This window comes from Populus alba, chromosome 6 (assembly GCF_005239225.2).
Source record: "Populus alba chromosome 6, ASM523922v2, whole genome shotgun sequence".
In the NCBI taxonomy this organism is placed as follows: Eukaryota; Viridiplantae; Streptophyta; class Magnoliopsida; order Malpighiales; family Salicaceae; genus Populus; species Populus alba.
This window is the reverse complement of record NC_133289.1, coordinates 16,443,844-16,503,413: the sequence shown is the minus strand read 5'-3', so window position 1 is coordinate 16,503,413 and position 59,570 is coordinate 16,443,844. Positions and strand designations below refer to the sequence as shown.

General features: G+C 31.5%; 2 protein-coding genes and 1 long non-coding RNA gene across 6 annotated transcripts; 1 reads left to right on the top strand and 2 right to left on the bottom strand.

The window, feature by feature from the left end:
• Positions 1–23,611: 23,611 nt before the first annotated feature.
• On the bottom strand, positions 23,612–24,632 carry LOC118058216 (EG45-like domain containing protein). Its single transcript, XM_035070916.2, has 3 exons — positions 24,454–24,632; positions 23,910–24,183; positions 23,612–23,796 (listed from the first exon to the last, which is right to left on the bottom strand). Exons 1-3 carry the CDS (start codon positions 24,563–24,565, stop codon positions 23,790–23,792), a joined length of 393 nt encoding a protein of 130 aa, XP_034926807.1. The 5' UTR covers positions 24,566–24,632; the 3' UTR covers positions 23,612–23,789.
• Positions 24,633–36,379: 11,747 nt separating this feature from the next.
• LOC118058217 (putative GDP-L-fucose synthase 2) lies at positions 36,380–42,017 on the top strand. Of its 4 annotated transcripts, none has more exons than XR_012170184.1 (4): positions 36,380–36,529; positions 36,655–37,612; positions 40,518–40,635; positions 41,522–42,017. XR_012170184.1 is itself a non-coding variant. In XM_035070919.2 (3 exons), exons 1-2 carry the CDS (start codon positions 36,511–36,513, stop codon positions 37,605–37,607), a joined length of 972 nt encoding a protein of 323 aa, XP_034926810.1. In that variant the 5' UTR covers positions 36,380–36,510; the 3' UTR covers positions 37,608–37,612; positions 41,522–42,011. The 4 variants fall into 4 exon arrangements, 2 of the variants coding, with proteins under 2 accessions (XP_034926810.1, XP_034926808.1); XR_004689120.2 differs by having other exon boundaries at positions 40,588–40,635; positions 41,522–42,012; XM_035070919.2 differs by lacking the exon at positions 40,518–40,635 and having other exon boundaries at positions 41,522–42,011.
• Positions 42,018–42,796: 779 nt separating this feature from the next.
• On the bottom strand, positions 42,797–44,555 carry LOC118058218 (uncharacterized). The gene is made up of 3 exons (XR_004689122.2): positions 43,845–44,555; positions 43,036–43,665; positions 42,797–42,913 (listed from the first exon to the last, which is right to left on the bottom strand). It is a non-coding gene; the product is annotated as an uncharacterized lncRNA (long non-coding RNA).
• Positions 44,556–59,570: the final 15,015 nt, after the last annotated feature.

Below are 59,570 nucleotides of genomic sequence, written 5' to 3'. Positions count from 1 at the left end.
ATCATGAACATGTTAAACAAAGAGAACCAAAAACTGTGAGTCAGGCAAATGCATGCTATGAAACGATATACTAATACTCTATTTTTGTTTCTTTTTCTAATTTCCTTTCTTTTTGGTCACCAGCTTTTAACACACACACACAATCTTTTTCGTTCTTCTCTCTCCATGAGCAGTGTTCTTTTCTTTCTTTCTTTTTGCTGCTTTTGGTCTTGCAAGAAAGAGAGCGAAGAGGTTACAGGTTGGAGGTGGGGTGATACGGATTGTCAGGTGGGAGAGTGCAGAAATTGAGAGATATGGGACTGAAACTCTTTATTATTTTCTATCGCTTTGTTTTTTTCACTTGTTTACAGCCAAGACATGGAGGAGGTTTCTTAGAGAATCAAAATCTACTTGTGGGTCTTTTGATTTGAGAGGCCACTCATGAACCCTTTAAAGAAATAAAATATTTTGAACGTCATTTGTTTTTTTTAGGGAGTACTGAAGTCATTGCTACTTTTTGATGTTCTGATAGACTGTTCGCCATAGCTGTTAGCATCGACACACGAAGAAATACTCAAAAGAGGAAGATACAGTTAAAAACAATTTAAAAATAATTTTAGCTGTCTCCCTCATTTGTTTAATCTTTCTTATTTTTTTCATTATAATTAAAATTATTGGAGCACTGAAATGACAGGGATAAAGCTGAGCATTTTAATCCTGACTGGAATATGCATGCCTAATTTGTTTACCATGTTGACTAATAACCATAAAAAAAAAAAAAAAAAAAAAGGCTGTGGTATTCAATGTGATTTACATCAATTTAATTGAAGTACATTTCGATATTCCTTTCGGATCATGGAATTGAATGCCTTTCATTTTGAGGCTTGGAGCTACAACCAAGGGCAAAATGGTCAAGCTTCTTAAGTGAAGCTCTGATGGCGTGAAGTACTGAACTGTACTAGGTTGGTCGTTCTAGGTTGGCCAGGCCCGAGCGGTGCACAAATATTTCCTGCATGGGTTGCAATTATCTGTAACAGGACATGAGACTGGCGGGTACTGAGGCACTACGTGGGAACAAAGTTGAGCACCGTGGTCTTTGTTTACTTCTTTTTTTAAAATCATAAAGAAAAAAATTAAAAATATTTTTTTTATTTATTAACATCAGTGTCCGGACAAATTTGCATGTACCTTAACTAATCTCTTCAGGCTTTGAAAATCGAACTAATGATACTATAGTGAGTAAATATAAAAACATAACTAATTAAGTTATACCTTTAAAATTAAAATATTTTTTTTTAATAGATTAAACAACCAAGATCTCATGCTATAAATAAACCTCATGCCTGCAAAATAATTTTTTTTTAGCCCTTCTCCCTGTGATTGCTCCATTTTGTAAATATATCAAATCTAGGGAAAACGTATAGAATTAAATAGGATATTGTATTTTTCATAATCACATGTATTTAGAAAATCGTATTATATTGATATTTAGATAAAAACGTCAAATCTCTTTACTAATGAACTGATAAATTAACAAACAAGCCACCTTACAATTTTTTTTTTTAAAAAAAAAAAAGAGAGACTAGAACAGTTGAAATGAGTATTTCTCTTTACTTGGTGACATACCAATCCTTTGGAATCTTTGCAAAATCTGTGCTTTTGGTCCCAAGTGCTGTTACATGGCCAGTGGTTGCATTTGCATCAAATAAAATGCTCTCTTTTGCTTTTACTTGCTAGTTCTACTTTATGTTCCATTATGGCATTTCCTAAAAATAGTTTTTTTGATTGTGACTGGGCATCGGAATTAGAGTACATAGTTTTAGCTAGTGTTTGTTATTATAATGTTTTTTAAAAGTTTTTTATTTAAAATTATATATAAAATAATATTTTTTTTATTTTTTTAAATTATTAATTATTAATATCAATATATCAAAAATGATTTTTTAAAATATTAAAAAATAAATTTTAAATAAAAAAAATAATAATTTTTTTAAAATATTTTTAAAATATAAAATTAAATAGACTTTCTAAATGTATATAAAGTTGTTGATGGGACATTTATAACATTTCCTTTAATTTTTCTTACACCTGTCAACCATCACTTAAATCCATTCAAACGCGGTTAAATTTTAATTGTTGTTTACGATTTTTTTTAAAAAGAAAAACAAAGCAAAATTTGTGAGCTTTTTTTATTAAATAATCAAATTCAGTTATTCAATATATTCTAGCTTTCATCTTTTTATTGAGCTGTTTTAAATTTGCCATTTTATAGTCAAATTCAAATTTCCATCTCTAAAACATCTACTTGGATGCACTGTATTAGTATTATCTCCAAGTTTACTTTAAATGAATGTTCCATTTTCATCCCATCAAGCAAAAAAGGTGTCAAGAATTAATTTACAAATTCTCAAAGAATGTGCTTATATCATGAGGAACTTCCTAGGAATACAGAAAGGAAATATAAATACATTTTTGCATGTGCTTAGTTTTATCATAACTATAAATGTAATGTCCATCAATTTTTGAACTAAACTTCATTTTTTTCATGTGCAATTAGACATGTTAAATTGAAAATACATTACTTAATCAATCATAAAATAAAATATGTCAACTTATAAGATAAATTACTCGAACTCAAGCTTTTTGAAAGTTTTAATACCATCCATCAAGATTTTTAATATCGACTAAGATTAGTTCATAATACAATCAATTTTAATAATAATAAGTGCTTGAATTGTTGCTTGAAATAAAAAAAACTTCAAAATTGATTGAATATGCAACCTATAATCCAGTAATAACTAGCACATGTTATGAGATATTTGAAAGAATTTTATATTTTAAATCATTATACTTCCACCAACCTAAAATATATATAACTTATTTATTATTAATAACTCTTACATTGCATCAATCAAATACCTTCTCAATCTACTATATACTCTCAACACTATCTTCCTCCTCTTAATAATTTTTTTCTCGAGTATAGGCTAAGGTATATTTTGCATATTATGATTACTAAAATTAACATCATGTTGATGTCTAGTAGATGTTCCATCATTTTTTAATCATCTTTCATTTCCATTAATTTTCAAATAAAAATTATATGAACTCATCAAAGTATTTTTCACCTTATTTGTTAGAAATTATGTTTTGTCAACATTATACAAGTTACTAAAATATAAATTTCACATATTTCAACTTGAAAATAAAATCTAAAAGTAATAGCCATATACAATAAAAAAAATTATTTTTTTTTCATTTCCTCATAATGTTTTTATGTACTTTTAAATGACTCCACATATAAATATGCTATTAAGAACAATATAACAAATATAATCCTTTTTCATCATAATTACATATAGCTCCAAGGCTTCAGGAACACCATCATGTTTTGTTATCCTTTATAATTGGTTTAATTAAGCATTTAATAATATGATGCATGTGTTTTTTAAAAAAAAAGGTGTTTGAAATAAAATTTTTGAATTTTAAACCCAAAAATATTTAAAATTTCTTTCAAATACAATTCAAACACTACCGTAAATATTAATAACTTCAATTCTCTGCCTTCTGATTTCATGGAGTACAACAAATAATAAATTCTAATGAAGTGGAAAGATGCATAGATTTTTTTTTTTTGCACAAATAACTCTGGCTGTAAAAAATATATTTATAATTAATAAGTCATTGCTATAGCCCAATGCACTTCCTTTGTCAGGAGAAAATTCAGACCAGAGGAGATATAAAGCAATGATTAAGAAAGGTTCTAATAATAAACAAATACAACATATGAAAAGACGTTTGCTTTCTTACAGAGCTTTTCTCGGAAACATGGGAATGGCTGTGATGTCTTCTGTGCTGTCATAAGCTTTCACAGCTAGAAATGTAGCCCTTAATACAATATCACCAAATAGGCAAGAATCCATCAGAAAAACTTAAATTATTTGTTTTGATTGACTGTCACCGTTGCCCTTGCTCATTTTAAAATTTATTTAAAAATATTAAAGCGATTAATTTATAAAATATTCTTTATTTAAAATATATTAAAGATAATATATATTTTTAAAAATTATTTTTAATATAACACATCAAAATAATTTTAAAAATATCAAAATATATTAATTTAAAATTAAAAAAAAGTAATTTTCTTTTTTAAAATTTTTTTTCAAAATTCTGAATTTCTGAACCACAATCAATGGGAGGTATAGCAGCAGGCATAATCAAGCTTTTGACCCACCCATGGTAGGAATATCATGCTACTTTTCGTCTTCTGCTCTTCCAAATGGTTCTCACGAAACAAAAAAAAGTTAGGATTTGTTACAGGTTAAAATTTTAAGAATAAAATCTTTATAGTTATAAAAATAAAAAATATTTTAAATATTTAATTTTATATTCTCCATAAAGTTTCTCTTGTCAAAAAAAATCATCACAATTCTTTATATAAAAATATACAATAAAAAATATTATCTTAAATAAAAAACTAAAAAAAACTAGTAATATTGAATTATAAAAATAAAAATAGAAAAAAATATTCTTTTTAAATAGAAGAAAAACTAGAAAACCTAACAATACTAAATAAAATAAATTGTCTTAAATTGAATAAGAAGAATTAAAAATAATAAAGAAAAATTTATTATATTCTTGCAACTACACCTGTATCTTTTCTTGCCTTTTTTTTTGTTTTTAATTTCAAATCCATGGCAACTAGATATACTTGGAAGTGAATATAATCAATAAAGAAAAGGAGGAGTAATCAAGTGTAAATATTCTTAAGCAGAGAAATTGATTCTTAATATTGGGATATGACATGGAGTGTCGTTGAATTCGTAAAAAAAAATCTCATATAGAAATTAAGATTTTCAGTGGACTAAGATCTAGACCAAGATGTTTGGTGGTTAGAAAGTAGTCAGAAACTTAAATAATATCAGGCATAGTTACGAGATTTTAGAAGATGTCATGTTGATCACAAATGTATCTATCAGTGCTTTTTTGGATGCCTTTATAGTGCGGAGAGAATAATGGCATAGAGAGAGACTCTTCTTTATTTGAATTTAAACGAGGATATTTCTTGTCTAATTACGTTAGTTTCATCTCCACCTCTAATATCTTTTTCATTGTTGTTTAATGTCGAGGAGATTTATGTTAAAGAGAGTGTACATCCTGCACAAGAAAATATTTTGTACTAAAGTGAAAAGGTGAACTTGGAGTTGATGATCATGAAAATAGAGGATAAATCAAGGCTACAAGGTTATGACATCATTTTTTTATTGTCTTATTATCATTTAAAGGCCTCTAATATACCCAGTAAACAGATAAAACCCAGCCTAACTTGACTAGGGTTTTTTTTATCAATCCTCTCGCTTTTTTAACACATTAATCCAGCTATGCATTGATCCTAAACTTTTTTTTTCAAGTTCTGATAGTCAAAACACAGCCCCCGCACACCATCCCATGCCATAAAAACCTTTTCTATGCTGTTACTAACAAATTCTTTCAATTGACATACTTTTAGAAGGGTTAACGCCTCCTTTCTTGACCAATAATTATTTTACTAAATGTCAGTCTAAATATTTACCAAATTATTACCACCCATGAAGGGCTAGAACGGTAAGCATTGACATTCTAATAATTAATTGTCCAACACAACTATTTGTCTGTCCAAGATTGAGTTTCTCGGAATAATAATCAAAGGTTAAATAATTTTTATTATCTCCTAATTAATAAAAATGAAGAGATCCAAGAATTAAACAACTTAAAACAGCCCAACAGGAGATTATTTCAATCATCCAATGAAACATTTTTCTATAAATTTATTTATTCTAATATTCTTAATGTCTCTTGTTTAATAATTATATAAACTTTACACGATTGAATGTAAAATATATATCAAAATTACGAATGAATAACATCCTTTTTATTTAAATTTCTTTTCTGAATACAATGACAAAGTCTATAAAATACTATATCATGTAAGTTAAACATACATAGAAATGAATTCTCCAAAATCAATATTTTACTCTTCAACAATTCATTTATATAATTTTTTCTCTTTTATCTCGTATTAACTATTTTAACTCTAACCATTGAGGTCTCTCATTTCCATTAAAAACAACTTATGTTTTTAACTAGAATAATCACGCCTCATCTACAAATTTCAAGTCAAGATAAGATATCTTGGACCTATAATAGCATTCAATAAAGAAACCAATTTATCTGAAGTTTATTTTTACAATTCATCATAGTACAATAATTAACTTAAGAATAATAAACAATAAAGAATCTACAATTCTGTGTGATATTTTTCTTAAAAAAATCCAAGTATGATTGTTGTCTATATTTTCTAGTTTTAAGAATTTTGTGGTATTTTTTTTATTGAAAAAGAATTTAAAATCAATAGTATTTTTTTGATGTTTTTCAAATTTAAAAACGAACAACTTAATAAAATCTGAATTGTATTTTTTTTTTAGAAGTATGTTGAATAACAAGAATATTATAGATATGAACATAAATACAGATTTGTTTTTTTTTTTGTAAACAGTATGCCGACATGCCGATGATTTTAATGACCCCACAAATTAATTAGGACCAGTATTTCCAAACAGGAACAATTTGGAGCAATTGATCTTGATGCATGGATGCCTAATAATGTTACACTTAACGAAATGATCGTGCATTTCTAATTGCTTCAGTTTTTATAAGCATTGAGTGTTGCCACGTGTTGCCAAACTCAATGCTGATCATGCCTAACTTGGTGATCAACTGGCTATTATTGAGGAGCTTTTTATTTATTTTTATTTTTTGTAGCTTCCTCCCCTCTTCTAGAGAAATTATTCAGTTATTCCTTAAGATGCCACAAAAAAAATTCGAAATGAAATTTTAGAAAAATCTTTGATATTAATACGAAAACAAAAATAAAACTATTCTAGAAATAATTAGAAAAAAGTTCTAAAATTTCGTAATAAAAAAAATGAAAAGTTTATTTTTTAATTAAATAGATTAAATTGCTTGAGCTATGCCATGAAACTTAGGCCAAAATTTTCCAATATTAATAAAAAGAATAACTCAAAGATGTTTAATGTTTATTTTTAAATACGAGGACTCGTTAATTTTGCTCGAATTTGATAAACTAAGTTTGGTTAGTTAATAATAAGATTAAAAAAAATAAGTAGTAATAAACCGAACTGAAAAACAATTTGACCATATGATCAACTCAAAAAATAAAGCTTGCTAAGTGTATTATAAAGTATACTCTATATTGATTAAAAGGTCCCCATGATTTTTATTTATAAACAGAAAATTAAAATGAAGAATATAATCCATATAAAAGAAAAATTAAATAAAGGCAAAATCTCAATTCCTATTAAATCAGAATGTTAAAAGGAAAAATTTAATAAAATAAATATAATTAAATGATCCATGTAATCCATCTGATTTAAGCCTGCCCAAAATCGTGACTAGTCGTGATAGACCTCAATAAACCCATATAAAATAAATTTAATAAAACTATGGAAGCTCAAATCTTAAACAACCTAATGTTGAAAATGAGAAATTGAAAAAAAAACAATTTTGAAAAAAAAACACGATGAAAAAAAAAACATGAATGAAACCCGGGTTAATCTATAAAGCCCCGCGACTGTGAAACATGAGATCATTACCCATAGAAAGTAAAGTTTGAGAAAAATTATGAAATCCAAGTCCTCAACTAATTCTGTATTGAAGGATAAAAGTTGAAAAAATAATTTAAAATGGACCTAAAAAAATTAAGAGTCAACTAGACAAGCAATCTTTAAAGCAATTACTTGAGTCATGAGGCCGGTACTAACTTTACAAGGCAAACCGTAAAAAAATCACGAAGCCGAATATTCTAAAATTAACTAAACGCCGAGAATTTAAAGATGAAATTGGTAAAAACAAATTCAAATTAAAATAGGCATTCAAAACAAAACAAAACAAATAACAAATGAAAAGAACTGATAACCAAATTTGACATGAAAATAAAATGAAACCAAATCCTAAGAGATGAATTGAAAAAAAAAAAAAACTGATTATAAAAATTGATAAAAAAACAGCAATAAAAAGAGTAATGACAAAAAATTTGATAAAAAATTAAATGAACCAAATAATAAAAAAAAAATTGGAAAACATCAATAAAAAAAGATTCAAAAACAAAAGGAAAAATAGCAATAAAAAAATTAAAAATAAAATGATATTTTCACCTTTTAATTTTTCCATGTCAATATGTATTTTGAGAAAGAAAAGAAAAAAAAAAAAAAGGGGATGGGGGGGGGGAGAAAACATTACGACAAGCCGCGCTGTTTCTCTACGTGTTCACCCCTAAAGTAATGCAGACTGTAATCTTCAAAAAACGTTTTCAGATTTGGTGGCATTTAAAATACCGTACATATATAAACACGCGCCGGTTAATTGAGACATACCTCTCGGGCCGCTCCGCCAGAGCTTCGTTTCATTTAATAAACGCAAGTATCTATCTTATAATGCAAAAGTCAATAAAAGCAAAATTTTCGTTGGGGAGAGTTGCAAGTGCTAGTGAAAGCATTGGCTTCCCTCACCTACCGGTTTTTATGTTGCATGCACCAACTTATTGATCCTACCTGTTTATTCCAGTCCCTGTATTTGTTCTAGTTTAAATTTTGATTTTTAACATTTAATTATTCTCAATGAGCCAATTTTTATTTTATTTTGCAAAATTGAGCATTAGAAATTTTTTCTCAATATTGTAAGATTCTCGTATTAATGCAACCAAAATACACTATCAAATCAAATCTCAAATAAAGAAAATGTAAAGGGATTAAATTGAGAAAAAAAAAAAAACGAGAGACTGGAATTAAGAAAAGGACATGAACTTCCCTTTGACTGAGCAAATCAGTCCCTAAAGTTTGAAAAAAGATTAAGACTACACATTTTTTAAACTTCACATTATTTTTAAATTAATAAAACTATATTTTTTTTTGCCAAACTGAGAATCAATAGAGTAAAGAAACATTTCATCTACACCTTGAAATCTCCATACACATGCATAAAAAAAAATCACCAAGATCAATTGCAAACCAAAGCAATTTTAAATGAGCAAATAAGAAGAAAAATAAATTAAAAGAGCAAAATGTAAAAAATCCTAGGAACGAAAAAAAAAAAAAATGTTTCAAATGAACAATACTTCCATCACAGTTTAAGATTGAGGGCTTTTTTTTTTTTTTTTTTTTTGTTTCAAAACATAGAAACTTATCAAACTTTTTTTTTTTTTTAGTCTTTTAATCATAGTTATTAAATCGGACTGGCCCAGCAGGTTGAACCAGGACCCGGATCGACGAAGAGCTGGACCGGTTTGGTTTTGTCCAAAAGAACCGACCAGATCTGCAACGACTCGGCGTGAGACCCAGTATTTTTTTTTTCAAATTGTGGATTTGAAACCCATCAATATAATTTACTCGTATGTTTTCAAGAAAAAAAGTTATGTTTTTTCAATATAGGATATAAAAATCTTTTGGGTTTAAATACTTCAATTGAAAATAATAACATAATTTCTTTTTTTAATGTGGGCATTTGAAACCCCATCAGCAGTTAATATATATTCTATGTTTTCAAGTAAAAAAGCTTATCTTTTTTAAATGTAAGATTTAAAACCATTAGTATATATATAACTCTTGGCCACAAGAAAAAAAAAATATGTTTTTTTTTAATATGGAGAATTTGAAACTCATTAGTAAAATCTCCTTAAAATCTCAATACGCATGTATTAAAAAAAATCACCAAGATCAAATCACAAACCAGAGCAATTTTAAATGAGCAAATAAGAAGAAAAAGAAATTCAGAGTGCAAATTGTAAAAATATCCAAGTGGAAAAAAAAAAAACTTTGTTCAAATGAACGAATTAAACTTCCCATTTTCACAATTTAAGATTTGATGGTGTTTTTTTTCTTAAAAATATAGAAACTTATCAAACTTTTTTTTTTCCTCCACTCCTTTAAATTTTTCAAAATATTGTTTCCCACGCCATTTTTCACTCTCTCTTATTTATTCACACTATTATTGTGGACTCCCGCCATGATTTTTTTTTTAATTTATTCATCAAACTTTTTTTTTTCTGTCTCTTTAATTGTATTTTTATATGGTCAAAGGTGAATTGCTTCTTTCATTTGTTAAGAAAAAGAAAAAATTAAAAAACAAAGGGCCAATATCAAAAAACACTTATGAACTAGATAGCCTAAATTTCAAAATACAAACAAAATCGCATTAATCTATAGACTAAAATTTTATAGAAATGTTATAGAAGAGAACTTTGGATATATATGAATATATCAAGGTAATCATACTATAATACTATATATATAGTATTATAGTATATAAGAAGAATGAAATAATAATATGGGGAAATGGAGAACTCATCAAAATCAAATCTTCTTGGAGTGCGTTTATTCTTCCATGCGAACTGAGGATGCATTGATTCTTCCACGATGGTCTGTGTTGTTTCTCTGTGCAGCTCTCTAAAAAGTATAAAAGCTTGAGAATGGGAAAAAGCAAAAAGGTTACGCCCGTGCCTTGGCCTTATTCCTCTTCGGGTCCACAATTTCATAAAATTGCTCGCTTGAGTGTAAGCACGCATATCTCCCGATTACTATGCGCACCAAAATTATGTACCTTAAAGTTGGATGTTTGATTGGGTCTTGTACCATAACCGGTTAAAATAAACGCTTATGATTGGTTGCACCAAGGTTAGACAATCAAATATTGTTTGAGAAAAAAAAAAAAAGCTCTGTATTGTTAAAGGAGAATAAAAAAAGAAAATTATCGACGATGAAACATGTTGAGGGCTAGAAAAGAATTTTAAAATAAAAAAAAATAGCACAACATGATGTAGGTTGTGTTTATTAATGTTAGAGCAACCAAACTTTGTGCCACGGGAAGTATTGTTTTTTTTTTTTTTTTTTTTTTAACATTTGTAAAACTCAAGTATCTCTATTAATCAACATTTTTTTTCTTTGATTAGGGTTAGAAAAACTTGTATCATTTGAATTTTTATTTATATATAGCCCATAATAGATCATCTTTTTACTATTATCTTGATCCTTATTCTGATTATCAACATGCACATAGTTCAATGCTCTAAAAAACTTTCAAATAAGAAACACTTGACTTTCTTCTACTCCATTCTTCTTGTGGGGTCATACCATTCAATGAAGGACTTTATAGTAGGAAACCTATTTGGCAAATAGATAGACAATCTACAGTTTCAACCCAAAACTTTTTAGGCATCTTCTTAGTTTTGAGTATGCTTCTTATCATGTTGAGGATGCTTATTTTCTTTCTCTTCACCATACCATTTTGTTGTGGGAATCTAGGCACCATTATGAGTCTTTTTATACCATGATCTTCACAAAACTCATTAAATCATTAGAACAAATTCACTTTTCTTATCTGTCGCTAAATGATTTTTTTATAGAAAACTATCACACTCGGATATCGTGGCGACCGATTGAAAAATAATCTTGATTGGAAAAAAGAACAGATATCTAGCATCTTATTCTTTTAGGGGAAAATGTTTAGTTAAAGGAGTTTTCACCTAGTATTATGGTTACTAAGAACCCTAACTGGTCAATAGAGATTTCTATTGGTATCGAGATTGGTTAGCCAAATCGGAAGATATTATTACCCTTTAAAGTGTCCAACTTGAGACAAAGCCTGCATTGCTGGGATTTTCTAAAATTGTAAGAATTTGTTCTCTTTTTTCCTTTTTATTCTTCCTTCATGTTCTTGATCTGGCATCAATGGACAATTCCTACGAATATTTTTGACTCTGGCATTGGTAAATAACGTGCAAATCTAAAAGTCCTTCAGAAATACAAAGGATAAGAGGAACGTTCATAAGTAATCTGAAATAGGATAGGATTTGCGCCTTCGACGTGGTGGCGCAAAACCAAAAATAGAAGGTGCAACGGGCGTCAGTGAATAATTTCGTATAAAAATAAATTTAAAGAAGAAATTTTCTATGTCCATTTTTTTCTTATTTTATCCTTTAATTATTATATTTGCCTGCCTTTTTTTAGATGGATTAAAAAAATATTGCACGACATATTTTGCATTTAACAGTAATAGTCCACAGATTGAGCACATCTACAAAAATACAAACATAAAGAAAAATAATAAAACAAAGTGCGAAGGGCCCACAAATAAAACAATGAAGGCCCCTGAATATTTTTGAAATTTTCTGATATCGAAAAAGGGGTTGTTTGGCCAAATATCAACTAGAGTGAGCATAAAAATTATGGTCAAAGGCATGTTTTGTGCTAAACACACCTTTAATAAACACAAGGAATTTAGGTCGGTGGGCCTAAAGCCCAGAACCTAACCCACTCTTTTTTAAGGGGGTTGGGTTGGGACCCTGTTGGACCATCTCGGTCACTAGCCCAAACTAGTGACTTGGCTGGTCCAAAGAGCAAGTGTGCGTGAGTTGTTCATGCATGTTTGCTACAACCTTTATGTAATTAAAATGTGAAAACGAGGAGAATGAAAGCTTACCTGGTTTGTAGAACCTTTGAATAAGAACCAAACGGTGCAGGGCAACGTTTTCTTCTTTTGTATTCTTTACTGGTCTCTTTAAATGAGAACGAAGCTTGCTTGGTTTTCTTTTTTTCCATAGTACCTATGTAATTAAATTTTCTTTGGCTTTTGTTTGGCTTGCCCGAGCTCTTCTCCTCTCATTTCTCTCAATCCTCTTTTTTGCATATACTGAGATCTGTATTTATAGTGCAAGAGGGCCATCGCTTGTGAGAAATAAAGTCTCAATTAAATTTATTCTTTTTTTTCAAGTTTGAATTTGATTAAGAATCAAATTCGAAAGCAGACAACTATCCATTATCTGAAGATAAGGATAAAATGACAAAAGCACACTTGTAGTTCCCTAGTTTCTATGCAAGTGGACAAATTACACTTTTCATAGAAATAAATCTTTGATATTTTAATTTTACATTTTACCCCCATAAATTAAAACAAAAAACTAATAGGCCAAAACTGGGTTATAACAGTTTGTATGCCCTCTCTTTACAATGCTTTATGGTGTAAAGGCAAATTAGAAAATTCATTTTCTTCTAACTTTGTATAGTAAGTTTTGTAAAGAAAATTAAGCGTAAAAACCCTTCCCTCTTTTTTTTTTTTTTTTTGATTTTCTCTTCCTTTTTTTTCATTTTTTTTAAAAATGGTCTAATAGTTTTTATGGCGACTTGTCTAATAGGAAAAACACGAAAAAGATTTCATGAGTGGTCAATTGTCCTAGGTGACCCTACCCGATAGAAAGAAGAAACCGCGAAACATTTCGCGCAGTGTCTCATTTTTCCAAGCGACCTGCCTGATGAAGAATAAAACATGAAAAGGATTTCACGAGTGGTCTAATTAGGAAGAAGAAACATGAAGGATTTCGTGAGTGGTCTCATTTTTCCAGGCGACCTGCCCGATGAAGAATAAAATGTGAAAAGGATTTCACAAGTGATCTAATTGTTTCAGGCAACCAGCTCAATTTGAAGAAGAATCGATAAGGATTTTGCGAGTGGTCTCATTTTTCCAGGCAACCTACCCGATGAAGAATAAAATGCAAAAAAGGATTTTGTGAAGTGGTCTTATTTTTCCAGACGACTTGCCCCGATGAAGAATAAAACACGAAGAACATTTTACGAGTGGTCTAATTATTCCAGGCTACCTACACGATAAGAAGAAGAACGTGAATTTTTGCGAGTGTCTCATTTTTCTAGGCAACCGTCTGATGATAAAATACAAGGAAACTCGCAAGTGGTCTCATTATTCTAGGCGACCTACCCAATGGTGAAAAATACAGAGATAGATTTCTTTCTCTTTATTATTTTTTTTAAAATATAAAGAAAGGGTCTTATTGTAATAGGTGACTTGCCCAAGTGAAAAAAATACAAAGAAAGGGTCTCATTGGTGTCTTATACCCCGATATGGGGAGCTCAAGAAAGCACTAAGAAAGGAAGATAGGGATCAAAAAGCATTCAAAAGAAAGTGAGGGCTTCGAACGCAACTTTAAAAGGAGATGAGGACTCGAAGCGTACTTAAAAGGAGATGAGGACTCGAAGCGCAATTCGAAAAGCATGTAAGGTTAGGAAATGCATTACCTTGGATGGTCGAGGTGTCGAGGGCTTGAAGGCACACTTGAAAAAGAGGTTAGGGCTTAAAGACGCTCTTGAAAGGAGGTAGGGTAAAAAAATGCACTACCTTAAGGATGGAAAATAAAAGGTGGTGGAAAATTACAAAGATTTTTTTTTTGCAGTCTGATTCTCATAAGCGACCTGCCCAGGTTAAAATTTCTCATAGGTGAAAAAGTCTTAAAAATAATTCCAATCTTGGCCATTTCAAGGTGGCCTTCTATTTGATGGATCTCTTTAGAGATTTCTTTTATGAATTTTGTAAAACTCATTGTCCAATGTCTTAAAATTTAGAGGATATGCATGCATCTCTTACCTTATTTGAAAATAGGCCCCAATCTTCTTAATCTTCTTATTTGTTGATTGATGAGGACTTGCTATCTCTGATTTAGTCATCTTCATCATTTAGCTTCTAACCTACTCGACGTTGGCCCATATAAGTCTCTTACCCATATTTGTTTACACAACAAACCTTCGTGGTGCTTATCGTGACCCATTGCTTGCTAGAGATTTTTTGGCCTCATCAAATAATTTGAGAAGATATTTCATTACTCCTCATCTCATTGCTAAAAACATTCGGTGTCACTTGTTGAAAGGATCAAGCTGCTTTTTATAAACCAAAATGCCCTCTTGTCTCATTGTAGGAAATGTTCCTCTCTTTTTCTAGAAGAGATCAAATTTTCTTCTAAACATAATGTTGCCCCCTTGTACATATTGCCCCTAGGTGTGCTTTGTCAGCAACTCAAACAAATAATGGTTTTAAATGACCATTCTCTCATTTCTCTCATTTTCAGTTTGAATCTTGAAATCTTAATTTTGCATCTTGAAAACAAAATTTGTTTCAATGTGAGTTTAAAATAATTTGCTTTTGAATTCTTGCAACTTCTTGGTTTTTTTTTTTTAAGAAAGGAAATTATTCACTCTTGTGTTGGTGATATTGTTATTGGTGAAGGTACGTCATGAGGTGACTTTTTTTTATGGTTTTCAAAGTGAAAGGCTCAAGACGAAGCTCGAGGTTTTGTTTGGGAAAAAAATATCTTTTAACACTCATTTTATCAACATGAATAATAATGAGTAGCTTGTTCTTGATGTCATGACTCCTATGAAAAAGTAGTCTTTGCATTTTAAGAGCATTGCTTATTGTTCTAAGGGTTTGCTTGCTTGATTTGAAAGGACTTTTAGATGCATGTAATGTAGGCTGTGGTTTTTTGGGTATGAAAGAAAAGGATTCATTCAAAGTTCGAGGATCACTATCAGTAGTTCGACTCTTTGTGTCATTCATCTTTTCTTTTGTTGCTCTTCTTTGATTTGCTTTTCATTGCTTTGCTAAGGCATACTCATTTTGTCTTGGTTATCATTTTTTCTTGTGATTTAGGCATGCCCCCCTAACATTTGAGTTTCTTGGGCTCCTTTGCCATTTCGGCTTTCTTACGATTTTTTCATCTTTTCTCATTGAAATTTTCACTTGCCTCCAGTGTGGGGTGTGATCCTAGTTGGGATTTTTCATGAAAGAAACATTATTCAGGCTAAAAAAAGGGATCACAAGGGATGTATTTATTTCAGAACATGAAAGGAATAACAAAGATGCCATTTCCTCATTTCAAGCGTAAGCAGTTAATATCAATAAACTTTGATCTCGTCCAGTGTGATGGTTTGGTCTTTGCGAAAAGAAGCATTTTATGAGTCTATGAGCAACGAGGTCACTACATACCATTATTCATACATTTAAAACACATGGTTCAAGAGTCACAAGGTAAGGGTGATGTTTCATTTTCTATTTATGCATTTTGGTTTAGAGCTTAGTCACCTCGATAAAGGAGTTGCTTGATTCATATGTTATTTTACAAGTAGAATGTTAAAAATATCATTTTAAATAACCATCAAATCATTTTTGAATCAAAATGCAAGTTCAATTTTTCAAAACTCCAATGGGGAAACTAATTTTGGTAAAAGAGATGAATTGAGTCTATAAAATCACGGGATGCTTCAAAAGTGTATTTGTGAGTTCTTAGAGGGAATCCCTTTCAGGATATTTTGGTTGTAAATTAAAGGAAGATACATAATTGAAGTACAAACTCACTATTTCATTGAAATCCTAAAAAAGCAACAAAGACGTTATACTAGCAAGGCAACACATAAAAGGGCTAAACACTTAGCAATCATCGATTGGAATTTCTAGAATCTTTCAATTGTCTCTCTCTTATGAATTCCTTGACAGGAGCACTTTTCTAATAGTCAATTGAGGTCACACATAGACCAGTCTTGGCCTAATGACACTGTAGCTTCGTCTTCAGGACGAGTGATCTCTAGATGTCTTTGTTTTGGTAGCTCTTTCTCTCGTTTTTATAATCACCCTTGACATTGTGAACCTCGGTTTCTTTCTTTTCTCTAGTGAAATGTTTCTCCTTAGTTAAGTCAGCAATCCTTCCTAAATGGATAGCTTGTTCAATACTCTCAGCTATAGTAACCAGGTCAGAAAAATGTTATACAGAGCTTCCAACTAGGTATTCAAAGTACGAGGCTTTGGAAGTGTTGACAAACAAATTGATCATCTCCTTTTCCAACAAAAAAGGATTAACCCATGCTGCAGTCTCACCCCACCTATGAGTGTATTCTCTTTTGGATTCCTTGTTATCATTTTCCATAACTTGTAATCTTGACCTATCAGAGGCCACATCTATATTGAATTTATATTGCCTAATAAAGGCATCAACTAAGTCCTTCCATTTTTTTTTTTTTTTTTATCTTGGTATTGTCTGATTGTATATACCAAGTAAGGCAACGTCACTTCAAACTGTCTTGAAAAAAAATGATTTAGCAGTTTCTTATTATAGATTACTTTAGCCATTTTGTTGTAGTATGCCTTGAGATGAGTTACAGGGCATTGAGTTCTTGTATATTTGATGAATTCTAACACCTTAAACTTTTTATGAATGACTACGTTAGGTACCCAACACATCTCGTCAGCTTTTATATGGTCATATAGGCTAATCTTCTTGAATGCCCTAAGTCTTTGTTCTAGGGTAGCCCATTTATACATGCCATCTTCTTTTACCATGTTGTTCTTTTGAGATTCCTTTATTGTAAGGTCAATGGTAGATGACATTTTTATGGGATATGTTGGTTGAGCAAATTCAGAATATATAACCTGTTGAGACACCTCATTTACCCCTAAATTATGTGGATTTAATAGTAAAGTTCAGGCTGAGCTGTAAATTTTGCTTCTTCAAGTTTATATCTCAAGGCTTGTTCGAGTAGGCTAGTAAGCCTTGCGACTTCTTCTCTAAGACTTTCCATCTCTTTTCGGTGTTGGGCTTTCAATTGAGCTTTTTCTTCATTTTCCATTTGTCTTTTTCACAGTCAAGTGTTATAGGTGTATTTTATTGGGGGGCATATATTTCACCTGAAGTGCAGTATTATGACAGTTTATAAGTGTATGTTTAAACATGCATGAAGATGAATGCAACATATTGGGTATGGTTCACCTTTTTTGGGGGGTGACATAACAATTGTTATTCTTTAGATGTGTGGTCAGATCTGAATATGATATTCATTGCAATGCTAAGAAGAGATATGTTTAGCCTTTTGTCATCTGAGCTTTCAACCACATTCTTGGTGTCTTTCATTATGCATCTAATATCTTTGAGTAGCGGTATCTCATTGATATCTTGTCTAGGGTAGTTTCTGTTGTGATGTCGTAGTCGCATAAATTAATTATCCTAGATTTAAACACAACACACAAGATAGTATAGAGCAAGTAAGGGGTCAATCCCACGAGGAAGGTTCAAGTCAGATTTTTATGATAGATGATATGCAGTTTAGGGGGGGTTTGGATGTTATCTAAGCTAAAGCAAAAGAAAATAAAAAACTATCAAATGAAATTTAATAAAATCAGAAAATTATTAGGAGAACAAAACTTGGTAATAAGTACACATCCACCTATAAAAATCATAACTGATCATGGAAACGAAACATCAATTTATATTCTAAATATTTATCTCATCTTAACATTGGTTAGTTAAGGAATCCGTTGTATAATTAACCCTAACCATCAAACAACCACAATGTATGTACTAATAATTTAATTCAATGGCAGCCTTAAGAACTAGATAAGTTGATCAATCAAGAAAACATAATTGTCTACAATATATATTTGATTTGATTGCATGTTCTCCCTAAGATTAACAACATAGATCTGCAACAATTATTAAACTCGGTTGCTTCACAAGTTCATATACCACAACTCATGTTTTGATACCAAACTTAGCAATAGATTGTCTACAATAACAACTTAAAGTCCGCTGTAGCAATTAAAATAAACAATAATAGGAAAAATAAACATATGAGAACAAACATATTCATCATACAAAATGAAAAGAAAAGGTAAAATAAATCTCACAGTTCTTGAAATCCGAAGGTTCCCGTGTCCTTGCAACCAAGAAAAAGAGTTTAGCCTTGCATGTTTGTTGAACAACTAATCAAAAAAAAGGAGGATTGATGATTTCGAGTTTCTTAGAGGGGGCATTTTTCTCCTCTTGGCTGGCTGCTCCCCTTATATTCTCTCATTCTTTTTATATCCTAGGAAACCCTAATCTTTATTTTACAAAATAGTCCCCCTTTAAGTAGATTGTTTACATTTAAGTACTTCAACAACTATTTTCCTAAAAAAAAAAAGAAATAGCTTTGCATGAAATCTTCAAGCTTTGACTTAGAGGAGCTAAATTGCTTAAAAAAAAACTTAGATATCGGTTTACATGCTTCAAAATGTAATTTGGGCTCATTTCTTCACGAAACCTGTTTGCTGGTAGAATTCAGTTGTCATCCTTGAAAAATCATATCTCCTTTATATGACATTTTTTTTTGCTGAAATTTAAAGCGTTGATAGGCCTTTGAGTCAGGAATCTAAAAAAATTGAGTTTGAATCAATTGAACTTCTTTAGCTCCAGATATTCAAGTACAAATGGCCAAAGGTTAACATTAGTAGATTACGAGATTTGACTTTGAAGGTTGCAATTTCCATACTCTTCCTTATTTTATTTTCTTGCCTTAGATGTCCAAAAAGATATGGATGTTAGCCTTTTAATTTCACTAGAATCACTTCATTTCGACCTTTAGAGCTCACGCTCTGCACAAAACATTGACTAAAGGTGAAATCTGCTTCTTACCTCCAATTTACTCCTTTTAACATCTTTCATCCAAAAGTGCCTTTAAAACATAAAACAAAGAACATCAAGGCATTTTATATATAAAACATAGGCAAAACACTAGTTAAATGTGGGTGAAACTATCGAATAATATGGTTACATCAATCTCCTTCGATCATTTGCAAGGATTCAGACTTGAGTCCATACTTAACAATTGTTATCTTAGGAATAACAACCATTACGTCACCCAAAAGCATGTTTAAGCTTATCTCAATGAATTTACGTAGGGATTAACCTAAATGATAGTTTCTAGTCATTAAATGCATCGGGGCAGTTTTGATATCTAGTCTCAAAGGTCTTTTGCATACTCAATGATCGTCCTTAAAAGGTTGATATGAGGTTTACAAGCAATATGAAGATAGAGGCCTTGAGTAATATCAGTTCAGCATATCGACCACTGTCAAGCAAACAATCATACGAGAGTTGGATGGTTTCGCAAGTCTTACCCAGGCTAAAGCCATTAGGGTGCCATTACTCCTCCACTTATCTTAAAGTTGGTACCACACATATTTTTAAAAATGAGATGAGTGATATGTGCAAGCCTTATATCCATATCCAATATATATGCATGATAAACATGAATAACTATGCATGCTAAAACAGTAAAAAAAGCAAAAAATAAAACTTGATAAATACAGACAACACAACAACTAAAACACAGTACGACAAACATTTTTAGCAATAAAAAGACAAAAAGTAAAGCTTAGTCCAAAGAAATCCTAGTGGAGTCGCCATTCTGTTTCATCTAGATATCGCGGTGACCGTTTAAAAATTATCACTCGATTGGAAAAAGAGTAGATATCTGGCATCTTGTTCTTTTAGGGAAAAATGTTTTTTCAAGGAGTCGCTACCTAATTTTATGGTCACTAGGAACCCTAACTAGTCAACAGAGATTATATGATACGAGACTGGTTACGTAAAAAGGGAAGATGCTATTACTCTTTAAGCGTCGTACTTGAGGCAAGCTACATTGCTATTTTTGTCTAAAATTACTAAAAATTGTTCTCTTTTTCCTTTTTTATTCTTCCTTTCATGTTCCCGACTCTAGTGTCAGTGAAAAATACCTACAAATATTTCCATCTCTAGCATTGGTAAATATCTCGTAAATCCAAAAAAAAATATGATACTCCTGACTCTAGCGTCAGTGAATAATTTCGCAAAAAAATGAATTTGAAGAAGTTTTCTATGCCATTTTTTTCTTATTTATCCTTTATTATTATTTGCCCTTTTTTAGATGGAAGTAAAAAAAACATTGCATGATATATTTGCATTTAACAGTAATAGTCCACAAATTGAGCACATGTAGAAAAAATACAAACACAAAGAAAAAAAAATAAAACAAAGTGCAAAGGGCCCACAAATAAAACAATGAAGGCCCTTAAATATTTTTGAAATTTTCTAATATTGAAAAGGGGGTTGTTTGGCCAAATATCAACTAGAGTGGGCATAAAAATTATGGTCAAGGCATAAGGGTGTGTTTTGCCAAACACACCCTTAAAAAACACAATTTGGGCAGGCTGGGTCTAAAGCCTATGAACTTGTCTTTGTCTACACACATGTGGTTGCTAGCTCTATTATGTATCTATCACATGTTCTCTTTGTCTTGCAGTCTCTTATCATGCACTAGTAATAGGGTGACTTCTTTCTCCTTTTCTATCACTAGATTTGCATTCTCATCAACCTTTTTTGTTGGAATCCTGCAATCTTTAACTTAGTAACCTACCTTTTGAAAACTATAGCATTTAACTTTTGATTTGTCAAACCCATGTCTCAAATTGCTTATGTTAGCTGAATCGGTCGGCCAATTGACCTATTAAGGTTGCCACAACCTCTTCTTCTTCTTTTTTCTTTGCTTTGTCCACATCTTCTACCCTCTTGGAATAGTAAAAGCCATCTTGCTTTGAAAAAAGTGTTTGTGCACCCATATTTTCTTTGATCTCATTAACTTTTTCTTCATATGCTTATAGTTTCCTATGAGACCTTGTATTGAAAGAATATCCATATTTTACGACTCCTCTATCACGACCAATACATAATAGAACTTCTTTTGCAATGAGTGTGAAATTTTCTCTACCACACATGTCTCTTCCATCTTCTCCCTATTTGTTTTTTCATTTGATTATATATGGCCAATACTCTAGCAAAATAATTTGAAATATTCTTCGATTCCACCACATGTAACTTTTTAAAGTCACATATTAACTTTTGTTGATGAACTTTTCTTATACTATTAGCTCCTTGATTTGATTCTTGCAAAACTTCTCATGCTTACTTGGCAGTGGTTGTGTTGACCACTATCTCAAAAATGACATCATTCAAACATTGGTGGATGATTGTTAATGCTTCTTGATCCTTCTTTCATACCTTTTGCACGGCCTCCCTTGGGTTGAAGTCAATGTTACTCTATTTATAGGCCTTTTTCAATCATCTTTCATACATCTTAGGAACCTTGCCAAACGTTTACTCGAATACATCAAGTTTCATAGTTGTCATTTGTTAACCTAGAATATTGAAGCAGGAAGTTTGGATTGGCCATGTCAAATAATCAAATCAAGCTTTGATACCACTTGTTGGAAGAAGGATGAATATGGTAGAAGACCAAAACACAATAATGGAAAGTAAAATACTTAAGAACAAAAAGAAGATTGAGGGAAGGTATGCTTTTATTAATTATTTTTCTCTAAGCTCTCTTAGCTACTCTCTCTCTCTCTTTTGTACTATTTAATAATGCTAAATTACAAGCCTTTTTATAAGCATTAAATCCTAGACAATCAAGGAATTAAACTACTACAAGGAGATCCTAATATGAACAAAAATTGTATTTTACCGACTAAAACGGTCAATTGTTTCAACTTATTCCACCAAGTTGCTCTATCTCAACCAGTTGATTGGTAATTTTCAATAATCAGTTTACTTTCAATAGCAAGGTGAGTTTAAGGGAACTTGTGGTCAATATCCTAGGGAGGACGCAAAGTATATCCATAAATAGTCTTGTTGGACCATGTAGATACCCATGGACATATCCACCATGTAAGCAATGTGGGCACTTGCCTAAAAAAATCAAATGAAGTATATATCATGTTGAAATCAGTAATGAGTTTCAACAAATATAAGAATTAGGAAACATTTTAAAAAGATGTATTTTGAATATAAAATTATAATTATGAGGAATTATTATGGACATGATAAATAGATGAAAAATGAAATTATATGGAATGTATTTGAGATAGAATAAGATGTAAATGACTCTAAATAAAGCATAATTAAAAAAGAAACATTGGGTGTTTACGGTGAAAGTAGAGTTGATCATATAATAGGTGTATGAGAACTTATGGAACCAAAGAAAATTTAATTATGTGTATTTAGTATGTGTAACATGTGTTGATGATGATTAAAATGAATTTAATTAAATTGTTTAGTTGTAATTGTAGTTGAATTTGCAATGTAACATGGAAAAAGATCGAGAAATTGATAAAATAAATAATATATTGTTATGTGTTGGTTTATTGAAATAAATAATTTATTATTAGTTATGTGGATGATTTATTGAATGATAGGTTATTTATATTGAAAAAGAGATATTTGTAAGTGTTGGTAATGAGAAGATCCTATAATGTTTTCAATATATGAAGTCTTGAGGGAGCAATTGTTAATTATAAAAAAATAGAATTTCATGAAGCATATTTTTATAATACATGTAAATTTTTTAAATTTATATTAGAATTTTATGATTTTTTTGAATCTTAATTAATTTAGTTATATACTTATTATATTATTTTTACCCTACTAAAATTGGATCCTAAACCCGTCCCGGTAGATACCCATATCGAATATAATGGGTTCTAAAGGAAATCCCAAATTTCATCCTTTATATATATATATATATATATATATATATATATATATATATATATATTTGTTGGTCAATCAACTCTTGAATACTAGAATACGTCACGAGTCAAGAAATGTCATCTAGCAAAATATGTAAATGGAGATCCAACAGTTTTGTTTTCATGGGATTAATATTTGATGAAAGATCAACACAGAGCTATGCAACTGTTTCAACAGGTGCATAGCCTTTGTTGTTTTCAGTCCCAGGGACAACTAATTAAGGAAATTAAATGGTAAATATATTTATTAGAGTGTGCATTCATGCATCTTCGTATGCGTAATTCCCAGTTTGTAGCGCAAACGGCCTGCAGTTAAGTTCATATATTTCACATACTCGCAAATTTTTGGGCAGAGTTTGAAGAACTACAGTGCAATCTCAAAGTCTCAAACTTGAGATGATTCTTATTTGATTGATTGATTGATTTTGTTCTACATAAGTTGTACATCATCCATGAAATAGACTAGTTCCATAATCAGCCATTTTATTTTAACTCGATCTATCGCGATCAGCTTGGCTTTGAAACAGCTTTTTCCCACAATTAAGTCTTCAAACCCTGAAAAAAAAAAAAAAAAAAAAAAAAACCCATCAAATAATACCTTTTAGCTGTTGTTATCATCACAGATTTATATGGTATAGATAGCAAGGAACAAGTAAAGTTACACTTACTGGTCGTATTGAATTACGACTTTGCCAGCATTAGGATCAGCGATTCGGGAGAAAGCATCCTTCGAAAGATTGATGACTCCATTACATCCTTTACTACAATAATCGACAACTGTTACGACGACACTACCTTGTTTGCATGGTTTTGGAGCTTGATTTGCACCTCGTATGCACGACACTCTGTATTTTCTCCCGCATGCTTTTCCACCATTCCACAGAGTATCACTCACCCCAGCAACCATAACTCCATCGTTCCTGTTTCCAAAACACTTAGAGGCTGCAAAATTAATACAAAGAGTATTTACAAAAATTGATTAGTAACCATGGTCGGAGAAGGCTTCAATTTTTGCCACAAGAACTAGCTCATCATCAAAGACTCGCGGAAGGATATTATACCTACTGTGAAGAAAATATGTACTAGTGCTCAAGAATTTCTAAATAACAAGATAAAGGAAAACAAAACCCTGTAGCAATTGGCAACCCAGATATGAATTTACTGTCAATAGATGCAAACGTAGTTCATGGAATCATGAGATTTATAACTTACGAGTATAAGGAGGCTCATAGAAAACGGCATTTCCTTGTGCAGCATGCGCAACGGAGATAAGGCATGATACAATGCCTACCATTATAAAAACTGATTCAATCTTATAACCCATTTCTTCTTTTTTAAGGTCTAAGGAAAAAAAGACCAAGTAATTTCGTGGCGCAAACCTGACTCTTTCTAGCTGCTAATTTATAGAAGAAGTTGCCTATGAAGAACAGGTTTCCTCCATTTGGAGAGTAAACAAGGGTGCATTTCCTTGCTCAGTCTTCATGGGCCCGGCCCTCCCCCTTCACTAATGAGAGAGTAGACCGCGTATGACTTTGCCTTCGCTCAAAAGTACCCTTCTAGACTAAAATGTCTGTCTAGTCTTTGCTGTCACCTTCGTGGAAAGAGGGGGAGAAAAAAAAGGAGTGCAGATACTTTTATGTTCGGTTAATTAAAATTTCCATGTTCTTCAGTGTAGAAGAATGAAAAGAATTCTACGAAACTTGGAAAGACCATTACCGCATCTTGCTTAGGTCTATGTTCCCATTGGCTTTTTCATGTTCTCTTTCAAACTAACGCACTTCATTCTGTCTTAACGCTAATAAACAGTACTTGATTACACTTTATCACCTCTTTCTAATATTTAAGGGATGTTTGAGACTATAATGACGACGACTGCTTTTTAAAATAATGGTTATTAACTATTATATATATAATAAAAAAATACAAGAAAATATGCATTAAAAAAGTCTAAAAGATTGCTCAAGATTAGTGGTGGAGGACCAAGATGACAAGTGAAAAAATTGAAGGACTAAAATGTATAAGATTAGTAAAATTGGCAACCTAATTCTGACCAACAAAAGGTCTCATTGGTGAAAATATTTTTATTTGGGGTAAAGAAATATAAATTTGGATTGTTAAGGAATCAATGACAATTTTGGGAGGCTTAATTAATTTTATTGAGAATTTGTTTGCAAGGAAAATAGTTTTTGAAATCAATTTAGGTGTTAATTAGAAGAAATTGAAGTTTGGGGATTGAAATTACACTTTAAAAGGTTTAATTGGTTAAATCAAGGGCTTAATTATGGAAAACAAATTGAAGTTTGGAGGCCATTTAAGGACTTTATTGCAGATTCTTATAACAAAGGATCAACCTGTAAGAGGCGCGCAATTTCAAGGGTAGAAATTGGTCAAATTAAAGGCCAAATTGAAAGTAATTGAAATTTTGGTGTTCAATTAAGGATGGGATTGAACAAATTGAAAACTATGAACTCGTTTGTAAAAGGTGCTGAAATTTTAGGCTAATATTTGAGTTTGGATGGGGTGCAATTAAAAGTTGAGAGACAATTAGGCGTGTAATAAAAAAGAATTGGAAGAGCAGGGATTAAATTGAAATTGGTCAAATCTCAAATAAAAAAACCTTAATTTCTAGGGTTTAACCTAGACAACATTTTGTTCACCCATTTTTTCATCTCATTCCTTGACAATTTTAGATGATCGAGTGAGCATGTTCAAGCGAATGAATATGGCATTTCTGATCACCTTAAAAGATGTAACCACCATCATTCAACTTAGAAACACTCACACTACAACCCTATGCCCATGAAATTGGACACTTAAACCCCCAATTCTTTCACGTAAGTCTCCAACATCTTGTCCCTGATCAACTTCTCTACATTTTCAGATTCTGGACTAATCGAGTTAGCATATTTGAATGAATGATTGTTAAGCTACGGATCTTCAAATTGAGTAAGGTTGGATCTAAACAAAAGGCGTGCATCTCCTTTACCAACTTCAAGTGATTTCTGATGATTTTTATATCAGAGTTGCTCTGGCGAGTTCTTAAAAGTGATCAACTTAATCAACCTTAACCAGACACCCATTTTAAATAAAACCACCAATTTTTTCATATGTTCACACTGAAAGCTTCTTAAAGGGTTCTTATCAATGGTTCTAAAGCCTCATTCTAAGATCAAAAGTCCTAAAATAACTCACCTTCCAAGTTTAGAAAAACCACCAAGTACCCTTAAAACAAAAACCACTATTGCAAAACCAGAATAGTGCAAGAGCTTTTAGTTGTTAGCTTTTGTCTAGAATCGTCTCACTTTGATCAAATGGCTAAACTTTGATCAATATTTGAGGAAATCCACCAAAAAACCTAGAAGAACCCTATAAATACCCCTGGAAATTAGAGGAGAAAGAGAAAGGAAAAATATACGAAAATACTCTATTAATAGACTTTATTATGAAGGTTCAAAAGCCTAACATATAAGGTCTAACAAGCTTTGGAAATACAGAGGGTGAAAGGGAAAGAATGAAGGAAAAGAGAAGAAAAACAGTAGCTTACAATCAACAAGTTTGAAGAAGGTATAACCATGTAAAAACTCAAGGGTGGAATTCATATGGTCTGCCCATTCATGCTTTATTAATGTTTAAACCTCTTATGATGTTTTTTTCTTAACTTGTTTTAATGTTATGATATTTTCTAGTTTTATTCTGATTAATATGTAGAAATGTTGTTTTTATTGTTTAATTCTTGTTTAGAGTTGCTATTAATGTTACTGAGTGTCAGGACAATATGTTTGTTACTGATTTTGATAAAATAAGAGAGTTTTTTTGGATTCTACCAAAAGGTGGTAGTGGGTGTGTGATGCCTTTTCTATTTTTTTCAATGTATGTTCTTGGTTCTTGAGCATGGTTTAGGTTCCAAGTGTTCAAAAAGTCATTTTTGAAATGAAATTTAATGTTTTTGTTTGCTATCATTGCGGTTGTAGTTATGAAGTTGGAGTTTAATGCATGTTTATGATGGTTTGATGTCTTTTGTTAGGTCTTTGAATTCAACTATGCTTGGCATTGAAAATGTGGTTTGTAAGGATCGAAAGAAGTGTATTTAAAGGCCTAGAAGGCCAAATCTGGGTTTTGAAATTAGTTTTTCAATTTATGGAAATGTTCTAAATTTTGGGTTTATGTTCTTCGCATGAACTTTGCCTTAGCCTCTTGTTTTTTAGTTGTTTTGGGTTAATTAATGGCACAAACATGTCAGTTTGTCATCTTTAGCAAATAATCTAGGTTTAAAATTCATGCATAACATGTATTCATGCATTTAGATTCTAGAGTTCTTTCGACTGTTGAAACATATTTTGATCAAATCGTTGCTTTTGAGTGTTAATCGAAGAAAATAAATGCTTGATCTACGCATGATTACAAACAAAATCATGCCCTTGATTGCATGAAAACTTATCTGGTTTGTGATTTGTGTTTGTTGGGTTTCAGTTTGAATATTCATCGTATCTTGGTGTTTTATATATTTTTGTTAGAAAATTTTATGTTTTTTGTGTTTTTTTAGTTTTGATTTGTTTTTTATTTAATTATTTTTTTTGCTTTAGTTTCGGATCAAAACATGGTTTTCAGTTCGGTTCATGGTTGAACTAGTGTGTGTTTTCGAGTCAACCCGATTTGTTTTGTTTTGTTTTGAGTCAGGTGCTAAGGCTTTGTTTGGTTGGTTAGTAATTTGTTGAGGAATTTTTGGCCTATTGGGTTTTTAAGCAAATAAGCCTTTAGACCTATTTTGACAGTTTTGTTTTGAATAAAAAATGTTTTTTTGCTGAGCAAACCCCAAATGAATCCCAAAAATTCCTAAACAAATTCAAGGACCAATTTAAAATTATTTGTTGATCTTTCACATGTTTTTTTAGCAATTTTATTTAATATTGAGACTATAGACTTATAGTGTAAGATAGTGACCTAGTATTAAAATAACCACTTTTCATTAAAATCTCAAAATTTTCTAAAACATTTTATCATTTTGTAAAAATATGAAAGCAAAATGTTTTTTATTTGGTTTGCATATTACTAAGTCTTAAAAAAAAAACAGAAACCATATTTTGGCTTTAAAATATATATAAAAAATACATGGTATGATATAGCCTTTTTTTATGCACAAAAATGAAAAAAATATCGTTGCATGTATTTTTTGATTTAATAACTAGTTTATTAAATCCATGAGAATTTGACCAATATTTTAAAAACTCTAAATTGTTTTTCTGAGAATTAATAGTTAATATTTTGATATAAATACTAGATTTACATGTAGACTAGTAATTAAATACAAGGAGTTGATTATAAAATTCTCAAAAAAATTTCAAATATTCACTAATTTTTATTGGGAGTATTTTTCACCATGATATATTAATTATAAAAACTGTTTTGCCTTCCAAGATAGGTGAATATACAATTTTTTTTTCCCACAATAATTTGTTTAGGTATTCAAGCTTATAATAATTCAAAATACTTGATTTATTCATGAGCATAAATCTTTGTTCTAAGTCATAGATGTATCATCGGTTAAGAATATATCAATATCTTTAAACTATATATAGACTATATAATTCATTTTACCTTAGATAAGGTGCATTAAAAGTATTAATATTGTCCTTAGCCACAACAAATATCTTATATTAGAATTTCATATAAGATTTCTCGATCCCGACATCCCGCCATATTGTACACACACTTGTGACAATGCTTTTCACTAAAAAATAAACTAAAATAATATTTTTTTATTCTAAAAATTATTTTAACATTAATAAGTTAAAAAAATTTAAAAATATAAAAACTTTAATATTTTGTGAAATTATTTTGAGCGCGTCCCCTAAAAACTCCAATAAAGTTTTTTACCCTGATCCAAACCAAACTTTGGACACAAATATGAAATGTATGACCATTTGTTCCTAATGCCTTCTTCGTTTGACCTCACATTTTTCCACGCTTTAGTCTTTAAGCACTTTAGATACATTGAACAATAACACGGAAAGGAATCAAAACATCTTTTCCACGAAATTCAATATTAATGTGGTGATTTAACTAATCCATGAAAATTTTACCAATATTTTATAAGAATTTATTTGGATATATTATTTTATAATAAATTTAAAATATTATATTTATTTATGAGTGTAAATCTTTATTTTAAATCATAAACGGACCATCAGTTATGAACTCATCAATACCTTTAATCCATATATAGATTATACAATGCAATTTATCTTAGGTTGTTAATATATTCCTTTGGCATAACAAATATTTTACCTTAGAATTTCATATAAGATTAGTCCATCTAAATCTTTTAGTGACAATAAATCAAATTATTAGATGACAACTCCTCAATTCTGACATCCCGTCGTATTGTGTATGTAAGTGTTATAATGTTTTTTATTTTAAAATGTATTAAAATAATTTTTTTTATTTTAAAAATTTTAATATCAATAAATTAAAATAATTTAAAAATATATATAAAAAAATAATTTTAAATAAAAAATTTATTTTTTTGTAAAACCTATTTGGGCCGCGTTCCCAAATATCACTTATAATGTTTTTTACCCGATCGAAACCAAACTTTCGATACAAATATGAAATGTCTGACCATTTGTTCCTAATGCATTCTTCGTTTGACCTAACATTTTTCCACGCTTGGTCTTTAAGCACTACAGATACGTTGAACAATAACACTGAAAGTAATCAAAACATCTTTTCCACGAAATTCAATATTGATGTGGTGATGTAACTTGTTTCCTTGGAAAATTGTCACCACTTCCCACCATGATAATACTTCACGCTATCTTGGTTTTTGGATTTTGGACATGAATTACAACAGTTTCTTTTTATTTAATAACTTGCTTATTTATTGGTCCGTGTAATATACGATAGGCTTAGGTAATGTTAGCAACAAAATGCTATTTCAAATCATTCCTTCAAGAACCGCAATGTGATCTCAAATTTCATTTGCTAAACTTTGAGAGTGTAGTTATAATTGTTTTTTAAAATATTTTTTATATTAAAATACATCAAAATAATATTTTTTTATTTTTTAAAATTATTTTTTATACCAATACATTAAAATGATTTAAAATATATAAAAAACTTAATTTTTAATCAAAAGAATTGAATTTTTAGAAACACTATTAAAGAGTGATCACCACCAGATTTGTGGTGTAGATAATCGTTGTTATATTGCTTAGATGCTTCAAGAACATCAAGGATTTTGTTATCATTAATAGCCATGGATGTGCGGTATGAATTATTAAAAACAAATCCTGGTTTTCTCATCATTATCATGCTGCTGCCTCATTACTACATGCATCAAACCAGACACCCATGCCCAGGCCGCGGAGGTTGCTTGCATGGAGAGTACTTCCAATTCCAAGTGTTGAGCGTGGTAACCATCTGATTGAATCTAGCTATACGGAGGTCACTGCTGCTTTTCTGAGATTTAGAGAGCTTATCAATGCGGAAAGCTTAACGACCTAGGATCAAGGCATCTCTGGTCTTCTCCCCTCCCAGTTGGGTATCTCTTTCTCCCAACAGCATAGAGATTGGGAGGCTTGGACCTTCGATTGGAACACCGACTCGATCGCACAACAATCAACTTGACTGTTCAACTTCTGCTTCCTTTGAATGGTGAGTTTTGGAGAGTGTTGGCTTTTGTGATCAGAGTGGTAAAAAAAAGTAGGTTTTTATAAAATCATTTTTTGTTATGGTTTGATATAATAAAATATGTGTTTAGTTAAAATTATAATTGTTTAAAATATAATTTACATGTGTTTGATTAAGCTTTTTTTTTTTTTAAGTGCTTCGAGTAATGAAATTACCATGAAGGACATGTATAAATTTTCAAGTTGTGAGTAGTATTTATGTTTTTTTTTTTTTTGTAATACATAAAAAAAAATAAGAATGTTTATTACTCGATGTTGTTCTCCAAAGCTAAGACATTCAAAAGACCTTCTCAAATGGAATATATCCATAATTTACACGTTCCAAAGGGCATGTCCCCTCTTTTTTTCCACCTTGTGGCAGGCCCCGGGTCAAAGTTTTAGGCAAGTGGGGGTCTTGGTCGACGTCTTTTTGAGTTTTACGAAAAAAGGGGGAAGAGAAAAACAAGGGAAGGAAGCCTTCTTATTACCCTACCTCGTGCGTCTAGGGGAAGAAGAAGACCCATATTATCGTTCAAAACAACATCGTTTGGGTCTTTTTTTTTTTTTAAATAGTGGATGAAATGGCACCGTTTTACCCAAAACGCGTCGTTTCATTTAAAAGAAAATGGTGGCAAAATCGTGCCAAAGTCCAAATCAGTCCTCAATTTGTGATTTTAAAAATCAATTCAATTGCATCCCTGTCAAATTCAATCGTTGGCCTTGAAGTTGGTTGCCTTTTTCACTTTAGTTCTTGGTCTCTAATTTATGCAATTTGACTCTCAATTGATCACTAAACTTCTAATTTCTTCAATTTGGCGCCTGATTCAATTTAATTACAGCCCCTTTATTTACACGTCTTTTCCAGTTTGATCCTTGGTTTCATATTTCTTCAATTAAGTCCCTAATTGGCTATCAAACTTCAATATTTATGCAATTAAGCCCTTGATTTGACCAAATCAACTCTTAAAAATTATAATTTGACCTCAGAACTTTAATTTCTTCCAATTAAAGCCCAAATTAACTTCAAAATCAATTTTTCTTATAATCAAACCCTCCATAAATTCAATTAACCTTCAATAAAATTTAATTGAGTCTATAAAAATCTAGTTTTGGACTTTTCTTTCTTAAATTGAATTTTCCTTATCAATATGACTCTCATTAGTTAACAAAATATTGTCAAATTTTAATCTTTGTATTTTTAAACCTCCTCAATCAATTTTTAGTCATTTTCTAGGATTTTTGGCATCCTTTTCTTATTGTTATTATTATTTTTTGTTTTTCTAGTCCAAATATATATTTTTTATTTTTTGGAAGAAAAAATTGAATTTGAGGAATAACCCAAAAATGGGTTATGATAGCGATCATATTCTGTAAATGCAATATCTTCTTGCGACTTCCTCTTAATATAGTTATGAGTGCCATTAATGCCACTATAATCTGCACTTGTGATTTATACGGATATGCGAGCATGTTCAGTAAAATTCTTCATCTTTCGTTCCACACTCCAAAGGCACGTTTAATGACAATATGAGTGATGAGTGTGCATAATTGAATCACTTTTCCCGACTTGTTGGTTGTTGTCGACGCTGAAAATCTTAGAAGTGATATCTCTCACCTTTATATGGACCTAGAAGTCCATACTCATTTGGGTACCCAGTATCAACCAAATAATATTTCCTTGTGATGACAAGTAAGAAAATTGTAACTAATTTTAGCAAAAATATAGAATAAACATATTTTAAATTTAAATAACATTTAATTATTTTCATAATTTTACATTCAAAAGGTTTCGAAAATGTTATAGTTGAATTGCCAATAGCCTCTAGAAAATATATAAGTATCATGAGTGCTACCTTCTCATCATTCCCAAACAAATATGAATTGCATATCAAAATTACATGCGACCATTACGTTCCGTGTCGGCACACTTTTTATACCAGTAAATTGTATTTAATTTTTTTAAAATACAGAAGCACTAAGATGTGTGTTGTCAATCGTACCAACGCATTCTACAAAACTAAAGAAAACAATAGCCAACATTTCATAAATAAAAAACCAAAATTAGAAATTATTTTTTCTTTGTCATTAATTGCTAGAAACACCATTTGCCTAACCTTAAAATAAGGCATGAATCTTGGATTCATCGCAATTTCTTTTAGAGTGTTTAAAAATTTAGAGTCCTTTAGTTTAATTATATCTATCGCAAGCAAACAAATTGTCTTCAACACTTCATTAAAATATTGACTCACAGTTTCACCAGAATGTAGAAATCTTTATTGAACTTGCCTATTTCTTACACCTTTTTGCAATGGTGTAAAAAAAACATTGCCACCTTCTCAAAAACACTTGTTTTTTTTTACAGTTACAACCCATACTATTTTTCCAAGTCATAACAAAGGTTTTGTAATGTCGTTGCATCCATCCTAAACATATTAACACATCATTTCTAGTGTCCTCGTACGACTTCATTTAACCATCTCATTCTTGTGTTATATGAAACCATACAAGGTTTCTTATGCATATAAGTAGCATAATCCATGTGTAAAACATCGGCGATGCATAGCAATAGTTTTTTACAATAAAAATGATTTAGCCTTATTATAATTATAATTTTCATCTTCAATTCCATCACTATCATCATCATTGTCATCATCATCATCATCATCAGCTTCATTGGAATCATCTTCATCACCACCACCAACATCATCTCCTATAATTAATATGATCAATTACACGATTCAATATAGTGTCGTAATTGTAGCATGAACCCATTCATCTACTATATTTACCTACATGGATTCATTGACAAACATTTTGGTTCATTACAATTAATAACATAAAATTCATCCATCACTTTTTAATACCATTTGACAACATTATTTCTTAGTTTGAAAGATACGGAAAAAATAATATCATGTTTTAGATTAATAACATCAATTTTATTAATACATAAATAAAAAATGAATATTTTTTTTTAAAAAGCATAAACTATTTAAAAAACTATCCAACACTTGGATGAAAACATAAAATTAATATTTTCATCCACAATCCATACAAAAAAGAGAAGTTTATTTTTTAAGACTTGAAATAAATCGCTTTGAACTCGGCATCCCCCCCATTCTTTCCTTTTTGAATATAACAAATTTATGAAATAAATTGCATAAAAAAAAGAGTTTACAGTTAAGTTCTATTGCATATGAATGAAAAATCCTGCTTAAATGAGGTCATATTTGTTTTTACAGTCTAATCATGCTTTTGAAAAATCTTAAATTTTTTGACCTAAGTGTTTGGGTCTAGCATGTGACACGACCAAAGAGTTGATGTCTTCTTCCAAGTGTAGGAGTGTCAAAGTAATAAATAACCCAACAAGACTGGGGTCGAACCACATGGAGGTTAACTATATAAATTATAAATAATAATAATGATAATAATAATAATAGTAACAACAACAACAATAACAAGTTGAAGAGAGTTTCGAGATGTGATATTGATATAAGCATTAAACAATGATACAAACAATTATCAAGGTTAGAGGATCCACTAATGATATTTCAAACAAGTATAGTATAAACTCTTATTACTCAACTGGAAACCACACACAAAGGAGATTCCAATCGGATTATAAATTGTTAACATGATTACATTAATTATCTTATTCGAATAATGCTAATACTTGTAAATGTTGTCAGGTATTCATGATTATAACTTATGTTAACAACAAATCAAGTTCCTTTCATAGCATAGGTGTCGATTATACCATACGGTTGGGCTATGAAAGTGCCAAGCATTTATTATACTAAGGGTTGTTCAACACAAATCTAGATTAATCATTTAACAAGTAAGGTATTAAGAGTGAACAAGATAATAAATATAAAAACATGTTAGTATCAAGCATTAAAGTCCATGTTGAGTTTATACTATACTTATTCTTACACCATTGGTGTAACATTTTCACCTTGACATAATAGATTTAGCTAAACATAATGAAAGAAAGAAACATAAATAATTAAGATAAGAACATAATTATATAAATAAAGGAAAAGAAATGAAAAGCATAAACAAGAGATTAATATAACATAAAATAAAACTTAAACATTACAAAATATAAAGAAAGAGAGCAAGATCATGATGTTGATATGAACACCAAGATGCCTAGATGCATGAAAAATACCTCCTTTTATAGGCCAAAATTTGAAACTATTAATTTGATGACTAATAGTTAAGTGGGCGGCCACATCTTGATTTAATGACAATCCTTATCTTCTTGTCTAAACAAAACATTATTGCTAACATCAGAATTCGAACAGACTTGAATAATAAAAGTTCTAGGAAATTGTCTCAGCTTTCAAACAAAAAAAGAATCAGTGCATTTGAACTTCTAGAACTAGAAATATGGGCTGAACACTAAACAATATCTGAGCTGCAGGACAGATTCAGACTTCTCTGTTGTTGCTCCAATTTGGACTTGAAAACAAACTTTTTGAATCTTGGGCTCCCATAAAAGTTTTAGGCCTATGCCTTAGCTTTCCATTAGTATAGAGCAGACCTAAATCCAAGTTCTACAGCTCTAGTTATGATCTAATGACTGAACAGTGTTCCAGTTTGGACTGAACCAACATCTCTTTTCTAAGCTTAGCCCTATTTTTATCTTCTCGATTTCAGTAGTTAAACTCATCAATCAATCCTTTGATTTATGTGATAGACCTGCATTTAAGATGGACATTTATCATAAATTAAAGGTATCTTATAGTATCAAACTTGTTATTATAAAACATGCTTTAATTAAGGAGTTATTAATACTTCAAGTGCAAAATAATGATATAAAACCTTGATAAAAATACACTTTTAAGTACTAATCAACATGGTTGCCAGACCCAGGCGCACGAGTCTGGCAGATCCAGGTGAGCAGGTTTGGCATGGTTGCTAGACCCTAGCGCCCTGGGTAAGACAACCATGCTTGATTTGACAAACAACAAACAAGAAGGATAATTGTGCATTTTAGTTGTCATGAGAGAGAAAAGAAAGAAAAAACACAAACAATCTATTACTGACGACAATCCAACCATTATCTGTCTACACGCGTCACACCATGTGGAAGAGGGCACCACTGTGCATCCAGTACGACAACAAATGACTAGATTTGGCCACCAGGAAGCGCTATACGCACCTCCTTAATGGCGCGAGCGCCACCGATTTGCTAGGGAAGAAAAATAAAGCCAAAAAACATCTTGTGAAAATATGAAAAATCAAAGGTGAAACTATTATTATAATTTACAATAAAAAATTTCTTGATTTACATGATTTCTCGTAACATTAACTTTTGTTATAATAATTGTTCAATACAATGTTATTTTTGTAAGCATTCATTAATAAAATCACAATTCTCATATTGGTGGTTGTAAAAAAATTTACTATTTCCCAGTGCTTTTCTATCTTATCCTGTATTCTAAAAACAATTACTAGGTAAAATACCCGTATTTAAACCTGTTAATAAGCCTAATTGCGACAAGCGGTTGAACCTGTAAGACTTTCTTCGTAACTGCTTTCCTGTCTTCTAATAAAGCTCCATCCCCTCCGCGCCAATCCCCAGATCCTCCTCCAAATGGGCGACCCCGCCCATGGTAAACTCTCTCAATTTCCCCACATTTTCTCATCAACCAGACACCCTTCTCTCACATCGCATTTCTTAAATTCTATTCTCTCTTATTTTTCTTTTCTTATTCTAATCTCTAACATTTCTCTACAGACTCATCCGATTTCCTCACCGACAAATCGGCTAAAATCTTTGTGGCTGGACACCGCGGTCTAGTTGGCTCGGCAATCGTCCGTAAACTTCAATCCCTTGGCTTCTCCAATCTTGTCCTTCGGTCCCACTCCGAGCTCGATCTCACTCGCCAATTTGATGTGGACTCCTTCTTTGCCGCCGAGAAGCCTCGATTTGTTATCCTAGCCGCTGCTAAAGTCGGCGGGATCCACGCTAACAATACGTACCCTGCCGATTTCATTGCTATAAATCTCCAGATCCAAACTAATGTGATTGACTCCTCATTTCGCCACGGAGTTAAGAAATTTTTGTTTTTGGGATCTTCATGTATTTACCCTAAGTTAGCACCGCAGCCCATTCCTGAAAATGCACTGCTTACTGGGCCTTTAGAGCCTACGAATGAGTGGTACGCAATTGCGAAGATAGCTGGGATAAAGATGTGCCAGGCTTACAGGATTCAGTATAGTTGGGATGCTATTTCTGGAATGCCGACCAACTTATATGGTCGGAATGATAATTTTCACCCGGAGAATTCTCATGTTTTGCCGGCATTGATGAGGAGGTTTCACGAGGCGAAGGTGAATAATGCGAAACAAGTGGTGGTCTGGGGAACTGGGAGTCCGTTGAGGGAGTTTTTGCATGTTGATGATTTGGCGGATGCTGTGGTGTTTTCGATGGACAAGTATAGTGGGTTGGAGCATTTAAATGTGGGCAGTGGGAAGGAGGTTACTATAAAGGATTTGGCAGAGTTGGTGAAGGAGGTTGTAGGGTTTGAAGGGGATCTTGTTTGGGATACATCAAAGCCAGATGGGACTCCGAGGAAGTTAATGGATAATTCTAAGTTGTTGGGGTTGGGTTGGACACCGAAGATTTCACTTAAGGATGGGCTTGTTGATACTTATAAGTGGTATGTGGAGAATGTGGTGGGGCAATGATGCAGGTGATTACTACAACGTTTAATGTGTTTTCTATTGAAGAGTATTGGCTGTCGGTCTAATGATTGCTACTATATATGCTATGCTTAAATTGAAATAATTTCAACACTCATTGTGTATCAGTTACCTTACATATGCATTTGCCTCTAGTTCACTAGTTATTTTTGTCTAGGAACTCCGAATGCTGTTGTTGTTTCAGTGTACTATTATTTTATGTTGAGTAGCTCATTCTGAGGATTATTACATGAATGTGGTTGGTGCTTGTGGCTTTTTATATGCTGGATTAGGCATGAATAACATTGCTAATCAAAATTCATATGCTTGTCTTTATATCTTGTCCCACCTCTTGCACGAGCATTGCTTGATTTACACTTTCTAATGTGGATCTGCCTTTTATCTATGTCAATTTGCTAATTTTATTTTTCCAAGAAACATGCTTTGAATTCAACATCGAGTTTCCATTTGTCTGTGATGTAGGCAATTATATATAGCGTGGCAAGTGCTGTGTTGCTTCGTTAGTAACATGATATATGCTTTCTTGTTTCTAATGCATTTCCCAATTGGTAATGGTTTCCTACCAGTAATTAATCTAGCTTGTTTAGAAATATGGTACATATGTTGTGTGTATTCTGTGACTATTTCATTATAAACTCCTCTTCTGCCTGAGATATTTGATCTTCCATTCTTTCTCTAATCTTTATTTTGTTTACCCCTGCTTTTTATATATTTTATTTCCCCCCTGACTTCTTGTACACAAGCTCGAGCAAGGCATGACGATCTCAATTGATATAGAAGTTAGTGCTATCCTGTTCTAGTTTAACCTTGATTCCCAATTGTCACACAATTTTCTTCATTTCGTATACTTGTTATGAGTTGTAGTTGTTCTGCCCTGCAATTGTAATCACCCAACACTGAGCATCTGAGTCCTGATATCATTGATGAGTTCATTGTCTTTCTTATATTTGAAGGTCAATCGCAATGTCAAATAAAACTCAGTCCAACAGGAAAGCTCAGCATACTGTAGATTTTAGACCTAATAGAATTATAGGACAGGGGAGACCAAAATGATAATACGGAACGTATTTGAGCCAGAAGGTAACAAAAAGAGACCGTACTGCATTCTCTGTCTGCTTCTTTTGTGTTGAACGTTTCCTTTCACTTGTATTCTTTAGGACCAAAAAATGAAGATATGATGATGTGGAATAGAATGGATCTTTATCCTTTGGAATCAAGAACCTATTTGCTAGTGTTGATGCGATTACCTTCTCAATTCAATTGCTTGAACCCTGGATAAAATAGTGTTGTTTTTGTAACTACCAATTCTGTTTTTGATTCACTTAAACCCAATCCATGATTTGCCTGCACCAAGGTATTCGATTCTGGGATTTTTTTTTCAAGTATATCTTTTGGAAGGAGCTTTTTTTTTTTTTGGAGGGGAGGGGGGGGGGGGCTTGCTTCTTCAACAAGACCGAATTCACATCCTATGATTTGTCATCTCTGAGATAAGTTAATGAATAAACAACCACAAGATATGCATTAACTTGTGCTCCTGATAGTTGGTTGTGCCTCCTTTTCTGGCATTTGTTGAAGTATCGTTAAATATAAAAGAAGAATAAGAAATGCTTTATACCAGTTTGGGGTGCTTGATTACTAGCTCAAATATTTTCCTTCTGGAAATTTGTTTCTCTTTAGGTATACCTGGTTTATGGGGTGCCAAAATCGATACTAAGCCTGAATTATATTTGATACCGAAGTGTCTATGACTGATTTTTGGAATGTTGAAAAATAGAGCTAATTAGTAAGTAGTAACTTATGGAACACTTGTTATTCACTCAAGGTCACTGAATCCTCAGGATGCAAATGGATATAAGTCATCGTATTTGTTATTGGGGGCAACTCTTCAGCTTGCTACTTATGGGTTCTCTCTCTTTGAGGGTCTCTTTTTATTCAGGCTAACTGTTTCTAATTGATTACCATGTGTTCAGGTTTAACACAAAATCCTTGCATCGATCCAGTGATAGACCATTTAAAACTCCAGTGCAGGGATTTGGTCTATAAAAGCTTAATCCTAGTATGTTAAATTGAAAACTGCATGTTTAGATACATCCGTTCCTCTCCCAGGATGCAGAATCCCAATTTAACATTCTAAAAGAAAGTGGAAGTGGAGACTGAAAGTACATCTCTGACATTTCCTCTTGTCCTTTTCCATTATAGAGGAATTCTCTTCTAACTAATAGACTTGCTATTGAGTTATTCTCTTCGATGGATAGTCTTGGAGATTTTTCCACCTCACTTTCAATTTATTCATTGTTTTCCTTTTGAGACCTTTAGTTGTAAGATATGTGTGCATCTTGGGGGTTGGTTTGACTGTGGTTCTGTGAATTAACTATCATTTCTGTTCCCGGATCACTGACATTATGAAATTCATGCTCCTGTCCTATGTTATGTTGACTCATAAGAAGAATTGGGGCTTGTTTGAGGCAATTTTGAGTTCATGACTTTGATTCTGGTTCCCTTAAAAGTGGTTGATTGTGAATAGAAGGTTGCTTTTTCTGTGTTTCCTGTGGTACATTAGCACTGAGTTATGTTCTGAAGGTCTGGTGGTCTTATACTGCTCTTGCGTGAGTGCTTCTCTGCTTAGATCAATTTATCATAGAAATTAAGACAACAAAAGGAAAGATTGTTTCTTAACTACTAGTTACCACTTCTGAACCATGCTGTTAATTGATCGGGAACGGCTTATCAATTTGCAACGTCTGAGTGTTGTTGTTACAAGACAGCTGGTCCACTGAATTTTTGCGAACTCTATATTAACTTGTCTACAACTTAGGTGATTTACTTCTGCTATGATAACCTAGCATATGTATGCCCTTGTTCACTTGATATATGCTTGGAACATTTGATTTTTAGATAGATGATTGAAAAAGGTATGATGCTGGAAAAATAATTGCGGTTTACATATGACATGTATTCCATGAAGACATAATGAAGATCCAGGACAACTGACAGCTAAAAGTTTTAATCCAAGGTGAGGAGTTTGATTTTTGTTTTTTGGAATTTATGGATTGCTACCATATCATACCTTTAGATACATAGAAGATTGACAGTTTGAATAACAGTCAAGATTTTGTGGAATTTCAACGTGATTGGATAACAGGGAAGTATATGTATAATGAACCAAAAACACACTTCTTAGAGGACATGACAAGGAATTAAGTTATTTTTGTTGCCTTGAATGGAGCCCAATTGACCTGTAGGAGGATTGCGGGAGGGGTAGTGGTGTGTTAATGCGCTTCCATGTTATGTGGTCAGTGGTCACTTCTTTATTTTTCATAATTTTTTGTTTTTTGGGGTAATAATGGAGAGCACTGGCTCGAACCTAGGATATGCCCCTCCCAAACCTCATGCCTTCACCACCAAACCTAGCACTAGTTGGCCCTTTAATTCATGATCATGACTTTCCACTTCGGGGCAATAATTCATTAAGATAGAAATGGAAGCTAATATTGGCAAGGGTCTCTGACGTCAAACAAACAGGTGCCCAACTGAAATGTGAAGGAAAGAGTCCCAATGTTCATCCTGGTTACAGGTATCTAGTCGTGAGAATGAAGAAACCTGACTTGAGTTGTAGCAGTTTTGAATTTTGATGAACAAAAACATGGGTTTATCGTTATTCATTTACATAAAATAAATTAAATTTAATCAAAAGTTATGATTTCTTGAATAGAAGCAAAAACCAAAACGAGGGGAGGGGTGATTGGGGTACATAGAGGAGGTTCAATCAGGCAACTAATTTTGTCAAATCAATCGCATGTCTTGGAGTTGGTTTGATAACACTGTTTATCTGAGAATAAGATTCGATAACGCTGTCGCTTTACTGAAATGAAAGAGTGTATTTGTCATTTTCTTTTCAGAAACTTCACCAGAACAAGCTTTATCCCAGCTCCTTTCAAGCTTTATCTCATCTCTGGCCTCTAAAAGACCCTACGGATGCTAGCTAGCTGCCAATTCCATGCACCTGATCTGGTCCTCGTGAACGAGGGTACGAGAAAAACATAGGCACCAAGTGCTACAGCATCCATGGGCTGGGATGGGACCTAGTCTCAAGTGCACTTGTATGCTGATTCATGGTGCGTGCAAAAAAGAGAGATTCGGAGTGAGGAGCAGTCTAGGTTAGCCAAACAAAAGAACCAGACTGCCATTTAAGGTAGGTAAGGACAAGTTTTGCCTTGTGAAAGTGAACACGTTAGAGCCTTGTTTAGGCTTGCAAACAAACCAGAGAATCTAAGTTGCTGCTGCTCGCTAGCAATTTTAGGAAAATATAATTGAAGTGGACGATCCACCTACTGCTGGTTAGTGGCCCTAGCCCTGTTCTTCCCCATGAGGTGCAATACATTCTGACAAGTACATTTCAGTTATTACTATTATTATTACTGTTGTTCATGATACTTGACCCGGGATTTGGTAGGCATCGGTTGTGATCATAATCGATTACTATTGCTGCAAATCTCGTAAAGTTACCATAAAAGTTGTCGTCTTACGTTGGCAACAAACGTTCACGGGTTCATCAGAAACAGTAATAGACTAACAATACATGGGGGCAGCTGGAAGTTGAGAACTCGGGTTTTGCTCATTGCTAGTGTTATTTCCCAGGAGGCCAGTCCTGTTTATTTAATCATTACTAATCTAATATGAAGGCACGTTCCAAGCGCTTCAACCTCCCCTCCCCGCATTCCCTCCCTTCTCCCTAGCCCTCGCCGGGGATTATTGAGGTTAGTTAAGACATGCCAAAGCCTGTTTCACTTTTCCGGGAGCCCACCATCATTCCAGGTCCCACTCCCACCTTGTTCATGGCATTAATCTTGTAAAATATAATTGACCTAGCTAGGAAAACTCATTTCACATGCAACCCTATTACCAGATGTGTAGCTTTGAGGTCGTTTCCTGGTTCCGTCCCTTATCAGACCTCATACCTCCTCGTTTGCTCTGTCTTTTTTTGATTCATACAATCACAGACAACTCTACGATGGAGCATGCCCATCTCCAGGGGCCCTAGAGTTTCAGTGTTCTCTGGACCATAGAAATGATGAATTGTCCACCTCACAATCCAATCCCAAAAACAACACCATTAGAACTAAACTAAACTACACAGATGTTTTTCCTCAAATGATGTATCATGCAAGGGGAAATTTCATTAATAAATTTTACTATATAACTGATGTTTTTCCTCAACTGTATGCACACATGGTTGAAGGCGACATAACAATTCCTTGAGGATTTGAACATATACTACAAGTATCAAGCCCCTACATTTCCCGAGAAAAATTAATTAACAAAAGGGACAGAAGCAAAGACTGACAACGAAACAGTGCTGAAACATTGAAGTCTGTAGCTTTAGGGGACCCTGAGATTTTAAAGCTCTACTCACCGAATTGCTTGAGGTTAGGTGCCCACCATTTGCTGCAATTAAATTCTCTCCCCTTTCTCTACGGGGGTTTGTTCTGTGCTTGAACAAGCAGTCAATTAGACACAAAACCTGGAACACCGGACAGCTAGTATTGCTTGGAAGAAATAATAATCAAAAGATACCATGCCAATTAACCTGTTGTTGCACTTCCACAAGAACATTTGGATGCCAATTACATATCAACAATATTATCAGCCAAAGAAGAAATACAAAGAAAAGCTAGTAACAAAAGTGAAAGCAAGAGATTAGGAAGTAGTCCTTTATCATAACAATAGAGAGATTGAGCCTTCTAGCCAATATCACCACCAAACCCCGACACCATTTACCAAAAGCCAAGGAAGCAGAAGACGAAAAAGAAGAAGAAGAAGAGAGTTTTTTGCAATGATTGGACAGAAGAAATGATTTTTCTTGCGTATCCAGACCAGCTGCCACTCAAGCCTAAAACTCCCATTTGCCTAGCAAATATTCTCATGACAACGGCCACACATGCCTCAGTGCCCCAAGTAAATACAGCACCAACATCCCTAACCATGTTCCACCCGCAGCAGAAGCAGCAGCAGCAGCACCACCACCACCACCAGCAGCAAAACCCTATCATTACATAAAGCGCAAAACCAATGAGCAAAAGTTTGGTATTTAAAACTTTACCACTACAAAAGAAGAAGGTTAAAAGAAAAAGAAAACAAAGAAAGTAAATTAAAGCAAGAAAAACAATTTGTGAGTGGGTGCAAATGGCCAAAAAGAAGATGAAATCAGAGAAGAGTGACAACATGGACATGGGATTGGTTGTCTCTGTACGTTTTCTCTTCTAATTTCTCCTGTCCTCTGAGAAAAGCCCTTGACGGGTTCTCTTGTCCTATCTTAAAAAGATATAAAGAAGGAACGCGATGGTGCAAGGAAGCTGAGAACACGAGGGCTTTGCCTCGCGAGTACATCTGCTTACTGGCTACAAGAGTTAGCGAGAGTCTTGTCTAAAACATAATGTGGCCAAGAAGTAAAGAGAGTGATGTGTGTGTTTTTTTTTTTTGTACGGTTTTCAACATGGGATTCTTGGTTGTAGTAGCATGCACTTCTCTGCCTCAACACCCTCCATTCACTTCACTTCACTTGCTTGTATCAGAAGCCCAGATTAGCTAGATTTGCGCAAGCAATCTCTGTCCTCTTTCTTCCTTTTTCCATGCCTCCTCTATATCTTCTTTTCAAAATTCCACTATTACCCTTCTCCATGTCGGGATCCATGACTTAAGCAAAGTAATTATTTTTTAATGCATCCCCCCCTAGTTTATTAAAGTTGTGTACAAATTATTTAAGAATAAGAGACCTGACTCTCCTGACCAAACAGGCACCAGGGTCGAGGTTAAACTTCTCGAGACAGCCACCGAAAACCTCCACAACGGTGCTTCTAGCTAGGCCTAACATTCGTTTGTGGATTCTAGGGAGTTACCATAACCAGCTTCTCTTCTTCTATAGGGTCTAGAGAAATTATGGGGCCAAATGTAATCAGCAATGTACATGAATGGGGCTTTCAGCTTTGACCCTTTGGTCAAATATTGCTACTACTTTTGGGGGGTCCACTTTCATGGCTGAAAGGCAGCTCCATCTTCTATGGCTATTTTGCGAGAAGCAGCAGGGGTGCTTTGGTCATTTGGTCATTTGGTCGAAGAAGGGTAAAAGTACTCCGGATTTTACGTCTTCATGTTAACAGAAAGTGTCATGTGATGTGAATTGCCCTTTATGGAGGTCTTTTGCAGCCTTACTTGTAAGGGTTGCCAAAAATATGCCTTCACCTTCTTCGGGGCAACGGGGAGGATAATAAATTAATAATAATAATAATAATAATAATAATAATAATAATAATAATAAAGAAACCCCGACCAAGCCCGTTTTGGTGCTTTGCAAGAAATGGCAACAGAGCGACCTGTGTAAACTTTAGTGCACTTTTGATCATTCGATTACAAGTTCAGAGTGACAAGATTGCCCTTCAAGTATGTCCAAGTTCAATGATATTGGGAATCACAATACACTACATAACAGTGCAGGAAGCTGGGGTGTCGGGGATCAAGCAGAACGGTGGATTTGGATGCATGAATGGTGATGGGATTAGGGTGCATCAGTAGTACAATGCACCTTCATATGGTACATTGAGTCTTTTGGTGTTTAAATCCAGGCTATAATCCATCATAAACAGCAGGAGGCAGAATGCCTGAGGTAAAGCCAGACATCAGAGAAAGAGGAATGGATTTTTCAAGGGAAAATTGAGAGAGAGAGAGAGAGGTGCCTCAAGAGAAAGTAGGGCAGTTCTTAAACCAAGACAAGGAATCTATCCTCATTAAAGAAAAATACAACCATATAAAAACAACAGAAATATAAATATAACCCATTTTTTAGCATTTAGAAAAAAATTGTAATAGCACTAAAGCAAAAGCAGAACCTAAGAAGAAAAAAGATAAGGAAACAAACGAAGCACAGCAATAATATAAATTTTGAAGGGTTTTCGAAATTGAAAATATTTGAAGTATATATTTGAAGCATCTCCACGCAATCACTGAAGGAAAAAGTCTTGAAAAGGAAGACAGGATTAGAGATATTTCAGTTCTGATTTACTGATGAAGGATAATAAGAAGCAAAGATATCGATCGTTTTCAACCAAGGTATTCAAATATCATACCAGTGCTCTATTTTTCTTGGCATTACTGCCGTAACCATCTTGACGGAAGCAGAAACAGCTTATATTTACCAAATTTCTCCATTAAGCTTGCAAATGACAACCTAAAACATGCTTGCTCTTTTGAGAGAATGAGAAAGATCAGAGAGCTTACTAGCTGTTTTTGCTGTTGAATGCAAGCAAATTCTGCTTCAGGAGCCCAACTTCTTCATCTTTTATTGCTGAAACACGCAAGAGAAGTGAGAGGGGCACAAGTGTGTCGAGTAAGTGTGTGTCATTTATATCTTCTTCATGACATTAATTTTAGTTGGAAAAAGTATGCAAAAGATTCAGGATATCACGTGGAGGAAGAATTTATAGCAATAATTAACCAAAACTCTATAAAACGTATGTTGAATCCACCGTAGCAATGAATTGCTTAAATTTATCTTCATGTCCCTTAGTGGAAAAGTTGAAAGGCTAGGAGATTGAGGGTATTTGCATCTTTTTATACTGACTCATTCATCATTCAAAGATTGAACATAGATATTACTGTCCTTGCATATTATTTTTTATAATAAAAATATATTTTTTGCGTCCAGGATCAACGGAATTTAAATATGCTGATCAAGGGTGTTTTTAACTTTACACAAACTTGAAAATCAGTAAATATATATATTTACCAGTATATAAAATAAATAGCTTTTATGCATATAGGGGTGTTTTGGTACTTTTACAATGATTTATTTGTTAGAGATTCGGCTTCATACAATCTTCTCGCTTTGTATTTATTTTTTTTTAATTTTTTTTTTAACGTGTCATTTTTTTTTTAAGGTGTTATTCTAATTCATTTAGAATTGTTTTTTGTGCTTTTATACAAATGAAGTTGATTTTTAAAAATAAAAAATATTTATTTTTAAATAATATTGCTGATGTGTTTGACCTTTGACCTTGCATAATATTTTTTTTTTTTTGCAAGAGTTTATTTGTCAGTTTTTCATTTGTGTATTTATTTTTTAAATCATGAGTTTTTTAGGTTGTAAATTTATCTTTTTATTATTTTAATAAACAATTTCAGTAAATACAACAAGGTAAATATCTCATTTGTGTAGTTGAATATCTTGATTTACATTTTCTAATTTTTATCAATTTCTCTTTTAGTTATTGTTAATAATTTTTTTTCTCATTCATTTATTAATTTATTTAATGAGATAAAGCTTTTTAATTTATACTTTGTATTTTTTTATATTAAAAAAATACATTGAAGTTGCTTACATAGCTGGTATTTTTTTGAAAACAAATTATTACCCGTAGCAAAGCGTGAGTTAAATGACTTGTACTATCTATCACTCATATGATAAAACGAGGTAGTTTTTAAAAATTTATTATTATTTAGTTTTTTTTATAATTAAATAGATATTTGTATAAAACATGATGACTTAATTTTTTAAATAACAAAATATATTTTATTAAATGAATTATTTTTTCTAATATATGTTTTTTTACCAAACTTTTTTATTGGAAATTTGTTTTTTTAACTAAAAATAAAGAAAATTCAAATAATCTTTTGTAAGAATTTCAATAATTTAAAATAAGTAGAAAAGAGGATATCTTTTCAATCTAAATTATATTTTTTAATTAAGGAATTTTTTTTAGCTAAAATAAATTTTATTTTCTACAAGCATTGTTTTTTAAATAAAAAAAACTTATCATGATATAAAAATCAAGTTTCAATTAGAAAAAAAAACAATGGAAATTATATCTTGATATTTTATATGCAATTAAATAAAAATTAATAATGAATTTGAGAAACCATGTAAGAAATTTAGAATAAAACATAACAATAAATAAGTTTTATTTTCATTGAATATTCATGAACACAAATTAAAAAAAAAGATTCATATATAGTAATTAATGAAATTATTGTTAATATTTTAAGAAAAATGTTTTGCTCTTATTTGAAAACAAAAACAAAATTGAATGGTATTTAATTAATGCAATAATATTTTAAATATAATTCAAATTATTTTGTTTATAAATAATTTTAATTAAGAATTATGAAAAACAAATAAAGTATATACAGGAGTATAATTTTGAAACTTGACTCAACCAGGTGGGTCGACTAGAAACCAGACTAATTCGAGGCTAAAAACTGGATCGGATTTAAGAAAAAATAGAGGAACTCATAACCCAAGATGACCTGACTAACTTGTTAACCTGGTTGATCCGATAAAATTTGGTAAAAAATCTTGGTTGTAGTTTGTAGACTATTTTTTAATTTTTTATTAAAACGATAAAGTTTTGATGTAAAAAAAATAAAAATTAATCCAAGTGACCTACAAAACTTGATAACTTGAAAACTCTTGTAATCCAGACCTCTTGAACCGTATCAATTACCGAGCCAAGTTTGAAAACTTTACAAAGGAGACGCTGTACAAAGAAGCTCACGCATGCATCCCCCTCCCCTTTTTTTTTTTTTTTTTTTTTAAATAGGATGGACTACACATGTCCCCTTCACAAGCGCTTGTGGATCCAGGGGCACCTGAAAATGGATTATATACTGTCCAGCTGTCAAGATTATGAGGTAAAGTTTAGACCTAAATGTAAAATTTTTAAATTTAAAAGAAAAAAAAATGATATAATAAATAATTTTTAGATGAAAATAATTTTTTCACTTGAATTTGAAAAACAATCCTTTGTTTTGTTTATTTTTAATTATTTTTTATTACAAATTAAAACTATATTTCATCAAATTAGTCTCTAATTCAACTCTAAAATATTATCAAATATCTAGAAATCTCAATAATGTGCGAAGACAAAAAAAAATATATATATATCAACACATAAATATCTTAAACATGCTTATAGCACATTGAACAGTGTCATCAACAGTGTTTCGCGGGTTACTGAAAAAAACACACGGTTTTCTTCTAGTTTTATTATATAATATATAATATAATGTTTATATTAAAGTCATTCATTTTCGTAAAAAGAAATTATTTACTTAAAGGACATGCTCTACATGCAGTCTTAAGAAAGCAAAAGGTCTGCAGTACAATTTCTTTAAATTTCTAGAGAAGCTTTTTGACGTCAGCATTCTTCTTTTTTTTTTGTCACTAATTAATAAAGTGAGAGAATAGTGACTGAAATGCAAAATCATAAATGGGGTAAGGTTTATGGGCTTTTATGAGAAAAGCAGGTGGGGCTGCTCTCCCTTTTTTCTAGCGACCCCATGATTTATGAGACAAAATTATTAGATAAGAAGCTAAAAAGCATGGGCTGCTTATTGTGCAGCTGGCACTGTTTACACGTGTATAAAATATTGTAAATGGCATCGTGTATGTTTTATAACTTATTTTAGCCCCCAAAGTTTTATTTTAGATTATTTGAACAACCATTAATTTGGATTTTTAGGTAAAAGTATAATTAGAAAAAATAAAAACTGAAATTAAAAAAGGTATTAAAACTGGATGGTGTGTCGGATATTATATAAGAAATACATTTAGGTCTTCAAACTTTTAAATAAAAAAAACAAAAGTTATACAATTTAAGTTCCTTAAAATATCAATAAGATCAGTTTTGAAACAAAAGTTTATTTGTATTATTTTTAAATTTTTTATTAGAAAAATAATAGAGAGAAGAGTTTGCTAGATTCTAGCTATGAGAGAAAAATTCATCGTTTAAACCTTTTTTTACCATTAAAAATGAATTTTTTATGATATGTACAGCTTTGCATAATTTTATTTTATTTTATTCAATCAATTTAATGCGTGTATTTATTTCTATTATAGTTTGATTAAATAAAAAAATATTTGAATGAATAAAATTTAACAAGCATAACAAGATAAATGTTCTATTTTACGAAATTAAATAACTTGATATGCATCTCTCTCTTGATTTTTATAGTTTTATTTTTAGTTATTATTAATGATTTATTTGTTTATTAATATACATATTTTTTTATTATTTGATTATATGTATATATATAAGTTTTTTATTTATATTTATAATTTTTTTTAACGCATAGAAAAAACCTGCTTATATAAATTTTGTTTGAAAAAGAAAACAATATTTTACATGTGACATGATACTGCGGTATAAGACAGGTCAAATAGCTAGTTCATTCAAAGCCTTGATGGTGGACCCTTTTTCTGGCTCTAGCTACAAAAGACTGCCACCATATTGTTATATGCCATTCTCAATTAAAATTGCTACCTCAGAAATAATGATGGTGGAGGTCCAAGACTCAGCTTTAATTCTGGGTTCCATGTAGATTTTATGTGATCGGCTTTTGTGCCCACTATTCATTTGCTTGTAGTTTTTCGTCATTCTTCCATCCTATTGAATATTTCTATTCAAATGGACTAAAATGCACTCGTATGAAAAACTCAAACCCAAAATAATTTATTTTAAAAAAATAAATGTAAAAAAGGATGAATTTAACACCCCGTGACAACTTTTATATTATATTTTTAATAAGGTTGAAATTGAGTATCTTATATGAGAATAAATCCATCCAATTGAGTGATAATATTTTATATTAAAGAATGATTTAAAATACAGGAATAAATTGAGATTTTATAGGCTTGTGAAGACTGGTTAGAAGATCTAAATTATAAAAACAAGTTAGCTAATTCTTTTTCAAGATAAAACTAACATGTCCCTCCAATTTGACAGCAAGTTTTGTCGTCTAACAAAGGTGGTCATATGTGGAAGAAAAGAAAAGAAAGAGAGAATGAAATTTGGTGATATGTCGCGGTCAGCTATTCTTCTCAAATTGTCTTGTCTACGAGGAACCAAAGGAGGCTTCCCTGTCCCTCGATGAGGTTGTGTGCTTATCTTTGTTTTGCTATGTAACCTAAGCCTAGAAATCTCCCTGGATGCATTCTAGCAAGAAATAGTATCATAATTAACTTTGAAGAATAACTTAATTGGTCAATTTTTCAACTTGATTTCTAATAGTTACAAGCTTAAGGTCATTAAAAACTTGTATGGTTATTAATTTTAAAATCTCAGAAGATTAGTCGAGGTACGTATAAACTAACCTGAATACCAATACTAATAATAAAAAAAAGCAAGTATTAGGGCCATAAAGACGAGGCTACATGTTTGTAAGATAAGATTTCACAAAAGATGAGTTCTATCGACGAGGGAAAGCAGTAAAGAAATTGATAGCCATTTATTTAAATTTGATAGCCAAGATTTAACCATAATGTTTAAGGAACTGAGAAGAGCTGGAGGGTGTGCTGTGTTATGGGCTCAAATCGTTCGTTAGATATTAATTTGGGTAAAAAGACAGTGTCAATGTTGTTTCACTGTGCCTGGGATCCCAAATAAACCATGGATGTAAGTTCTAGCATATTGTCCAAGGCAATTTATTTTCATGTTTGAGGCTGTGTTGTGATATAATTCTTCAAACTACAGGATAAACACAATGCAATGAAGGAGGAGAAACAAGAGGGATCGTTAAAGGAGAGGAAAGGAAATGTGAAGTCTAAGTCGCTGAGGCCAGAAAGGAAAGATGGAGAAAAGAGAAAAAAGGTGATGTAAGAACTTTAGGAAAAAGGCGTGGTTGGGCCACAAACCTGCAAGTGCATATAACAATGGCAGAGGCAGCCTTTATCTCTCTCTCTTATCAGAGAGGAAAGCAAAAAAAAAAAACATGCTAAAAAGAAGATTTTCTCATGATGAGACCACGCTCTGTGGGAAATGGGGTCTTTTCCAATATTTTTGTCATGATTTATTTTTTATTTTTTCAAATATTATTTTAGACCCATTTCCAACCATCTATAGAATTAAGAGATAAAATGATAGACAGATAATAAAATAAGGTATAAGAAGAAGATGAAAAGATAAGTAAAGAACAAGATATAAATAAACAAGAAAAAAAAATAACTCACGAGAGAAACAAAGAAAAACCACAAGGGAAAAAACTAGAAAAATATTAAAAAACAGCTAGTTAGTAGATGAAAATAGAGAAAGGAATAGCAAAAACTTACCAAAAGTAATAAATATGGTTGATACATCTTGTTCTCAATATAAATATATATATATATAAAGACTTAAAGAATCTAGATCTAAATTAAAAAGTGCATTGACAATACCTTTTTGATTCACTTATGCATAAATCATTATCTTACCAACAAAGTTACATTTAAGATGATAACATCTGATTTTATAAAAAAAACATATCATATTCTTTTAATATTTGTCTATAAATATTATTTTATTATTGTTTTTTTTTCTTGTAAGAATGTTTATTTATGAATTTTTTAGGTTTTATTACACATTAATCTCTATCACTATCAGTGATTTTGGATTGGATCAATGTGGTCCTATAAAAACTTGTCAAGTATGAGTGGCGGTATTCATATCCATTTTAGACACAATAAAAATAGAATGGGTCAAGTCCCAAATTGATCATTATCAGGTTTTACACTTATATTTTAAAAGTGAAGATTGAACCTTATGGCTGAATATATTATCCCAAATCATTATCTTATCAATATTTTTCTTCCATAATAAAAAAAAACATAGGTATACAAGTTTAAGCAAACTCTTATTACAATAGGTACGTTCTCATTAAAAAAAAAGATATAAAATTAATAGTTTACCTTAGGTGTGATTTCTTAGGGTGATTTTATCTTCTTTTTTGGCATAACTAGCCTTTATCTAAAGATTAGTTAAAGTTTCTAGTTACCATAAAATTAGATAATGACTTATCTTTTAAATTTTACCCTAACCAAACCTAAATAACTTGTTGAGATATCCTTGATGATAGAATGGAAACTCTATTAGTAACTTATTCAAGGTTTAGCTTCGTTTGTTTGATTTTATAGTAATGTATATTTATGCTTAAATGCATGTAATGAATGTTTCTTAATATGTGTTGATTGTTTGTTATTGTCTAATTTCATGTGTGTGTGTGTGTGTAATTTTATGGCTATTGTGTGCTTGTATTTCATGGATTTTTTTTTTCCATTTGTCTAGATTGGATATAAACTTATAACCATGCACTCTCTACATGGCACCTTCTCATTCACACAGATTATCTTAGGTTATCATAGAAAATTAGTGGTGGCCTAATGGTGCCTTAATAGGCTTTGTTTTGGACTAGCACTCATGAAACCTTATATTCTTATCAAAAAATTATGGGTCATGATTAATTGATGATATGATTTCTCCAGCTATACTCTTTGCAACTCAAAGGCCTTGAATTAGCTTATTAAAGTTTGTTTACTCGAGTGATGAGGGACATGCCAAGGCCAATAGGTTAGCTAACATACTTATACATAATAGCTAAGTCTTTTTCTAGAACATCTCCCTATAATATTACTAGGAAAGCCTAATATGTATAAAATTTTATGAAATAGTGACAAGACAATAAATGTCATGAAATATACTCAAGAAAAGTTTCAATAGAATCTGAAGAGTACAGTAGGATTGTCTAAATAAAGGATTTCAACATAGGTTACTTGATCTAACATCTTTATTATTTTGAGAATAAAGCTAATAAGCACCTACAATGATGGGCAAAACATACAAATACAGATCCCAAGAAGCCTAGTCATTACATGCTTTCAAGATTTACATAAGAACATGTCATTATTAACACTAAGTAGAATGGTAGTTAGTTTGCATGATAAATTAATGAACCATTACACACACACAAACACTCTCTCTCTCTCTCTCTCTCTCTCATTCTTGGATGAGTCAAAATCCTAAAAACAAATTCTCAAAAATATGGGTTAATGCGTTAAGTTGTTTTCATAATTTTGGATGATGAAAGTTTCAAATTACCTTACCAAAATATATGAACAATATGTTAAATTGTTTTTCACATTTTTGAATGAATAAAATTCTTAAATTTTATTCTCAAAATGGATGAATTAATATATTTTAAGTCATCACAAGGTCCAATAATTTATCATACAACCATAAAATGACAAGGATTCATGGATACTTTTAATTAATAAAAAAATGTTTTTATCTCAAATCTTTAGAAGACTAATCTCCAGACTCAAAATTGTGAAAAAAATCAAATAAAATCCATCTTTATGGAAAAGTTATAACAAAGATTCTTGATCTTCAATTAAAGAAATTCCTTTTAAAAATAAGAAGCATTAAAGTGATTCTTAATTAGACTTTTTTATTATTTTCAAAAGATTAACAATACAATTTTCACTTTGAAAGTTTTTTTTTTTTTACAAATAAAAAAAAATAAAAAATTAATGTTAGGAAAAAGATCATGGTCAAAGATAAGGGCAAAAAGGTTTGTTTAACTCACTTGTTTGAACAAATTGTTCAATCTAGAAAGTTGAAAAACCCTAGTGTATTAAAACAACCGCATCATAGCTCACTACAACAATGCCTTTCTTTTACTTCCCTAAATTGGTTAGAGCAAAATCTATGACAATTCTTCCACCTTGTCTTTATAGGCATCTTTATTAAAAGAGAATCTAGAATGCATAAAAAATTAAGTAAGGCTTGTCCTACACTAATTCAATAACAATTCTTCCATCTTGTGATGATGGTTTTTCTTTTTATTTTAAAAGAAAGGGCAATTAACCTTCATATGTCTCATCTTGTTGCACTTGTAACATCTAAGTGCGTCCTTGTTAGATTCTTTTTTATTTTCATCCTTTTTGAGGTTTGAGGACTTTTTGTTCCTTTGCTTTTTTCTTAGGAAAATTCAGAATTATCTTATTATAAGTGCAATGTTATCCTCTACTTCATCATCATCATCATCATCATCATCATCATCATATACGATTTTGAATGTCAAATTTTTCTTTAACTTCTCTTTTAGTTCTTGATTTTTCATGATGATCATGAGTCATAAGTGATCCGATAAGTTCTTCTAATGAAAGTTAAGTGAGGTCCCTAGTTTCTCTGATTGCCATCACCTTTGTTTTTCAAGTCTTTCGCAAAGACCTAAGAATTTTACCCACAATATCAACATTAGTATAAGTCCTATCAAGTGAATCCAAATTATTAATAATAGTTGTCATTCTAATAAACATACTAGTTATGGATGCATTTGAAAGTATTTTAAATAACTCAAATTTTAGCTCATATTCTTCTTTTGATATCAAGTTAAACTTTAGAGTGGAGGGGATAGTGCATACACGTAAGTGTGATCCAATAGGACAATGAGGAGTTGGTATGATTTCCTTGTATAATATGTTTTCTATTCATGCATTCTTTGTGAAGTTCATTACCTTGAACTATGTAATGAAAGATAGAACTGTAATGCATTTCTTCAGTTTTCATTTGAAATATTATCCAAGTAACAATCAGATTTGAATAGCATGATAGTTAACTAAGTTTGATATGATATTTTTGGAAGAGACAGTGAAAACCTGCTTAAAAAATTATGTATGAGATATTATTGGCTTGTATCATGGAAGTTTAAGAGCATGCAGCGCCATCTCCAGATTGTCACTTGGTAGTTGGCTCAAGCTCTAAAGGGGCTAAATAGAGTTGGGGCAACCAGATCAATACCTTGCAAGTTGGTAAAAGAAAAGGAAGAAAGAAATTAAGATAAATAGGATACTAATTGTATAGTTTTAGGGATACAATATCTCTTATTTCTACTGATTTGAAACAAATTCCATGTCAGGTTCAATTTGAATTGTTGTACTACTTTAAATGCTATGTTCATTCAATGATCTAGGTTTTCATTTTCTGCTTGTAGAGTGATACTTCTTTTCCTTTTTTGTTTTGTTCTCACATCTTTCATTTTGCAGCTTTGATAGCAGAATCCTTCCACAACAGCTTAATAGTTGTTATTTTCTCTAATAAGAGTAGTTAACTTGGACATTCTTATGACATAATCCTAACTAATCAAACTTCCAAGCAATGTAGATTAATAGAGATGAACATTGTTAATTGTTTTCCACTAAGTGCAAAACATGAACATAAAAAGAATAGCAAAATGAATGAAATTAAGGAATATAATTTTATTGATTGCAAAACACTCTTAAATAGAGATAGAGTTTTAATTTGAAAGAAAGACTATCAAATTTGAAAATTACATAACAAAAAAATCAAATATAATCAGATTTTATTCCTAAAGACTTGATCTTCAAGCAAAGCCTTTATCAGCAAAATCTCTCGTTCTTTAGCAACAAAGTCTCCTGATATTTTATAGCTTTCTAAGATATTCTTTAAACACTCATCTTTTTCTTAAAAGCAGCAGACATCAAGCTTGCTTCTTATTTCTTCAAAACTTGCTTCTAAAAGATCTTTAGTTAGAACATCTGCAATCTGGTCATTAATTCTGTAATATAGTAGGGTAATTTCTCATTCTTTTTGAACTTCTCATAAAAAATATAACTTGATTTTAAAGTGTTTAGTTTTACCATGAAAAATAGGATTATTTACAATAGAAATTACAGCTTGATTGTTAACGTAAATTTGTGTCGGCTTAAGTTGATTCATATGCAAATCTGCAAGTATTTTTCTTATCCAAATTATTTGATTTACGGCAAAAGTAGTTGCTGCATATTCAGCTTCAGCTGTGCTTTGAGCAACAATGTCTTGCTTCCTTAAACACCAAGAGAACATGCCTGATCCAAAGCTAAAATAATAGCCCAAAGTTCTTTTTATATCATCCATATATCATACTATCAGAATAGCCATGAAGCTTAAAATTTTAAAGATGAGAGAATTTTATACCATAGTTTATTATACCCTTGATATATCTTACTATCCTTTTTGCACCTTGAAGATGTAATTCACTTGCACGATGCATGAACCATGACAGCAAACTTACAGTAAATGCAATGTCAAATCTTCTTGTTGTAAGATACATTAAACACCCAATTAAACTTTTGTATTGACCTTCATCTACTTTGTTTGTTCCATCATTCTTACTAAATTTTTCCTTCAAATTCATAGAAATGCTTGTGTTTTTACAGTTGTTCATGTGAAATTTTTTCAGGATCTTAGTATACTTCTTCTGATATATGAAGATTTCATCATTGCTTTATTTCACCTTCATTCCAAGGAAATAAGACATCGAACTAAGATCTTTCATCTCAAATACATTGAGCATTTTAGCCTTGAACTCTTTTACTAGTATCTTATCACTTGTTACAAGTAAATCATCAACATAAACAGATACAATAATTAAGTTTGCATAAGTTCCTTTTACATATAATATGGCCTTACTTAAGCTTTTAACAAAGCCAAGTTTATATAGATACTCATCAATTCTGTTATACCATACTCTAGGAGCCTGTTTAAGGCCATATAATGCCTTCTTCAACAAGTAAACCTTCTCCTCTTGTCCATTAACTTCAAAACCTTTTAGTTGTTCTATGAAAATCTCCTCTCATAGATATCCATTTAAAAAAATAGATTTTGCATCTAATTGGTAAACTTTCCAATCCTTTTGTGCAGACAATGCAAGTAGCAATCTGATTGTATCAAGTCGTGTTATCGGTGCAAAAGTTTTTGAGAACTCCACTCCAAACACTTGAGCATAGCCCTTCACAACTAATCTAGCTTTGTATTTGTTTATAGAACTATCTGAATTTTGTTCGGTTCTATAAAGCCATTTGACTCCTATAGCTTTTTAATGTAAATGCTTGTTCATTAGCGCCTAGGTATCATTTTTTTCCCAATCATTCTAAATTCCTCTTCCATTACTTCAATCCATTCATTATTCTTTACTGCCTCTTCAAATTCTGCAAGCACATAAATAACAATATTACTACTTTCATAAATCTAAAAAAAAGATCTTGTACCTCTGACTAGCTCATCATCAATATTGTCGTTAATAATCTCCCAAGTTGATGATTCTTGCTTCTCTGTTGATGATTCCTGCTTTTTTTTTTGTCCTCCCATTTCCATTGTTTATCTTTTATAAAGTTAACAATGAAGTCTAAATCCTGCATCCACTTTGGTTTTCCACCCATGTTTTATACTTCCAGAATACATTAGCAACTTCATATTTGAATTTAAGAAAAAAATCCAGCAAAATCTAAAATAATCATCTATAAAGATTATGTAGTATTTGTTACCATTTAGTGAAGCTATTCTCTGGGACCTCTAATATTTGTATGTATTAGTTGAAGTTTATGCATTGCTCTCCATATAAATTAAGGAAAAGGTTTTCTAGCCTGTTTTCCATATTGACGCATTGCATAGTTGGTAGATCTGTTCTCTAATTATGGAACACCTCTTACAAGATTGTGTTTCTACATATATATTAGCCCAGCATGATGAAAATGCCCAAGCCTTCTATGCCACAATTCATCATTGCATGTTTTTATGGCAAAAACACTTTGCTCCTCCTTTATAAGATTTAAAGTAAAACGTTTTGCTTTCATTTTCACTTTGAAGACTTTGTTGCTTATGTCGTCTTTGATCAAGCACCATTTATCTTCAAATATCACCTTGAAACCTTTTTTCATAAGTTGTTCAACACTTAGCAAATTTTGATTAATGTCATGCACATATAATACATCTGAAATGTACTTCAAACCTAACAGACTATTTATAACAACAATTTATTTGCCTTTAACAACAATATAATCACCAATTCCAATTTTGACTTTGAAAATAATAATTTTGTCAAATTTCTTGAACAATTCATGATTATTTTTCATGTGGTTTATGAAACCACTATCAATTAACCAAGAATCGCTTGAGTTGTTGCTTGTTGTAAAACATGGTGCAACAAACAGTTGCCCCTCTTTAGGTTGTTGAGCAACAAGATTTGCTTTTTCTTCATGTTGATGTTGTTGTGATATGTAGATTTTTTCAATGTGTCCAATCTGACCATATTTTTTGCACTTAATGTCTGATCTTCACCAACATTTTCTCTATTGGTGATTCTTTTTTTAACAGTAAGAACATGATGGATATGTCTCCAACTTGTTTCTATAATTTTTAGCTTTTTTCTTCTTGTTAAATCTCTTATCTTTGCCTCCTTCTAAGTATTGAGAATTTGCTTTAAAAGTCCCCTGTATTGATTCATCATGTCTTATTAATCTTCTCTACTCTTGAGTCTGCAAAGCATTTACCAATTCTCTAAGAGATGTATTGGCTAAGTCTTTTGACTCTTCTAAGGAAAAAATCTTAGACTCATATTTTTCAGGCATGGTTACCAATATTCTTTGCACAATTTTGTCATTAAAAAATTACTTTTCAAGCAATCTTACTTTGTTTATTAAGTTGAGAGCCTATATATTTTTAGCTCTTTCATTCCCTTGTATTCTTTTTTAAGAGAGTCCCAAATACTTTTTGTAGATTCCAAATTCATGATTTTTGTGAATATCGTGTTTAACATTGCAGCATATAAGCAGGCTTTAGCTTTGGACTTCCTTATCTTCTTTTTCTTGTGGATCTTTAGTTAAGCTATTATTGGATTTATTGGTAAATTAGGAACAACATAGTTTTCTTCTATAGCTTTTTCGAGATCTAATGCTTCAAGATAAACTGTTATTCTAATAGCTCAAGTTTCATAATTATCACCATTAAAGACTAGTGGTGAACTATGTGAGATGATTGAGTCAATTTCAAGTTCTAGTGTTCCTTTTGGTTTTGTATTTATGGTTTGGTTTGGTTTGTGTTTTGATTCTCTCAACTCATAAGTCTCTGGATATAATAATGTTCTGATACCAATGTTAATTGTTTTATACTAAGTGTAGAACATGAACATAAAAAGAATAGTAGAACGAAAAGAAATTGGGGAGTACAATTTTATTGATTGTAGAACACTTTTAAATAGAGATAAAGGTTTAGTTTGAAACAAACACTATCAAATTTGAAAATTACATAACAAGCACATCAAATATAATTAGATTTTATTCTCAAAGACTTGGTCTTTAAGCAGAGACTT

Bases quoted from the DNA above. Each gene is read 5' to 3' on its own strand.
- LOC118058216 (XM_035070916.2), bottom strand. From the start codon at position 24,565: ATGGGTTATAAGATTGAATCAGTTTTTATAATGGTAGGCATTGTATCA. The intron at 24,184-24,453 runs GTAAGTTATAAA...TTAATTTTGCAG, and splicing joins CTATGAGCCTCCTTATACTC to CCTCTAAGTGTTTTGGAAAC.